Here is a 68,450-nt window from a genome sequence, read left to right as displayed (position 1 = left end):
TCCAAACTCCCGCGGAATGGCAGAGGTGTCTCTGCTCACGGCCTGCCTTCAGGGAGGTGGTGGCTCGGGTTTGAGGAGGGAGGCGGAGGCAGCCGAGGCGCCAGGCCGTCTCGTGCGGGAAGTGAGGATGCACTCAGGCAGCCCCGGCCTGCTGCCGCCCAGGGGCTTCCCCGCTTTGCAGGCGGCTCCTCTCCCAGCCACCTGTCCACGGGGGCAGCCTCTGACTTACAGGAGTGGACCCTGGTCTCAGGTCCACCAAAGAACCAAGCAGTCTCGGCACTGCTCCAGGCCCCCCGCCCCCCGCCCTCGCCTCAGTGGGCAGCCCGTGGGGGAATGAAGTCTAGAGCCTGTGTGCTCAGGGCTCCCCCGGGGAGGGCGAGCAGGGAGCTCCTTCCTTCAGTGGTGGAGAGAACCCGAGAGAACCGGGGGTCCTGGGACACAGCGGGGCCCGGGAGGCCCGGTCCTCAGCCCCGTTCTGAGGGGCCCAGCTTACCCTGCGGGTCCCGGGTGCACACAGACGCTCTGACCCTCAGGCTCCTCCTCCGACCTCCCCTGGGGTCAGGCCTGGAACGCTCTTGGCAGCCCCTCAGACACAGGTTCCTCTGCACAAAGCCCCACCCGCCCCGTACAGTCACCTGTCACTCAGCACGTGTCCAGTCCCCCCTGGGTCTCGGTGTCCCCCCCACCAGCCTCCCCTCCCCACAGGCCTCAGCATCAGAATCTCAGGAGTGACCGCAGCCATCGGACAGGGGTGGGGGCCTGGAGCACTTGGCAGCTGGGAGCACTCTGGAGCCCTGCGTCGTCGCGTGACTGCTTGGCTCTTGGTGGACAGTGACACCAGGGTCCACTCCTGTAAGTCAACCCATGTCGCCAGTCACTCCTGAGGTGGCTTCGGGGGCCGAAGCTAGGGGCTGTGCTGTGGCCAGGCCTCTGCAGACCCCAAGCTCCCTGACTGCCCCACCCCCACCCCAGCGGCAGAGCGCTGTCTGCAGCCCCTTCCCACAGCGGGGGCCCCGACCCCAGAGCCCCACCCCAGCGCCGCTGGAGCTCACGTGGTGCTAAGCACAGGGTGAGCCATTGACGGCCCGTCCTCCCAGGCGCCCCGTCCTAGGAGGTGTCTCCCAGCCAGGTGCTGCTCACGGTCGACTCGGGGCCGAGTCTGTCCTGCCCCCAGTGGGGCTTGCGGTTCTCAGGAGTGTGAGCTGCTGAGGGTGGGCCAGAACATGGACACTACGGCCGTGTCTGTGCCGGGGCTGGGCCCTGCCACGGCCCGGAAACCGGTGGCCCTGAGGGGCCAGGGTAACAAGGGCTCCTTCAGGCAGGGCCCTGGGGATGGACAGGCCACCAGGCTGGCTCGGCCGGGTGTCCGCGGGGCCGCCTGTCTCCCTGGGAGCGCACAGGCGCAGCGTGGAGTCTGACTCCCAGGGCCTGGCCTGCTGACAGGGGCACGTTTGTTTGCTGAGTCGCCAACTCACCAGACGTTGACCAAGGGCTGCGTTCCTGCCAGAGGCCACAGCCAGAGGCCACATGGGCTTTGAGCCCCTGAGGCTGAGTGCTCCCAGGGGCCCCTCGACACCCTCCTGTCCCAGCAACGCCCGCCCGGGCACCCCAGGGCCTTTGCTCTGCGGCTCGCTCTGCCTGGGCAGCTCGTGCCCTCCTGACAGGGTGCCTGCCTGGATCATAGCCAGGGCCCCTGCACAGAGGTCAGTCTGCCCAACATGCAGGGATTTGCCTCGAGAATCCCACAGCTAGCCACTGCCTTCCCCGGCACTGCCCCCGTCTATTCCATCCTGGCTGCAGACTTCATGGCACTTCTGGTTGGTGGGCCTGTGCTGGGTCAGGGAACGCTGGGTCCAGGGTATAACTTCAGGGCCTCTGTGGACCCAGGGGGGCACTGGAACCGGTGCTGGGCGAGCTGAGCCCCTGAAAGCAGCTGGCTCCCCTCGCTCCTGCAGGGAGGCCCTGGCGGGGCCTTGCCCGCTGCTCAGCCTCTGGGCTGAGAAATCGTGCCTTGCAGGAGGCCTCACCTTCCCAGGGGAGGCCCCGTGGCCGCCCGCAGGCCCCAGGAGACCTCCGCCTCCGTCTGGCTGGAAACACGGACGTTCTTTCCTTGTACAGCAGCCCGGCCCCTGAACACAAGCCTGTCTGTGCAGCGGCATTTGCCGTGTGTCTTCACCCTGGTTCGGATGCCAGGACCACGGCAAGACAGGCAGAGTGAGGGCCTCGGGAAACGCTCCCCATAATGGGAGCGACGAGAAAAGGGGCCAGACGGTCCGAACTGACCTCCTGAGACCCTGGAAACCAACCGCAGGCTGCGGCAGTCTTGGCAGAGTTGTTCTTTGTTTTTCAATCAAAAAAATTAACTGAATCTTGGTGAGAACAGCTGTGAGGCTTTTTATTCGCCATCTTAGCCAGTTCTTGGTGACAGCTCTGGCGTCCAGTACATTCACGTGGTCGAGCAACCGCCATCCACTCCAGAACCTTTGCGTCTTCCGAATCTGAAACTCAGCCTTTCCGGCAATAGCTCCCTGTCCCCCTCGCTCAGCCCGTCTGTCGTCCTGACAACTCCTGGAATGTGATCTGTGTGGAATTGTGCAGGGCTTGCCGTTTGGACTCCGGCTTCTTTGCTGAGCATAATGTTTGTGGGTCCATCCACCTTGTAGCAGGTGTCAGAGTCTCCTTCCCTTTTTATTAATGTCCCTGTAATGTTTGCACTGTGTAATGTACATAGAGAAATTCACATTTTCCTTTGCATCTGGCTCAGTGGATTTTCAGAAATGGAAGGCATTCATGTTGTCAGTAATTGGACCAAGGAATAGAAATTTGAGAACATATAAGAATTTCCAGTCACTACCGTCCCCAAAGTGAACACCAGCCAATTCCCGAATTTGTCCATTATTTCGGCCTCTTTTCACGCTTGATACGACTAGTCGCGTGATGTGCTGTTGGCGTTCAGCTTCTTTCATAGAGTCCCTTCCTTTTTATGGCTGAATAATACGTCCCACTGTATGGAGACCACACTCTCCTTATCCATCCATCCGACAGTGGACACAGGCTTGCTTCTACGGTGGGCTGTTGGCATCGTGAGTTTGAGCAAACTCCAGGAGAGGTGAAGGACAGGGCGGCCTGGCGTGCTGCTGCCCATGGGGTCACAGAGGGTCTCACACAACTCGGCGACTGGACAGCAGCGCTGTGAACCACGGCCGCTGTGCGCATGGGTTAGGGATATCTCTCCAGGACCTGCTTTCAGTTCTCTTGGGCGCCACTGGAATTGCTGAATCATATGAAGCTTCTTTTTTTTTTCCATTTTTCTGTGGAAGTATAGTTGGTAGTTCTATTTTTAATATCTTGAGGAACTGCCACTCTGCTTTCCACAGCTGCTGGGCCAATTCACAGTCCTGTTAGCAGGGCACAGTTTCTCCACCTCCTCTCCAAGCCGTGAGGGGTTTAAGTTGCCCCGGGCCCATGCCCCACTCGCCAGCTCTGTAGCCTTGAAAGCCGACACCCCAGATTCATGGTGCAAACCAATCGCCCGTGCTCCCCACTGGAGAGAAGAGTGGGGCCAGCAGCCTCAGAGCGATATCCCCTGAAACAACAGCACCCAACCGTCTCGTCCTCTGTTGTCCCTTCTCCCCCCTTCAATCTTCCCAGCATCAGGGTCTTTTCCGGTGAGTCACCTCTTCGCATCAGGTGGCCAAAGTACTGGAGCTTCAGCGTCAGCATCAGCCCTTCCGATGAGTATTCGGGGCTGGCTTCCTTCAGGACGGGCTGGTTTGTCTGACCAGTTGGTGGTCTCCTGGAAGACCCCACTTGCAAGTCCGTCTGCAGTGGACTCTATCCAGAGCCCACCCAGGAATGAAGAGCCCTTTCCCAGCTGATTGCTGAAAATGTTTCCAGGCCATTAATGAACTGTGCTGTCGCCCCAGGTGATGGAGAACACGGGGGTGAACAAGAGACGAGCCGGGAGCTGAGAGGGGAAGTCTGCGGGGCGCCGACTGCCTGGCCGAGGGGTGACAGCCTGGCCCGAGAGCCACGGAGTCCCACGCCACTCCCTGGAGCCGGGGGGGCTCGCCGGCTCCAGGCGTTTAGGGAGGTCTCTGTCCAGTCATGAGCTGGCCATTGAGCTGGTGAGGCAAGACTTAGTGACCACACGGCAAAGAATACCAGCTTTGCAGAATTGATCCAGAAACGCCAGTAAACCGCAGCAGGCAGCAGCGGCAACAAACCCCGGGGAAGCCGCTAAGAAAATAGCTTAAAACAGACTGGGTTGGCCAAAAACTCCCTTCGGTTTTAAGTAAAAATAAAAGACACACTTTTCATTTTCTCTTTTTTTAGTTTATTTTTACTTATTTATTTGGCTGTACCGGGTCTTAGCTGTGGCACGCAGGATCTTTAGTTGAGGCATATGGGATCTAGTTCCCCGACCAGGGATCAACCCAGCCCCCTGCATTGAGAGCGAAGACCGCCAAGGAAGTCCCCGTGTTTCCATCTTCACCGAGGACCTTACTGAGCGATGTATCCGCCGTTTTGCCCTCTGCCTGCTGCCGTTTTCCAGGCTGCTTCATAATTCCATCTTTCCAGAATTTCTTATCAGTTTAAGCAAGGAACTATTCCAGGTGTCTCTTTCAGTCTTCCAGGGAATGGAAAATTTTTCCATTAAGAGAATTTTGTAAAGACCAAAATAGACGCCCGAAGGCGCAGCGTGTGGTGAACACACTGGAGTCAGAACTTCCCAGGCAAGCTCCAACAGCTCTTGCCTGGTCATCAAAGAGACGCACTGTCTTGCATTATCCTAATGGAAGATCGTGCATTTTCTGCTGATTGATTCCAGATGCTTTTCGTTGAGTGCCTTCAGTTGGTCTCATTGGGAGCAGTACTTGTTGGAATTGTTTGGTTTTCCAGGAAAAGCTCATAATACAGGATTCCCTTACAATCCTATCACATACACAACCTCACTTTCTTTAGATGAAGACTGGCCTTTGGTGCGGTTGATGGTGGTTCATTTCACTTGCCCCACGATCTCTTCCATAACCCAGACGGTGTATTAAAAACCACAGACGTCATTTTGTCAACAAACGTCCGTATAGTTAAAGCTATGATTTTTCCAGGAGTCATGTACGGATGTGAGAGTTGGACCATAGAGAAGGCTGAGCTCTGAAGAATTGATGTTTTCAAATTGTAGTGCTGGTGAAGACTCTTGAGAGTCCCTTGGACAGCAAGGAGATCAAAGCAGTCCATCCTAAAGGAAATCAACCCTGAATATTCATTGGAATGACTGATGCTGAAGCTGAAACTCCAATACTTTGGCCGCCTGATGTGAAGACCTGACTCATTGGAAAAGACCCTGATGCTGGGAAAGATTGAAGGTGGAAGGAGAAGGGGACGATAGAGGATGAAATGGTTGGATGGCATCACCGACTCAGTGGAAGTGAGTTTGAGCAAGCTCTGGGAGATGGTGAGGGACAGGGAAGCCAGGTGTGCTATAGTTCATGGGGTCGCAAAGAGTCAAGACCTGACTGAGCCACTGAACAATGCAGAGGGGGGCAGCACAGAGAAACAGAAGAACAAAAAAGATACAACCCACGTGGGAAACAAACAGCAAACGGCAGATCCAAATCCTGCCTTACAGCTCAAGATTCAATATGAATTAAACACCAGTTAATTGACAGCAAATGGCAGAGCAGACGAAAATAAAACCTGATCTTATCACATGCTGCCTGCAAAAGGCCGATATCAAACCAGTTCAGTTTAGTCGCTCAGTCATGTCCAACTCTGGGACCCCATGAACCGCAGCACGCCACGCCTCCCTGTCCATCACCAACTCCCGGAGTTCACTCAGACTCACGTCCATCGAGTCGGTGATGCCATCCAGCCATCTCATCCTCGGTCGTCCCCTTCTCCTCCTGCCCCCAATCCCTCCCAGCATCAGAGTCTTTTCCAATGAGTCAACTCTTCGCATGAGGTGGCCAAAGTACTGGAGTTTCAGCTTTAGCATCATTCCTTCCAAAGAAATCCCAGGGCTGATCTCCTTTAGGATGGACTGGTTGGATCTCCTTGCAGTCCAAGGGACTCTCAAGAGTCTTCTCCAACAGCGCAGTTCAAAAGCATCAATTCTTCGGTACTCAGCCTTCTTCACAGTCCAACTCTCACATCCATACATGACCACAGGAAAAACCATAGCCTTGACTAGACGGACCTTAGTCGGCAAAGTAATGTCTCTGCTTTTGAATATGCTATCTAGGTTGGTCATAACTTTTCTTCCAAAGAGTAAGCGTCTTTTAATTTCATGGCTGCAGTCACCATCTGCAGTGAGTTTGGAGCCCCCAAAAATAAAGTCTGACGCTGTTTCCACTGTTTCCCCAACTACTTCCCATGAAGTGATGGGACCGGATGCCATGATCTTCGTTTTCTGAATGTTGAGCTTTAAGCCAACTTTTTCACCCTCCTTTTTCACTTTCATCAAGAGGCTTTTTAGCTCCTCTTCACTTTCTGCCATAAGGGTGGTGTCATCTGCATATCTGAGGTTATTGATATTTCTCCCGGCAATCTTGGTTCCAGCTTGTGCTTCTTCCAGTCCAGTGTTTCTCATGATGTCCCCTGCATAGAAGTTAAATAAGCAAGGTGACAATATACAGCCTTGACGTACTCCTTTTCCTATTTGGAACCAGTCTGTTGTTCCATGTCCAGTTCTAACTGTTGCTTCCTGACCTGCATACAGATTTCTCAAGAGGCAGGTCAGGTGGTCTGTATTCCCATCTCTCTCAGAATTTTCCACAGTTTATTGTGATCCACACAGTCAAAGGCTTTGGCATAGTCAATAAGGCAGAAATCGATGTTTTTCTGGAACTCTCTTCCTTTTCCCATGATCCAGTGGATGTTGGCAATTTGACCTCTGGTTCCTCTGCCTTTTCTCAAACCAGCTTGAACATCAGGGAGTTCACGGTTCACATATTGCTGAAGCCTGACCTGTAGAATTTTGAGCATTACTTTACTAGCCTGTGAGATGAGTGCAATTGTGCAGTAGTTTGAGCATTCTTTGGCATTGCCTTACTTTGGGATTGGAATGAAAACTGACCTTTTCCAGTCCTGTGGCCACAGCTGAATTTTCCAAATTTGCTGGCATATTGAGTGCAGCACTTTCACAGCATCATCTTTCAGGATTTGAAACAGCTCAACTGGAATTCCATCACCTCCACTAGCTTTGTTCGTAGTGATGCTTCCTAAGGCCCACTTGACTTCACATTCCAGGATGTCTGGCTCCAGGTGAGTGATCACACCCTCGTGATTCTCTGGGTTGTGAAGATCTTTTTTGTACAGTTCTGCGTATTCTTGGGAAGATACAAACTGCCAATACTGACTCAAGAAGAAATAGAAAAATCTGAATAGAATTATACTAAAGAGATTTAATTAATAATTTTAAAAACTTACCATAAAGAAAAGCCCAGGATCATATGCCTTTATCAGTGAATTTCACTAAATATTTAAAGGAAAATTAACACCAATCCTTCTCTAAATCTTCCAAAACCAAAAGAAGAGGGACTACTTCCCAACTCACTCTATAAGCCTCGTTTTACCCTGATACTGAAACTAGAGAAAGTCATTGCAAAAACAAGAAGAGAACAGAAAGCTTTTTCCCTGCAATTAGGAACAAGACAAGAACGCCCACTCCTGTTTCTTCTATTCAATGTTGGAGGTTCTAGCCAGGAAAACCCTGCAAGAAAATGACGCAAAAGTTGACAAAGATGAAGCAAAACTATCTCTGTTTGCAGATAACATGACCTTGTATACAAAATGCTAAGAAATCTATACAAAAATATTGGAACTAGTAAATGAGCTCAGCAAGGTCGCAGATATAAGGTCGGTACTCGAAGATCGGCTGCGTTTCTATACACTGCGTGCTAACTGCTCAGCCATGTCCAGCTCTTTGCAGTCCCAGGGGTTGTATCCTGCCAGGCTCCTCCGGCAAGACTACTGGAGTGAGTTGACATTCCCTTCTCCAGGGGATCTTCCCGACCCGGGGATCAGACCTGGGTCTCCTTCGCTGCAGGCACATTCTTCCCCGTCTGGGCCACCAGGGAAGCCCTTCCATACACCAGCCACGAATACTCTGAGAGTAAAATTAAGGAAACAGCTCCGTTCACAATAGCATCAAAAAAGGATAAACCACTTAGGAATCAGTTTAAACAAAGAAGTGGAAAAGGTGCACACTGCAAGCCACAGAACACGGCTGGGAATTAGAGACGCAAACGGGTGGAGAGACGTGCTCACTGGCTGGGAGGGCCAGTGCTGCTGAGACGCAGGCGCTCCCCACAGCCACCCACAGAGCAATCCGTGCAGGTGCAGGCGTGCAGGCGTGCAGGCGGCTCCAGCAGAGCCAGCTCTCCGCGACCCCAGGGACCGCAGCCCGCCAGGCTCCTCTGTCCCTGGGCCTCTTCAGGCAGGAACACTGGAGTGGGCTGCCACGCGCTCCTCCAGGGGGTCTTCCTGGCCCGGGGCTGGAACCCACCTCTCTTGAGTCTCCTGCCTTGGCAGGTGGGTTCTTTAGTACCAGCGCCGCCTGGGAAGCCCACAGACTCACTACAACCCCCATCAAAATTCCAACTACTTTTTTCCCTCCAGAAATGGAAAGGCTGATCTTGAAATTCATATGGAATTGCAAGTGCCCCAGATAACCAAAATAACCTCATGAAAGAAGCACTGAGTGGGAGAACTCCCACGTCTCAATTTCAAAGCTATCACAAAGCTACGGGAATGAGGGCGGTGGCGCTGTCCCGAGACGAGGCCGGCGGGGAGCGGCCGACAGCCCGGAAGCGGGCCTCCCCGAGGGCCGCCGACGCCACAGCTGCGCCAAAGCCGGCCCTGGAGGAGAGGGCAGCCCCGCCGCAGGCGTGCCCAGGAGACAGGACTCGCTCCCACCTCACACCGAGACAAGAGCCAAACACAAGAGCTAAAGCCCGAGAACTCTGAGAGGGGTCTCCGGTGTGGCTGCCGTGCTCATGGACCTAGGCAACGACTTCTTAGGCTTGACACCCGAAGCACAAACGACTGAGGGGAAAATAGGTGAATTATGCTTCATCAAAATGAGACACATTCGTGCTTCAGAGGACACCACTGAGAGGAAAAGTCCGCACGCACAGTCAGCGGCTCCCACGTGCCAGAGTCCCCAGCACCTGACGGGCCAGAGGGCAGAGCCTGGTCTTCAAGACCAGATGCAGAGAAGAGACGGCGGAGAGGAGGCGAGAGGAGGCGAGACAGCCCCAGGGGTTCTGCAAACACTGCTGGTGTTCGCAGAGAGCGTAAGACGCGGGGAAGACTCAGAGAACGAACCGCTCCTCCTGTGGAGGCAGCTCTGGTCTGCAGGGGCGCACAGCGCCGCCAGCGGGAGTAACCGAGAATCTGGGTGTCTCGGGGGTGGAGGACGGGGGAGGCACATGGGCTCCGAAAAGTAAGAACCCGGCAGACCCGTGGGCAACCATTCTGGGGGAGACCTGACTGCCCACACGCTTCCCTGCAGAATGTTCTGGAAGACACTCCGCCTGGGGCTTTGGATTCCTGGCAAGAAGCCTTCTTGGGCTCCTGAGAGCCCTTGGATCCCCAGTGCTGCGAGGACGGCTCAGGCTCCCGAGGGTCCAGAGAGAGCCGTAGGCACGAGCAGGGAACACCCAGGGCCCCGCTGGGGTGGCCTCTGGTTCCCGGCTGGTGCCTGACCAGCCACTGGGGACCTGGCACCTGGAACCCACCACACTATCTGCTCTGCCCACACACCTGCACACAGGCAGGGCCCCGTGGGCAGCAGATCCCACTCCCCGTGGGGTCACTGAGCAGCAGGAAGGCCACTACTGGAGTCGTCCAGAGGCCCCTTAGCTCAGGGCTGGGGCCTGAGCTGGGCTGGGGCCTTGGCAGGGCCTGGAGCCTTTGCCCGCGGGCTCTGCCCGGCCCACACTTCCACTCGGATGGTGGCTGGTGCCTGGGCAGGCGTCCTGAGAGCAGGAGCCGGGGGAGGCTGCATGGCCGAAGGGACCTGCCCTCGTGAGACGCGGAGCCACAGCGCCGGTCACGGGGAGGAGAGTAGACCCCACCTCTCACGGGGGTGGCGTGGTCCTAGACGACACGGGGATGGGGGGCTGGCGGCCCCTGGGGGAATGGGGGCTGCCACCCAGGCCTCCAGGCCCCGCAGGGACAAGCCAGCTCTGCGGTCACCAGGCCCCGGGGCCAAAGCGTGGCCTGTTGAAGGGGCTCCAGGGCCCAGGTCTGTTTGCAGCCCCCAGGCCCGGTGCAACCTGCCAGCTGGACACGGGCTCCCAGGGTGTCTCCAGGCGGCTGATGTGCACCAAGCCGAGAGGGCGCTTCAGAGCAGGTGAGGGGCCGGGAGGAAGTTCACCCACAGGACCCTCACCTGTGCCCCTCCACGCCCAGCCCAGGACAAGGGTGCCGGGGTGGGGCCCCCTGGATGTGAGCTGCCCCTCGCCTCTTCCCGGCTCCCCCAGCAGGACGTGGGAGGGTTGAGGCTATGCTTTCCTAGACGAGTGTAGACGGACTATGCGGAAGGGCTGGCACCTGGGAAGGACCCAGCAGGTCTCCCCGGGGACACCGGCCCCGAGGGCCTCCTCTTGGGCCGCACACTCTGCCACCTCCTACACTCTCCCTGGGACCCTGTCTAGCAGCGCTCGGCCTCAGGAGGGGCTCTGAGACAGACAGGGAAGGCCTGGGGGTCGGGGAGCGGAGTGCGGGCCGGGGTGGAGACGGGGGCTGGTGACTGCCACAGATGCAGAGCCCAGAGGGGCCGCCAAGCCCCCTTGTGTGGGCTCCCCACACACGCGGCGGGGTTTGCAGCAGGGCAGGAGGAGGGGGCCGGGCGCCCAGGACAGCAGCCCCTGCCATCCGGGCCTGGCTGCCCAGCACTGGGGCTTCTGGACTCTGACGGGGCAGTGGACACTCAGCACAGGGGTGGGCTGGCCTGAGGGGTCCCTCCACCTCCTCTGGCAGCACCCCCATGCTTTCCCACAGAGATGACCCCCCCATGACCCCACAGGCCAGCCCAGTGGCCGTGCGGAAAGGGAGCTCCATCCAAGCCCTGGCTCAGCAGCTCCCGAGCGGCCAGGCTGGCTGTGGAGTCCCGGGAGCTGTTTGGGATTTGGGGATTTACGCTTCAATTTTCACATTTGCTTCCTCCCCTTGGATTTCCTCTTGCTCTCCACGGGGCTGTGGAGTCATCAGCTGTGTCTGAACCTGGAGGCTGTCGTGATGTGCTCAGGGAGCCCCCTTCCCAAAGGACACATGGTGGGTAGGGGGGCAACATGGGGAAAGCCATCAGAGGGAGTGCCCCCAGGAGAGGGTGCTCCCCAGAGAGGGGGTGCTCCCAGGAGAGGGAGTGCTCCTAGCAGGAGTGCTCCCAGGAGAGGAGTGCTCCCAGGAGAGTGTGCTCCAGAGAGGGGGGTGCTCCCAGCAGGGGTGCTCCCAGGAGAGGGGGTGCTCCCCAGAGAGGGAGTGTTCCCAGCAAGGGTGCTCCCAGGAGAGGAGTGCTCCCAGGAGAGGGTGCTCCCTGGAGAGGGTGCTCTGGAGAGGGGGTGCTCCCAGCAGGGGTGCTCCCAGGAGAGGGTGCTCCCCAGAGAGGGGCACCCTCAAGCGAACCTGGGATCCCGGGGCAGAGAGCACCTCCATCTGTGCCTCCCCCTGTAGTTCACAGGACTCGCAGCCTGGGTTGCAGGGCAGGGGGTGGTGGGCACAGCCTCTGCTGCTAAGAGCCTGGATGTTCCTTTGCCATCCGGGGGCTCGGCCTGGGCTTGTCTCATCACTCCCTGGTCCAGCAGGCGCCCAGGGGCCACACCACCCAGACATCCTGTCGACAGGGAGACTGAGCCCGGGGGGAGAGGCTGGCCAGGGCTGCAGGGTGGGGGCCACAGCTGGGGGCGAGCCCCAGGCTGGGCTCCTCGGGGCAGCAGTGCTGGCCCAGCTCCGGGGGAGGGAGCTGCCAGACTGAGGGTTTTGGGTGGAGAACGTGTGGGTCACGGACCTCAGTGTCTGGGGGGGCTGGGGTCCGGGGGCCTCCACTCCCACCACACCCGGGTCCAGGAAGGCACACATGTGCATGCACCCTTCACACGCCTGCCGGCGCTCCCCATCACAGACCAAGTCCCAGGCTGGCCCTGCAGCTGTTTTTGAGGATACACCTGCTCGGGAGGTCCGGCTCTGGACTGACCCCGTGGGCCTGCGTGCCCTGCCCAGGCCTGCCCTGCTCCACCAGCCCCATGCCCCCGCTCCTAGTTACTCTGCTGAGTAGCTGTCCTGAGATGTGTCCACCTGTCCAGAGGGAAGGGCTGCTCTGCAGCTCAGAGACCCGGCCCTTCTGGAGCCCCTGCCGTCCCCCCGGCCCAGCCTTGGGGCTGGTAAGTGAGGCTGTGACACCACTGCTGGCCTCACGCGCCGTGGCCCTGAGCACTACGCGGCAGGGGGGCTGTTTACCGCCAACTCTTTGGGCACCTTGGGGCAAGGGGCAGCTGGGGACAGCGTGTCGAGGGGGAGACACACAGCCTGGGCTTTGGGCAAGGCTACCAGAGAACAAGGAGCCGTCCACAAGCCGTGGCCCCGGCCACCACCCACCCCTCCCCCAGAACGGCCGATGGCCCCACATCTGGGCTCTGGGGTGTCGTGTCCAGGCCGTTCTGTCCAGTCAAGGTGGCAGGTTCAACCGAAAGGGCCCCAGTTTGAGGGGCTGTTTTCAGTCCCGTGGGCAGTGCCAGATGGGGGCTCCTGGACCAGCCCCGGTGGGGAGGGGCCACCAGGTGCGGGGGCGGGGGCTGCAAGGGGCCCAGGGCTCCCCCCAGGCAGCCCCCTACCGCCCCCCCCCCCACCAGCCCGGCGAGGGCCCCTCCCCCGGGGACCCACTTCCCAGCCTGGAAAGTCTGAGTCCGCAGCCTTGCGGCCGGACGCCCCGGCTCCAGCCTCTCGGAGGCCTGCTTTCCGCTGGGCGCAGTGGAAATGCGGGTCAGCGTCTGCTCACCTGGCCGGGGGCCAGAGCCACTGGTAGGAAAGTCACCGGCACAGCCCGCGGCCGGCGGGGCCCCCGCCCCCAGGAGCTGTCCCACCTGTACACTGGCCCCCACCCCCGACCTGGGCTGCCGGTCCGAGGGGCCCTACCGCCCAGCACCTGCGCCTCTGCAGGCGGTCTGCCCCTGGGCCCCATCCTCTAGACAGCTCTGCTGTTGGGAGGGTGCCCCGGCGTGGTGCCTGCTGCCGCCCCTGCAGACCGCGGGGCACAGAGCGGGTGGGCGGCACTGGGAGGATCGGGAGCACTTTGTGAAATGCCCCCCTTCCCTCCAGGACTTCCCAAAGCACATCTGGGAAGGGAGCCTTCTTCATGATTTGAGCTGCCCCTCCCCAGCCCCAGCAGCCCCTCGTCTGCCAGTGAGGGGTGAGCACAGAGCTCGCCTGGGAGTCCCAGGGCCTGTGTCTGATGAGGAGGGGCTGGAGTAAACACCCACCCTCCGGGGAGCCAAGGGGCCCCGGGTGACCTCTGGGGAGAAGCAGGGGTGGCCAGCGGGACGCGGGTGACAGGCTCCCACAGGCACATCACAAACCCTCACCCCCACCGACCCTGCCACAGGGACACTTGTTTAAAAAAGGCTGCTTCTGAGATAATTTTAGGCTTACAGGAAAGTTGCAGAAATAGTCCAGTTGCCTGTACCCCCCACCCTCCGCCCCACACGGTGGCCAAAACCAGGACGCTCACACCAGCTCCGGTCGCTAGCCCCGCCGGGGACCCGCCCAGACGCCAGCAGCTTTCTGCTGGGTCCCTCCATGCAGGAACCCCCGGGGGACCCCACACTGCCTGGAGAACGCGTGAGGCCTGGGCGGTTTGAAGGGCATGACCAGGCATGGGGCACGGTGTCCAAGTCCAGGTGTGTCCACTGACCCAGGTGTGAGGCTGGGTTGGGCAGGAACCCCAGGGGAGCGGCTGAGGTGGCCATCGCTCTCAGGGGGCGGGCTAATGTGTGGACCCCCTGCATAGGAATCTGGTGGCGTGTCCTCTGGGCCCAGAGCTGCTGGGGTCATAACCAAACGGGCACAGCTCCTGGCGGAGCAGACGGGCTTTGCTTCTCCAGGTCCTCCCCAGGGCGACCCTGTCCTTCTCCCTTCTCCGGGCTTCATCCTGTTTGGGGGGTGCTGTCCTCGATGGGGTGGCGGCTGACAATCAAGCCCCTGATGTCCTGGATGTCAGGACCACACTGGGCTTGGGAGGGTGACAAGTGATGAGGCGCTGGGGAAGCCCTCCCTGGGGAGAGCAGCGAAGGGAAGCGGGGACACTCGGGCCCCGCCGGGCCGGGCGGGGGCTGCCCTCCCCTCCCCTTGTAAGGCAGTGAGTGTCCCCTTTGCTGCGGTGGTCTCAGCGGGGTCCTCTGACTAATACAAGAAGGGACCAATTTGGGGGAATTCCCAGCACTCTTACTTCTTAGGAGGCCCATGGAGGCTGCCCGCTCTCCCGCTGACCCAGCCCCTTCACCCACCCATCCTCCGCCTGTCCCCTCTGTGGGCAGGCAAGCAGCGGCCACAGGGAACCCACCCTGGGATGTGCCCAGGGAGGAGGGCCCTCGGCTTCCCTACAGGGTAACGCCCACGGGAGACCACGCCCACTGGAGCCACGCCCAATCGGGGCCACACCCACGGGCGGCCACGCCCACGAGAGAACACGCCCATGTGGGGCCACGCCCACGGGGTCAAGCCCAAGGAGGTCCCCTGCTCCAGGGTAAGGGGCGCAGTGCCCCTCGCGCACCAGCTGTGCGCCCTCAGGGAGGCTGTCTGCCTCTCGTGGCCTCCCCTCCCCTGTCTGGACACGGGGTCTGCCAGGCTCGAAGGAGCCCTCCTAGGTCGCAACCGCTCACCTCCACCACCAACCACTGAGCAAACACACGATGTCCAGCGGGGGTCACTGACCGCGAGAGCGCAGAGGAAGGTGGGGGACCGCCCGGCGGGTACCAAGCAGAGGCCCGCGGAAGCTGCTGGGGGTTCGCTGGCACCCTCGTTGGTCTCACAAACCCGCAGGAGGGAAAATTTTCAAGCCTGTCATCGGAACATGTGATTTCAAGACAGAAAATATGAAGAGGCCTGGAGTTCTCATCAGCAACCCGGGAGCTGAGGACACTGCGATGTCACCCCTGTGGGTCACGGGGGCAGGGGGGCGCCGCCCAGGATCCTGGCGAGCCCAGAAGCAGCTGCTGTGAGCTTGGCACCCACGTGGCCCATCCAGGGAGAGTTCCAGAAAAAGGCCAGCGCAGCCTGGGAAGCGGCGCGGAGGCACACGGCGAGGTCCACAAGAGGCCCGCGGCGGCGCGAGGCAGGCCCCGCAGGGAGGCTGCCGCGAGACTGGGCGCGCCGGCGCCCGCCTTTGCCCCCTGAGCTAGCCCACGGCGGGGAGCTGTGAACATGCGAGCCGGGGGACGCTTCAGAAAGCCCCCTGAGAGGCAGCGCCGGGACTGTGGGTGCAGGCGGGCATGCTCCCAGCCCTCACCATGGCCGGGGCTCCTGGCAGCTGAAAAACCAGCAGAAGAGGGTGTAGGAACCAGTCTTCACGCTCCACAGGGAAAACATTGTACTATGAGGCTGTGACGTCGACTCGCCCGCAAAGGAAACCTCAATGAGCTAAAAATGTAGCTCAACAAAAATCTTATTATAATCCAACAGAATTTTAAATAAATTTTAAACACATCCCCCGATCTTGATTACTCGGAAACTAAGAAAGACATTTCCAGGGAAACTTAGATAAAGCAGGAAATGAAATCTGAGCACGCAGGCTCTCTGGAAATCTTAGCGTCTCAGCTGAGCCCTTGGGCTCTGCCGACCCGGGCTCAGATTCTCTGAGGAAAGAGCAGCAGTGAGCGATTTCCTGACCGTCTTTGGGAATTAGAATTCAAATAAGAGACCTTTCAAAGAGCGGAAAGAGGAAATTATGAGGGTAAGAGCAGAAATCAGTGAAGCAGAGAACGAGTAAAAACGAGAAACGATAAAGCGTTTCCTCTAAGAGAAAATCAGAGGAGCCGCTGCTCCCGAGAGCCTGAGGCAGGGGTGGCAGTCTGGATTTAGACTCTGCACATGAAATTCAGAAACCGCCTATAATTAGGAACGAGAAAGGAGACTCGGGGACAGAAGAGTTGGGGATGACACAGGGCACCGCTTGCCGTCTGGGGCAGCTGTCAGAAGCTTGAGGCAAACTGGCAATTTCGTAGTGAATGCAAGCCACCAAAATAACTCACAGCAAGGAAGACAGGAGCCGGCGGACGCAGGGACCTGGGAAGGCGGCCTAAAATGGACGAGTGGGGAAAAGCGCCAGGGACAGATGCTCACAGCTGACTGCGAGCTGACCTGAAGCCACCAGAAAAGCTATTCCACCGTCACTTTACCTGTTCTGAGACACATAAAAACGTGGAAAACTAATTCACCTCATGAAACCGGCAAAATTTAACACAAGAACTTGATGTATTTCAGAAAACTGTAGACAGATGTCGCTTATGAATGGAGAGGACGGAAGAAGTCTGAACCACGTGGTGGCAGAGCGCCTGGCGGCGAGTCTGCAGGGTTGCGCGCCACAAGGGCCTACGCCAGCCTCCCAGGAGCGGCTCAGCGACCCGCTCAGATAACTTCCAGGGACGGATCAGCACAGAAAACAGACAAAACCAGACCAGTAAGTGCCGAAAAGAAACGTGACAGAATTCAGCAATTTTATTAAGAATGATATCGATTAAAATAGAAAAAGAACAGGTAACAATTTTGCCCACAAAAGGCCAACATCAGGCTGCGTGGGAAACACAAAACTGTCTCAGAAACGCAGGAGAAAGCGCTGAGCACCCTTCGTCTTTGTAATTCAACATTTTGTTGGAAGTTCTTGCAAATCCAGTAAGAGAAGAAAAATAAGTGGCCCTAACCTTCGAAAAAATCAGTGAAATTCTTAGTGCGGCTATGATTATAAATCTAGAGGTTTCCACATATCCCCTAGTTTAAAAAATTAAAAATGAATAATAAAATAATACCAGATAAATATGCAAAAGCCAGTAATTTCCTGAACGTTGAGCACCCAGAAGCGGAGGCAGCAGAGATCCCATTTGCAGCAGCGGCAGCGTGGTGGGCCAGCCCGAGCAGAGAGGTGACGGAGCGGGCAAGGCGTTCGCAGCTCTCGCATCTGAGGTCCTCTCTGCTCCCCCAGGCCCAGGAACCGCCCCCTCCGCCACACCTCTCCTCTGGCCCCTGGGGCTGTGTCCTGGGCTGCAGGGCCCAGCCTGGGGGGGGAGCGTGGTGGGGAGCGGCTGCCACCTCTCCTGCGGCTGCGTGTTGGAGGCGGCCACGCCAGCCCGCTGGGGCCTCCTGGTCGCTACTCGGCCAGCCTTCGCTTGGCTGCCAGGGGCCCGGGCACAGCCTTGCCGTGTGCGTGGCGAGGGCACGGTGCCACAGAGGGGCGCCAACCGTGGAGAGCGGCAGTCTGCCCACAGGGGCACCAAACGTGGAGAGCGGCAGTCTGCCCACAGGTCAGACTCCCCCGCAGCAGGAGGAGACCCACACCTGCTGGGGGCTGAGCAGCCGAGACCTGACCGGATGGAAAGATGCTGGCTCCCGGAGGCCTGGGGAGCCGCCGAGAAGGTGCACATGCTCCTGGTGGGCCCCAGCCTTTCCCGCCGCGGAGCCTGCGGTCTCCGTGGAGGGCCGCTGTGGAGGGAGGGAGGCGAGGGGCCGGCGCGGTCCAGAGCCAGCTGAGTGGCCTTGGGTGCCACTGAGCCCAGAGCTCCGGGCCCCGCGGCTGTTGAGGGGGTGTGGTGGGCGGTCCCACGCGAGGCCTGGGGACCTGTGGCAGCCGGCGACGCCAGGCAAGGGCTTGACGAACATCAGCTCATCTGGGGGCCAGTGTTCACATGACTCAGAATATACCTGCAACCGTGGAAACCCCATCCGTGTGCTGGTGACAGAGACTAAGTCTGGTGCCCAGAATGGAGCCCGGAGCAGGATTCCGGAATATATGAGCGAGGCCACACAGAGAGCCAGTGCGTCAAATGGTGTTTGATTCAGCCATAAACACCATCCTCGGGGGAGGAGATGGCAGCCCACTCCAGCGTTCCTGCTTGGAGAGTTCTATGGGGCAGAGGAGCCTGGTGGGCCCGGGCTCACCGAGTTGCACACGACTGAGCCTGCACGCGCACACACACACACGTGCCATCCTGCACAAGGAGCTGGGAGCAGTCCTCCAGCGGCCGGGAGCTGAGGCGCCGGACGACGGGGCGCCCTGCCCCAGGTGAGGGACTGAGGCTGCCGTGAGGAGGTCTGGCCTTAGACCGACCAGCACTGGGCACAAGCAAGGATGCCAATCAGAGGAGGAGGTCCTGGGTGGCTTGCCGGCGCAGCACCGCACCGCCAGCTGCCTAATGTGGCGGCCTGCGGAGGACGTGTGAACCGTGAGCGAGCTGCCCGGGGATGAGGCTCCCGCTGCACCCTGCCAGGCGGCCCTTCTTCAGCAGGAAGCCTGAGGCCCGGCAGCTGCAAGCCAGGTGTGGGCGCCCCCCCACCCGCCCGGCCCCAGTAGCCCTCTGGGAGGACTCATGGATGCACAGACAGACAGGGCCCTGGGGGGCAGGGGCGGGGAGGAGCCCAGGCCCCCGCTCCCCTCCCCACGCCCCTCCCTGGGCTGGAGCCTCTCTGGAGAGGCGTTGTTCTCCACCCGGCTCTCTGCCAGCCTGCAGCGTGGGGCTGGCCGTCCCCACCCGGACATCTCTCTGGATGGGCCGCGGGTGCTCCGGAGCACAGGCCTCTGCCCCGCAGTCCAGGCCTCAGAAACCACGGGGGCGGACAGAGGCCCTCAGAGAAGAGGGTCACGCTGGCCTGACCGGCAGGAGAGCCGGGGTCCACACGGCCTCGGGGCCGCCACCCTCTGCACGTCCTCCCGGGACGAGCTGCGCTCAGGACCCAGCGCACCTTCTGCGGCCCCGTAGGCCCCTGAAGACGGATGGGGCAGCACCCCAGCTTTTCAGAGATGCCGCTCACGGGACAGAGACCCACCCTCTGAAAGCACGCGCTTCAGTGGCCTTTGGCTTGTTCATAGTGTCCAGAACCTTCCCACTGCACCCCAGAGTCCCCGTGTCCATCACAGCGGTCGTCCCCTCTAGCTGTCCACCCACCCTCCCTGCCCCTGGGGCCCACGCTCTGCCTCTCGGGGTCGGCCCGTGCGCAGCGTCCACACACGTGCAGCCTGCGTGCAAACTTCGGGGCTCGTCCTTCACACCACGTCGTGATTTTGAGGTTCCTTTCTCCCTGTTCCTGCAGGCGCCAGGGCCGGCCTCCTCACTAGAGCTGAGGAGTGCTCCCTGCGTGGACGAGCTGAGGAGTGCTCCCTGCGTGGACGAGCTGGGAGTGCTCCCTGCGTGGATGAGCTGAGGAGTGCTCCCTGCGTGGACGAGCTGAGAGTGCTCCCTGCGTGGACGAGCTGGGAGTGCTCCCTGCGTGGACGAGCTGGGAGTGCTCCCTGCGTGGACGAGCTGGGAGTGCTCCCTGCGTGGACGAGCTGGGAGTGCTCCCTGTGTGGACGGACCACGTTTTGTTCATCGACTCATCTGCCAACAGCAGCGCGCTGTTCCCGCCTGCTGGCTGCTGGAACGTCTGTGACGACACCTGTACCTCGTGCGGACATCCGTGTGTGCACAGGCCTGTGGGGCTGGGGGGCGGCTCTCTGACATTCCGGAGCAACCCCCTGGGCCCCCAGCGGCTGCCGACCCGGTGGGCGTGAAGCCCTGACCTGCTGACCGGCTTTCCCTGATGACCGCAGACGCCGAGCGATCGCGCACGCGCTTGCTGGCTGTCCGTGTCAGTCATCGGGAGCCTGTGTGTGCTGTGCGCACACTCAGCTCTTCATCTACTGATTGTTGGCTTGCAGGAGATGGTTGGTGTGTCAGTTTATAACAGCCTCACAAGTATCGCCTCTGTCCTTGGCCAGAAATAGTCACGTGACCTCTTGAACCCTGCTTGAAGGGGGCACGAGGCATGTGTGAGGGGCATCAGCTGGTGGGCTGCCATCTATGGGGTGGCACAGAGTCGGATTCGACTGAAGCGACTTAGCAGCAGCAGCAGCAGCAACAGCTGGGTTGGAACCTTGGAGGGGTGGCCTGACTCCTGCTGAGAGGAGAAGGCGCCCCCCGCCCCCCGGGGCGTGTGAGCCCCTTGGGTGTCAGCTCCACCCACCTTCTGGGCAGGGAACCGGCGCTGACATCTGGTGAAGACAGAGTCCTCCCCGCCCGCGCCTTCAGGCCCCTCTCAGCTGTTCCCGCCTTGTTCTGCTCTACGGGCCCAGGTGCATCTAGAGCAGCTCAGCTGTCTCCGGGTGGCAGGACAGTGGGCTGCCGGCCGCCTCCTGGGGTTTTCTCCCAGGAGATCTGGCGAGGAGTCTGAGCTTTGAAGATCTGCGACGGGTGTCGCTGTCGTAAACGCCACGCTCCTCTTGTCAGCGTTTCTAACTGGGAGTTGCTTTGCTGTCTGAATGTTAGTTTAGCGTACAGATTTCCTCGTGAGCTCACCTGTGGCTTCTGACTGTTTCTCCTGGTATCTGGGCTGCATGAGGTTGCAGTGGGGCGTGTGTGTGTGTGTGTGCTCTGGGGGGCTCTCGGACAGCGCACAGTGGGCTCCGAGGGCTGGTCCAGGGGAGACTTGGGTCTGGGCTGGCATTACCGGGGGAGGGGCTGCAGGCCAGGCCCATCCTCCTCGCGCCTCGTCCTTAGGGGAGCTGCACTGGGGACGCGTGGCGGGTGTCGTAAACAAGAGCCTGCGTCTCCCTCGGGGAAGCCAGGTCACAGCCTAGCACCCACCACCCTGGAGCCCCACTGGCACCCCTGGGTCCACCCCGTCTGGCCAGGCCTCAGAGAGGGTGGGGTCGACCCAGGGGTGGACGTCCCCCTCACCCAACACCCCTGCCAGGAGCACCCGGGCACCCAGTGCACAGGTCCCCACTCGCTGCCCCGGACAGTGGGCCCCGCGGGGCTGCTCCCGCCACTCAAGCCTTTCACAGGCTGGGGGCTCAGAGCCAGCAGCCTGCAGGAGCTGCTCCCCAGGCTCCAGAGGGGGTTCTGGGGAGCCCTCTGGCCCCTGGCCCCACCTGGAGCTCTCCTGGGGGTACCAGGTGGACATGATGGCCCACCCTGTCCTCTCTACCCCCAAACCCCGTGCCCCGGCCGGGAAGGGGCTGAGGGCACAGAGGCCACCCTGGTCCGAGTGGGGACGTGAGGGTCCGTGGGGTCCACGTGACTGGCCCGGGGTGGGTGGCCCCAAGTGGTGGGCACAGCTAAGCAGCAGCACAGACCAGGTTACCACGAACTCCCCCATCAGGGGCCTGGAGGCAGTGGGGCGAAGGGTGCTCCAGGTTGTGCGGAGTGGCTGGACGGGCCCAACGCCCGGCACTGGCTGGGGGGGTCCTGGGGGCCTCCAGGGGGCTCCTCGGGGCTCCGGGGGCATGAACATCAGGCCTAGGAATTCCATTGCAAATACGCACAGCCTGGGGTGGGGCCAGGCCATCGGACACCCCACCGTGTCCAGCCTGCGCCCCTCCCCCCTGCCCCTCCTGCGGTCGCCCCAGCCAAGCCTCATGGGCCCAAGGACCGGCTTTTCCTCAGCAATTTCCAGGATGTTCCATCTGTTAAAACACTCATGGCTTTGTTGGCAGGGTGGCCCCCAGCCCTGACCGGGGGCTGCCACCTCAGCCTGCCCCCACCCGGTTACAAGGCCCCCTGGGACAGGGCACGGGGCGGCCAGCCGAGGCCTCGGGTGGGCCTCCCGAGAGTGATGGTGGTGGCCTCTCTCCTGTCTCTCGTCCCCAAGGGCCCAGCCTGGCCCCCTTCACAGGGATGCCTCTGCCCGCCCCTCCCCTGCCCAGCCCCTGGCCTCGTCCCTGTGCTGGGGGTGGGGGCAGGGCTGACTCCAGGTCTGACCTCTGCCCACTGCACCTGCAGCGCCGACCCAGGGGACCGGCCCCGCTCACGCCAGACGGAACACAAGGGTCAGCCACGGGCGGGGCCAGGCGAGGAGGAGGAGCTGGGAAGAGCCGCTTCCTCCAGCAGGGCCGTGGTGGGGGCGGGGGGAGCCGCTCCAGGACGATGGAGGGCTGTGTGTGGATTTGGGGGACACACAGCCAGCAGGGGGCCCAGCAGCGGCCTGTGAGGCCGGACGTTTGCCGAGGACAGTGCGTTTCGCCGGCACGGACAGCAAAGGGGGGGGCGCCGCCCCTTCTCTCGGTCAGATGCTCGGCTCTGCGCTCGGGCGCCGCCCACCAGCCCTGACTCGGCTGTGGGTCGGGGGCTGTCTTCCCCGGGGGACACCTTAGTTTCTGGACCGAGGAGGACCCAGACGTCAGCCGCCCTGGACTGAAGCCCTTTGCCTCCATCGGAGTGAGTCTCCTGGGGGCCCGGCAGCCTCCCCCTTGGGGCCCTCCTCCCGCCTCCACTCCTGGCAAGCTCCTGGCACGAGGGGAGGAGGGTCTCACCTGAGCCTGGGCCCCGGGCCTGGGTGGGGCCAGCTCCCAGGTGAAGACAGCATGCACGGGGCCAGCCTTCCTGAGAAAAGGCAGAAAGCGCGTCTGCAGCGAAAGTCGCTCAGTCGTGGCCAACTCTTCACGATCCCATGGACTGTCCATGGCCTGCTCCAGGCCAGAATACTGGAGTGGGGAGCCTTCCCCTTATCCAGGGGACCTTCCCGACCCAGGGATTGAACCCAGGTCTCCCGCAGTGCAGGCAGGCTCTTTACCAGCTGAGCCGCCAGGGGGGCCCAAGGTGTTTGTAAACCAACAACAGGAGAAACTGTTTACAACTCATGTTGTAGGTCAGTTTGATTCCTTAATATATAAAGAGCTCTTAGAAGTCAATAAGAAAAAGACCATCCATAATCTCCCAAATAGGAAATGAACAAAGATACATCCCAGGACCTGGAGCCATGGGCAGTGTGCAGCCTCACAGGAGACAAGCAGACACAGGGGCTCCGGGTCCCGCTGTGACATCACTGTGAGCTGGGAAGCTCGACGGCCAGGGTGTCCTAGTGGCTGAGGAGAAGCAGTGCTCACACACGTTTAAATTGGCCAGTGTGGGCACATTTCCCCGGACTATACGGGGTGGATGTTGCATGAGCTGCCACTCCTGGGAATCCCCCAGGACAGTGGTCCAAGGACAAGCTTCAGGCTGAGCTGCTGTTTGTAACAGCGAAAGGCAGAAGGCACGAGGAGGGGACGTGAACAGTGACTCATCCCCACGACGCGGCCCCACGTGGCCGTCACCAGATCCCGGCATCACCAGAAGAAACAGCCGGGTCAGCTGTGTGGGGGTCTCGGGGAGCAAGAGCCCCCCCCAGGAACTCAGTGTGCTTCGGGTCTGAGGCCAAAGGGTCAGAGACTCGGGACAGGAATGGGGTGTCTCTTCCAGGGCTGCATGTGGTGAGCCGCTGGCTGGGCTGGTCACGGGGGCCTGAGGTTCTCTGCTAAGTGCCGGCTGCCAGCCCAGGGGACCAGATGGTTCTCTTTACGAGGGGAGCGCTGACGGCCGGGGCAGAGAGCCCGGAAGAGCCTGCAGCTGGCCCTGCTCTCCGCGCTTCTCCCTGATGTTGTTTTTTGCTGGAAAATCACTTCTGCGAATCCAGCTGGGCCTGGGCCCAGAGCAGCTGGGGGCGGTCTGGCTGGCGCTACGGCAAATGCAGGCCCCAGGCCTCTCTGGGCCCAGGCAGGATGGGGCCAGCTAGGCAGCGACTCGGAGGCCACAGGGAGAGGGCCTGCCCCTGCCCACTGTCCTGCTCAGGTCGGCCACCCCAGACCGCTGGCCCCCAGCGCCCTGCCCAGGGCCCAGGTGAAGGGCAGAGGGCTGAGGCAGCCACCCTGGGCTCCTGAAGGGACCACGGTGGGGGCAGCTTGATGGAGGGGAGGCCAGGTTCCGCTCGGTGCTGCGGATGGCAGGACCACCGTCGGGGCATGCCTGGCCCTCGGCTGTCCCAGCCCCTCCGAGGCTGAACCTGCCGTGGGGGCAGGCAGCGCCAGCCGGTTCCCCCTCGAGCTCTGCCCCTTTGTGGTCCTGTCGTCGGGGAGGCTGCTCTGCCCACCCTCCGGGCACAGAGACCGGCCGTGCTGCTCTGTGCCCTGGCACCCAAGCTTCCCCGAACAAGCTCACACGCGTGCACCCGTGCACACCAGCTCTCCGGCCTCCCCTCCGTTTGGCCCCGTGTGTCTCTGTGCCTGCTTTTCGAGAAGCCTCAAAGTAGCGTAGTCCCAAGTTCACAGAGCCTTGTGAGTCCACATCCACGTGGAGATAAGAGTCTACTGACGAGCAGCTGGTGTTCTGACCGAGTTGCCCTGAACTTCCGCTCTCGGCAGGGGGCGCGCTGGGGATTTCAGTGCTAAGCCCCAGCCCCACCTGCCCACAAGACCGGGAGGGCACGTCAGACACACAGGGTTTCACAAAGTCAAGTGCCCGAGCCCGTTCTCAGGGAACTACTTCAGCACGCGGAGCGTGAAAACCCAGGAGACAGTCGTGGCAGCGGGAAGCGGGCGGCCAGCACGGAGGTCGCGGGCCAACCCGAGCTTCCGGGCTGAGGAAACGCCCCTGCCACCGATGCACTCAGCCTCACGCCCCGGCCACTGGGTGGGCCTCCTGAAACTCACACTTTTGCAAAGGAAGTTAAACCAAGAAAAGCTTGACGTAAAATACAAAGTTTCAGCTCTGACAGGGGACAAGATCAGAACTTGTCAGCCCTGCTCTGACGGCTCTGAATAGGGTTTCCTGGACACAGAACCAAGGTCAGGGAGCCAAGCAACCCCTGCAGTCTCCAGGAGGGCTGACGGCCACGTCCAGGCACGAGCTGCTCCCTGGGAGCGGAGGCCGCGGGAGCAGACGGGGCGGGGGTATCCGGGGGCTGTGGGGCTTGCTGGAGGCTGGGTGGGCAGGCAAGGGGCCGGCTCCGGGAAACAGGCCTTGCTGCCCCGGTCATTGGGCCCCCCGCTGACACGCGTGCACCCAGCTCCGTGCACACGCCAGGGGTCTGGCTCCACTGCTGGGCCAGGCCCACAGAGGCGAGCCCAGGGCAGGGCTGACAGACAGGATGCCCTGGTCGCCGCGAGAAGTGCTGCGGAGTCCCTGGACCCGCCTTCCAGCACCGCGTGTCTCAGCTCTGCGGTGACACGGGGTGGGGGGCGACCACCGGGCCTGGGGAACGGACGCGGGTGGACCAGGCCAGCAGCCTTCGGGACCTCCCTTCAGTCCACGGGGACTCGGGGTTCGGGACCTCCCCTCAACACCATCCTCAGTGGAGTCGGAGGGGCAGCATAGTGGAAACAAGCTCCTGTGTTCAGCGCAGCCACCCTGAGAGCATCAGGCCAGGGCCCCACCGGGCCGGCAGCAGCTGGCACTCCACAGCTGGGGAGAGAGGCCTGGGCCGGAGGGCAAAGGCACCCACCTCACACGGTCACCCTTCAACCCATGGAGGGTCCTGAGGTCAGGTGGTCTCTACAGGGCCCACCCCCTTCCTGGGGGAGACCTGGGGGCGGGTCCCTATAAGCAGTCTATATCCCGCCCGGGCTCACGGTGTAGGGCTCACCCCGCCCGGGCTCATGGTGTAGAGTCACCCCACCCGGGCTCACGGTGTAGGGCTCACCCCACCCGGGCTCATGGTGTAGAGTCACCCCACCCGGGCTCACGGTGTAGGGCTCACCCCGCCCGGGGTCACTGTGTGGGAGTCACTCCACCTTAGCTCAGGACATATGAGTCACCCCAGCTGAGCTCACAGGGTAGCAGTCCCCCACTTGGCTCACTCCTTCAGACGAGGCTGGATTATCTTTTTTTCCTCTAAGGATTTGGAAAGTTAATCTCAACGTGATTGGAAAGTGCACCTCCTTTTTGTCCTCTCAAGTCAATAGGAAATCAGTGGGTTTTTTCTGCTTAAGTATTTTTTAGAACTAAGGTTTGAGGCCATTTGTAATTTCCTTTGAGAAAGGTTTTTAAGTCTAACTTCTTAGAAAGTTACAGAGCAATTCAGATCTTTTACTTTGTGTTGGTTTAGCCAGCATTCTCTCTTAGACTCTCACCAGCAAGTCCTCATCACATTCTCTGTGATTTGATGGACACTGGGAACTGTTTGGCAACCTCCTCGAGTCCTGATCCTGGCTGTAGCTGTCTCATTCTCTTCCTTTATCTGAAGGGTACAGCTTTACCAACGTCATTTTCTAAAGCCTGTACCAAGTCTCTCAGTGTTCTCCTAAGCCTCCGCTCCAGCAGTGGCGGTCACCAAGGCTCAGGACCCCCAGGAGGAAGCGGGCAGCACTGAGCAGAGAGCAGTGAGGACCCCCAGGTTCCAGCCGAGGACACAAAGGGCGGGCAGCTCCGGAAGCCAGAGGAAGCGGAGCCCAGCACGGACCCCCCAGAGCTGCCCGGCCAGCTCCGAGGCCGCCAGCGCTGGCCAAGAAGAGGACTGGCCTCGCCAGTGTGCCCGTGAGACAAAGCTGCTAAAAGAGAGGCTGGGCATGCTGGCTCTTTCTGGGACTTTTATTTCTTTAAAATAATTCATACAAATGGTTACGGTCACAAACATGATTTTAACCAAAATATTGCTAGCCTACCACATCAGCAGGACGGCACCGCGGGCCGGGCGCTGCACCCGCGGCTGGAGGGAGGCCTGGCGCTCCCACCCGGCTGCCTCGCGATGCCGTCTTCGTTGGAAACAAGGGGTTCATGCCAAAGTTAGGAAAGACAGCCTTGGTTCTGTTTTTCTAAATTATTCTAAAAATAAGACAAGCAGGTAGAAAAAACAATGCGCTGTGTGGCGTAGAAAGAAAATGGGAGGGTCACTGTCCTGAGAAGTCTGCCAGCCGCCCGAGCGGGGCGCTCCACACGCAGGAGGCCCTCCTGCCCACAGCGAGCACGCACACCTGCGCTGTTTTGGAGGCTGTACACAGACGAGGACGTTCAGGGAGAGCGCACTACTAACTTCTGCTGCTTAACGAGGACGCGGAGGGCGCGGGGCGCGGGGCGCGGGGCGCGGCCGGCCCTCGGGACGGGGCAACTACCGTCGACGCGGGCAGCGGCGCCAGCTCAGCCCCGGCGTCCGGCCCGCCTCCGCCACCGCAGGCACCGTGCCTGCACACACCCGTCCAGGGCTCGGCCGGCGCCCCGGCTGCAGAGCTCCGCCCGGGCTACAACTGGTCGCTCGCGTGGTCTCTATCCGCCTCGGGCTTGACGGTTTGGCCGGGAGAAGGAGCGTGGGGAGGGTGGGAGACGGGGGGCAGGCCGTGGGACAGGGACATCGCGCTGGGGACGATGCCCTCCACGGCGGCCGGGATGCCGCTGGGAGCCACGCCCACCACGCCCGGGGGGTACCTGCTGGGGGAGGAGGCGGCGCATGAGCCCGGGGCCGCCCCGTCCCAAGGCCGCCTGCCGGGTGCCCCGTCCAGTGTCCAGTCCCGCCCCGCTCCGTGCAGCCGAGACCCAGGACGGCGCCCCATCCACCACCCCGAAGGCTGCCGCCTGCTCGGGCGCGCGTGCCCCAGCTGCCCAGGGCCTCGGGGGCCCGGTGAGCACACGGCCGGCCCAGAGCCCCGCTTACCTGTAGGCGGCCCCATTGAGCTCGGGGTGCACCACGGCGGGGTCCACGCTGGCCCAGTGGGTGGCGGCTGCCAGGTGGTCCTTGTTGACGCAGTTTTTCAGGCTGTCAGGGATCCGGCCTGAGAAGCGCGAGGGGGGCGGGGGCGGGGGGGGGGCAAAAGATGGGGCCTGCTCCGGAAGCCGCCAGGGCCCGGTGAGGCTCTGATCGGGAAGGGGCCACCCCCGCAGGCGCACAACCCTCAGGCAGAGCGGGCTGCGCCTGTCTGGGCAGGGTCCCCCTTGAAGCTCAGGGACCCCCAGCCTCAGGCGGGTGACCTCAGCTCACTGGTGCCTGCTCAGACCAGAGGTTTCAGAGCTGATGGGCCCGCCCAGGAAGCTCGCACACAGACTTCGTCAAAGGTTAGGAGAAAGACACACGAGCTGACACCCCCAGGACAGCGAAGGCGGGTCAGAGACACGAAGCCAAGAACCCCTGCGTTCAGGGTCTGCGGCGTGGAAACGTCAGGCCCTGCTGGGTCTTGTCTCCTTCCGCGCCCAACCTGTGCCGCGCCCAACCTGTGCCCCGCCCCCAAGGCCCCCACAGGAGCCTGGGCCCCCCACTCCCACGCCCCCCACCCCCTCACCCCGCCAGCAGACGGACGCAGCCCCGCCCCGCCTACCTGTGATGGCTCGCCGGATCTCCCTGGCCGCCTCCTCACGCATCTCGATGGAGGCCTGCTCGCTGTACCAGGCCGCATGCGGGGTGCAGATCAGGTTGGGCGCGTCCTTCAAGGGGCCCTGGCTAAAGCTGCAAAGAGGTCAGAGGCTAAAGGTCAGAGCCTGACCCTGGCCACAGCCCACCCCCACTTGTCAGATCTGCCCAGCCCCTCCCTGACCACAGCGGGGAGGGTCTCAACTGGGGACACGCCCAGCCCCCTGTAGGTGATTTGAGCTCTCAGACCTGGGGCCCCTGAACACCCCTGCAGGCTCCACGGGTGAGGACCGCCCCCCCCAGGCCCTGCTGCCCGACAGCCTCTCGGCCGGGGCATCTATACACAGCCACCTGGGGGCCAGCGGCCTTGGACACTTGGCAGGGGGCCCTGGTCTCAGCCCTCCCCCTCCCCCAAGTGCAGGACCTGGGGCTGTCCTGGCCCGCAGAGCTGAGCTCCCCTCCCGCCGAGACCTGGCTTGGCCCTGGAGGAAGGTCTACCCTAGGCCAAGCTCAGGCTGGCCAAAGACAGGGCCAGGAGGCCGCGTGTGGGCATGGCCCCACCCCAACCAGGCCAGCCCAGGCTAGCGCAGCGCAGGAGCCACGCGGGCCCCACGCTGGGGGCCCCAGGAGCGGCGGGAGGCACCTGAAGGGCTCTGACTCGTGCACGTCCAGGGCCGCGCCGCGGATCCGCCCCTCCTTCAGGGCCTGGGCCAGCGCCTTCTCGTCGACCAGGCCTCCCCGGGCCGTGTTCACCAGGAAGGCCCCTTGCCTCATCTGGGAAGGACAGACAGTGGGCCTGAAGACGCCCCCTCACTGGTGCTGTGGAGGAGGCTCCCCCTGCTCCGAGATGGGGCACTGCCTGTGACCCCGCTTTCACCGCAGGGCTCTTCCCTGGTAGGCTCCTGTCTGTCCAGGTCTCATTGGTTCTCACGGATGGCACGGCCTGACCAACCCCCCGACCCCTGGAGGCCAGCCCAGCCTGTGGGAACAGTGTCCGGCCTCCCCCTCCACAGGGCTGGGGGCGTGGGGCAGACAACAGTCACAGCTCCACGTGTGCGCACAAGAATGTGCCGGCACTCCCACGCGCACACGTGTGCACACGCAGAAACATATGTAACCACGCGTGCGTGTGTCCGCACGTGCGTGACAGTCGCTCGGTCGTGTCTGACTCTTTGCGACCCCATGGACTATAGAGTCCATGGAATTCTCCAGACCAGAACACTGGAGTGGGTAGCCTTTCCCTTCTCCAGGGGATCTTCCCAACCCAGGGACAAGGTCTCCCGCACTGCAGGCGGATTCTTTACCAGCTGAGCCACAAGGGAAGCCCAACCATGTGTGCGTGTGTGTGTACACGTGTGGACAGACACAAGCCTAGAAACATGGACACACACACATCTATACAACCCACGTGCACACACGTGGAGGGCCACTGCCATCCAAACTTGCCCACACCCAGGTGTGTGCACTGCACGCGCTCGCAACACAGAAGCCTGTGCGCACACAGTCACTCGAAAGGCCCGGGACCCAGGAGGGGCCCGGCTCGGCCCGCCCCCCGCCCCGCCCCGCCCCGCCCCCGGCTCGGCCCGCCCCCCGCCCCGCCGGGCCCCGCCCCGCCCCCGGCGGGCCCCGCCCCGCCCCGCCCCGCCCCCGGCGGGCCCGCGGGCGCAGACCTGCTTGACGGTGAAGTCGTTGATGAGGTGGTGGTTGTGCTCGTTGAGGCCGCAGTGCAGGGTCACGCAGTCGCTGTGGAAGAGCAGGTCCTGCAGCGTGCTGACCCGCTGCAGCCCCAGGGCTCGCTCTGTGCCGTCCGCCAGGTAGGGGTCGTAGAAGAGCACGTTGAAGCCGAAAGCCTTGGCCCGCAGTGCCACCGCCTGCCCCACACGCCCTAGGGGGAAACGGGCGTCACCCCATGCGCTTGACCCCAGAGGCCAGGCAGTGGGCGCGTGGGAGACGAGGTTTCAGGGAGAAGGGCTGGGGCCCTGGGAGCACAGGCACCCAGCAGTCCAGCGGACCTGCCACAGGCAGCGCCGAAGCGGCTGGAGCAGCCACGGGCTCTGCGGGCGGGCGATGCAGGCCAGGAGCCCCCGCTCGGCCACTGCACTGCGGCACCCGGCTCCTCAAACCCAGGGAAGCCTAAAGAGGGCTTCCGTTTTCACGGACAAATGTGGAGAGTGCAACTGTGTGTCCGGCAGCTGCCCCTGCACGGGTCTTGGGTCCCTGGGAGCTGCACGCAGCGCCTCAGTGTGGAGCCACCCCAGCTGCAACCCTGGGCTCTGCAAGCGGCACAGGCACCGAGATCCCCACTTCAGCTCATGCCACCGGGGCCACCGCTCTGCTTTCAGGCCAAGGGAACCGGCACACAGGCTCTGGGGGTCCCTAGAGGGGCGCGGGGAGGGCTGGAGCACCCAGCCAGGGCCGGGGTCCCCAGGGCCGGTCTGACGGCCTCCAAGGACAACCAGGAGCCGGTTAGGATGCGGCCTCCAGGGCCTGACCACCCAGCAATGTCTGCACCAGCACTGCCTAGATGGGATGTGGCCCCAAACCCACCCGCCAGGAACATAACCCTGCACCCCTTCCTCCTCCTCCACCACACCGAGAGGGCCCACCGGCCTCACTCTGGCTGGTTCCGGGCACAGGGGCCCCGTTGCTGAGTGTAGGGTGCTTGCACAGCTATGGGGCTCTGACCAGCCCAGTGTCTGTGTGAGCAGTCCAGCAGGACAGCAAGTCACATCAGGAGTGGGCTGTCCCCACGTCTTCAGACGCCCGTGGTCCTGACCTGAGCTAACGCAGGTGCGTCTCTGCCCTGCAGCTCCCCACGGCTGCACAGCGGGGGCCTCTGCTGTGGAGAACCCTGGGGATCACAGATGGGATGCCCCCAGGCAGGGCAGGCTGCTCCGCCTACACTCTCCCTCCCCCGCTTCCTCAGCCCCCGAGGCCCGACCCACTCGCCTTGCCCCAGCACGCCTCTGCTCCCTGGTCTGCTACCTGGGCCCAGGGCGCTGGCCAGCAGGGCACGAGAGCAAGCGAGGGGGGCAGCAAGCAGCCTCCCTCCACCCCGGACAGGACTCAGGGCGGGCCCCTCGCCCCCACCTCACAGCCCTGAGCATTCAGCAGGTTGAGCGGGCATGAGCATGGACGCCCACAGGCCACGCATGACCCCGGCCACAGAGCAGATGTGACCCCGCTCCTGAGGGCACTTAGCACCTGGGTGGGCGTGTGGCCCCGCCTGCTGCTCCTGGGGCAGCTAAGAGACCCAGCCACCCAGCGCTGCTCCGTGGCTGGACAGCCATCCCAGGCCGGGGACCTGCCAACAGCCCGGCCCGGCCGGCCTCTCCGTCCACAGGCGGCTGCAGGCAGAGGCCAGCGCACCTAGTCCGATGACGCCCAGGGTCTCGCCGCGGATCCTGGCGGCCCCGGAGGCCACCTCCCGGATCTGCTCGACGCTCTGGACGCGTGTGCCCTCCCGCAGCGCCTGGTGCAGCCACGCGGTCCTGCGGTACAGGTTGAGAATGTGGCACACGGTGGAGTCGGCGGTCTCCTCCACGGACGCGGCCGGCACGTTGCAGACGGCAATTCCTGGAGATGCAAGGCACGCGGGGCGGTCACTGGGATGGTCTCGGGTGTCACCTGGGACAGGCCCAGGGACACGTCCTGGCCTGAAGGCCGAAGATCAAGGCAGGTTACCTGCCCCTGCCCTGGACCCCCAGCCACTGGACCCTCCTGGAATGGGTCTCAGCCAGGCCACTCTTCCCCAAGCAGCAGCCTCCCCTGCTCCTCCCCCCGCTGCCCCTCAGCATAAGGGAGGACGAGGGCGGGGGCGGGGTGGTTGGGGGGGGGCACGTGGTGCACGGAAAACTGAGCAGGAGGAGCTGGAGTCCCCATCAGACTCGGAAAGAAGGCGGCGCCCAACAGAGACCAGGCCCTGCAGGACTTCAGACATCCCTGCAAGAAGGATGCAGCCCCAGCTGGTGAAATCGAAAGGCAGAGGACCACCTCCGTCAGCAGGCACGAGGCCCAGGGACACGCCAGCTCAGAAAGCACCCAGCCTGCCGGGCGGCAGTGGGGTGGATGCTGTGTGGGGACAGGAGAGGGCGGGGTAGGCGCCGGGGGGACGGGAGACGGGGCAGGGGGTGGGTGGATGCTGGGGGGACGGAAGATGGGGAGGTGGGCGTTCCGTGGAGATGGGAGATGGGGGGTGGGCACTGGGGGGACAGAGCTCAGCGGGCACAGGCAGGGTGGACCGAGACGCATGGCTGCTGCCGGTGCAAGCGACTCTTTCTGCAGTTCTGAGCTGTCAGGGACCAGGTGCCGTGGCTGAGTGAGTCCCAGCCTCCCGCAAGGCGGTGACCAACTCAAAGGGGACCGAGAGGCCGCGGCCGAGCAGCACTGCAGGCAGGAACTTCCCAACAGAGCCCGAGGAAGTCTGTTCGCAGGTGCGAGGCACACACGTGTGCTCGAGCGTGCGGGCACACGAGCACACGCACATCCCCATAGGCACACCAGCGTGTACGCACTCCCAGGTGTCCTGACTCACAGCAGAAACTTCCTTCCTGGCCCCTCTAGTGAACAGGGCTGTGAGAACCCCGGCCCAGGCCTGCTGGCCGCCCCTGGATGAGGCCCCTGCCTGGGTCCTGGGGGGGTTCCGCAGGAGGGTGGGTGCGCTGCCGGAGGCCCAGGCCTCCTGAGGGATGGTGCCGCCAGCCCACGCCTGCCCGAGGGGAGCTGGCGCGGGGCCCACATGCGGAGAGCCGCGTGGACCCTGGCCCCCAGGCCCCCTCCGCGCGGCGGACTGAAAGCAGCGAGGCCGTGCCCAGGGCGACAGGCAGGGCTGCGGGGTAGGGCCCCGAGCGGCCTACCTAGGTCCCCAGCCGACTTGATGTCAATGTTGTCGAAGCCGCTGCCGATGCGCACGATTATTCGCAGAGCCTTGAACTTCTCCAGGTCCTCCCTGGTCAGCGTGATGGTGTGGTACATCAGCGCGCCCACGGCCTCGTTCAGGACCTGCAGCGAGGGCAGCGTGCTGACTGGCGCTGCCCCGAGCAGCCTGCGCCCCCGTGGGCACAGCAGGCTGTCTGGGTGGGAGGCCGCCCGGTCCCCGCACGAGCACCTGCTGTGACCCGAGGGTGACGGCGACCCAGCAGACACGCCAAGGACACCTGCCGGGTCGACAGAGGACGGGGCTCGCCTGACTGACACAGGGAGGTGGGGAGGGGGCTGCCCTCTCCCTGGGCACTGGACGCCCCAACAGATGGAAAACAAGGGCACTGGGAGGACCTGAGACCCCCAGAACCAGCGATGGCGGGGGGGAGCCATGCCGCCATGCACGACCCGCTCCCAGAAGAGGAGCTGCCGCGGGGCAGGGCACACGGCACCCTTTCACACCGGGAGGGGCAGACGTGGTCACCCCTCACCGTCACTGAGCGGGCCGCTCCCCCAGGAAGGGTTGGGGAGCGGCTGCAGCCTGAGGCCTCTGTCCTGGGCACCACGGACCTTGGGGGTGGCCTCCCCTGGCCCCGCACTGGAGGGGCGTCGAGTGCGGGCACAGGTTTTATGTGCGCTCAGCCAAGAGGCTGGCCTGGCCAGTGCAGACCCTGCGGGGGGCCTGCCAGCTCGGCCTCTACCCCGCGGAGCGTGGCTGGGACATCACCCTCCCCACGGGGGCTCAGGATGCCTGCGGGGACAGGGTGTGCATGTCTCAGCAGGGCTGCCCCAGGTGAGGCCCACATCAGCAGATAGCTGCCAGGGTCTCCCAAGAGCATGGCGCACAGTCCTCCCCACCCGAGGGGTCTGCTCGCGCTGCGCCCCAGCAAAGCCCCTACCTGCATGCGTGCACAGCCCCACCCACCCCACCGCTGGCTGAACCCAACGTGCTGCCAGCACCGGCCACCAGCGGGACGTGCCTGGCTGGGGGTGAGGGGCCACAGCCCAGGGCCAGGAAGGAGGGTCCGCTCCAGATGTGCTCTGAACAGCCAGGGACCTACCAGGTCTCTCTCTGGACCCGAGGGCGGGGCCCCAGAACTGGGCCACCTGGACCCAATGCATCACAGACTCCAGGACCTGCTGCAGCTGGGGACCCGGTTCATCCCTCCCTAACGGGCTGGTACAATCCACATCTCAGAGGCCACAGGGAGCCCATGGAAGCCCGGCCACAGCTGGGGACCCAGTTTATCCCCTGCTAATGGGCCGGTACAATTCGCGATGTCTCAGAGGCCATGGGGTGCCCACGGGACCTGTCGGCCACCCTCTCCTCTCTGGACGGAGCACCCCGTGCTGACCCGGGGTCCCTGGGAGGGTGGAGGCTGCTGGACTCCCAGGGCCGCAAGGGGCCGAGGCAGCGGCCGGCCTGCAGCAGACGCAGCGAGTGCAGGGTGTGGGCGCTGAGAGGGGACCCTGGGCAGGAGCCGGCAGCCTGTCAGACGACCAACGGCCCCGGGCTCATCTCTCCTATGATCACGGGGCCTCCAATGGAGCCAGACACAGGGCCCCCAGAATGCAGCTTCCTTGAGCCTGGTGCGGTCTTCCTTCTCGTCCTCCTGGCCGAGGGGGCCCGGAGGACACAGCACAGGGGAGAAAGGTCCAAGGCAGAAACGGCCGTCAGCACGGCAGAGGCCTGGGGCCTGGTCCTACAGGTGCGGACAGCCTGGCTCGGGCCCTCCCTGCTCAGAGGACCCAGGGATCCCAGCCCCGGGCACACAAGTGGGCCTGCGGGACCATGCCGAGTCCTGACAGCCGCCCCGGCCTCCTAGGAAGGGGTCAGACGCAGGCCTGGTGAGGGCGGCGTGAGGCAGTGGGCGGGCATCAGAGGCAGAGGGATTACGGGGGCACGTGGGTGGGCAGGGGCACAGGCCAGGGCACATGGCTGGGGCGGGTTGGGTGGTGGGGCAGGAGGCTCAGCCAGCAGGTCCCTGGGAAGGCCCCTCCGGCCACCCCGCGCCGTGTGGCCGGGGCTGTGAGGAGGCCCCCAAGGCTGGGGGCGGGCTGCGTGTGGGCAGAGGTCAGCGCCCACTGTGGGTGCGCGGGCCGGCGCTGGAACCAGAGGCGGACACGTGGCTGCCAGCATCGGGAGGGGAGGCCCCGCGTGGAGCCTGGTCTGGCCTGGACGGCGGGGTGAGGGGGGTGTGTGTCCGGGGGCGGCTGAGGCGGGTGGGATGGGAAGGGGTCCTCGAGCGTCCTGGGCCGCGAGGCAGCAGGTGTGGCCCAGGGCCGTCTGGAAGGTTCTAAACCTGGGAGACCGTGCGGCTCCCAGTGTGTCTGCTGGTCTTCCTGAGGTGAGCGGGCAGCTCCCCACAAACCTTTTCAGGCTCCGGCCCTGCTGCTACCACCCCACGCACATCTGCCCATCGGCACTACCCACCCAACACCTGGCGATTCCAACCTCATGTGAGGCGCACGCCAGTGGGCACCATGATTTTAGCTTTAACTTTAGACAGCATATTAAAAAGCAGAGACATTAGTTTGCTGACAAAGGTCTGTCTAGTCAAGGCTATGGTTTTTCCAGTGGTCATGTATGGATGTGAGAGCTGGACTATAAAGAAAGCTGAGTGCCAAAGAATTGATGCTTTTGAACCGTGGTGTTGGAAGAGACTCTTGAGAGTCCCTTGGACTGCAAGGAGATCCAACCAGTCCATCCTAAAGGAGATCAGTCCTGAATATTCATTGGAAGGACTGATGCTGAAGCTGAAATTCCAATACTTTGATCACCTGATGAGAAGAGCTGACTCGTTGGAAAAGACCCTGATGCTGGGAAAGACTGAAGGCAGGAGAAGGGGACATCAGAGGATGAGATGGTTGGATGGCATCACCGACTCAACGGACATGAGTCTAAGTAAACTCCAGGAGTTGGCAATGGACAGGGAGGCCTGGCATGCTGCAGTCCATGGGGTCACGAGTCAGACGTGACTGAACTGAACTGATCTGAACTTCTGGTGTGGCTCACACACATACGGTTCTGGGTAAATCCCTTTTTCCACGCCTGGTCCTTTTTCTACCGAGCATCCCTGGGACCGGTACTAGGTGCAGCGTTCTCAGAGGGGAGCCCGGACGCCTCCCAGGGCAGTCCTGCGGTACATCAACCTCAGGGTGAGCCCACCGCAGGGCCACTGCACCACGCCCAGGCCCTGGGCCCCACTCCTGTTGGTTCCTCGTGACCCTTTTCCTGGTTGCAAAGTGGCCGCAACACCCCCAGTATGCCATCAACCTCCCAGGGTCCACTCCCACCAAACTCCACCTGCTGTGTGACCAGCTTGCCACCGACTCAATGCTCTCAAATCCACAGGGCTAACGGCCTGCCTGGCAAGGCACTGGGAACAGCGGGGCCTGAGGGGTGCCCGCCAGGCACCAGCCCAGGGGTGGGCCAGGGCGTGGCTGGGGGGCTGGGCACCTCCTCACCTCGAGGCTCCCCTCCCAGCATCTCGCACACACACACACACAGACATGCATGCGTGCACACACCTGCACACACACACACACACGGACACCTGCACACAAAACACACACGCACACACGTGTATACAGACGCACACACACACACGGACACCTGCACACAGAAGCACATATGCACACGCACACACGCAGACACATGCAGGAACACGCACACGTGCACACACACACGGACACCTGCACACAGATAAATGCACGCGCGCGTGCACACACCCTCAGCGAGGCCCAGGGCTGACATTCCCAGATGGCCCCAGGGGCTTCCGGATGACGGCCCAGGTGGAAGGGCGGTGGGCGGAAGACTGCAGCCCAGATTCTCGGGGGCCTGCGGGAGCACCGCCAGACAGGCACGCAGGGGCCCGGCTGCCCCGGGAGTCTCAGGGGCCTGCGGGAGCACCGCCAGACGGGCACGCAGGGGCCCGGCTGCCCCGGGAGTCTCAGGGGCCCGCGGGAGCACCGCCAGACGGGCACGCGGGGGCCCGGCTGCCCCAGGAGTCTCAGGGGCCCGCGGGAGCACCGCCAGACGGGCACGCGGGGGCCCGGCTGCCCCGGGAGTCTCAGGGGCCTGCGGGAGCAGCGCCAGACGGGCACGTGGGGGCCCGGCTCCCCGGGTGTCTGTGAGCCCCCAGGGTGGGGCCGGGCCATCCACTCCTGCAGGCTGCTGGGCCGGGTCCACGCCCCGCCCTCGTTCTCTCCCCGCGGGGACTGCTGTTCCTGCCCGCTGAGGGGTCTGTGTGCTGCCAACCCCCAGCTGGTGCGCGCACTGCAGATATCCCTCCATCCCCCGCCTCTTCCCTGTTCGATGGGATCTGTTCCGTGGGGAGACCGCTGGGCTGCCTCACAGCCAGACGGCCCCTCCTTCCCACACAGGACCTGCAGAGCTGCCGCGCCTGGTTTGTCGGGGGCGAGGGAGGGGGACAGCCCCTGCGGACGCTCCTCACTCCCGGGGGGGGGTGCGTGCACAGGGCGCTGACCAGTGTCCCTCAGGTCCCCTGAGCAGGCCCCCACTGGCACAACTTGCTCTGAGTCCCCCTGCGCTTTACGTCTGTCTCACCCGGCCTCGGCACGTCCCTGCTGGGACTCCGCTGAACAGGTCCCCGTTGGAGCCCCGTGACCCTTCCCTGAGTGTGCCGGTCCTTCCCAGCTGGCCCGGCCCTCGACAGGACCCCAGGTTTCCCTCTTCCACGGCCACCTCCACCTTGTAGGGGCCTGACTTTCCTCCAAGAGCTTCAGAGGGAGCGGCCAAGGGGCGAGACGCCCCCTCAGGGTCTGCGTGCTGGGGGCAGGGAGCAATCCCAGCTGAGACCCTTCTCCCAGGGGTGGTGCACCCACCTGGGGCCACTTTGATTCCTGTTCCCCACCCTGGCGCTGGTGAAGTGTGAACCCTGAACCAGGGCCTCCCAGGGCCCCTGCCACTTGTCCTGGGCTCGTGGTGGGAACACGGGAGCCTCCTTTCAGCTCTGAGGTTTCTCTCACGTTGTGGTGAAAATGTCCAATATCCAACCAGCTATGAAGACGAGCTGGTGTTTCCCCAGTGCCTGCAGCCAGGTGGTCTAGGGACCCCATCAGCTCCACAGCCATCGGGGTGCTGGACTTCTGTCTTGCTGCCCCGCTGTCCCCAAGCTCCGTGTAGCTTCCCCTCAAGGTCTGGGTGGCTGCCCAGGCTCCAGCTGTCACACCTGGCTGCCTCTGGGCTGTGCTCAACTCTTTGCCGCCCCTGGACTGTAGCTCGCCAGGCTCCTCTGTCCACGGGATCTCCCAGACAGGAGTACTGGAGTGGATAGCCACGCCTTTCTCCAGGGGATCTTCCCAACCCCGGCGTGAGACCAGCGTCTTGTGCGGCTCCTCTGTTGGCAGACGGACTCGGCGCCGTTGTGCCACCCAGGCTGGCAGAGAGGAGACACAGCCCTGCGCTCAGGCTGCACAGCCCCCTGGTAGGACTGGGTCACCCGAGCAGCCCTGGCTCAACGTGGGGGTGGAAGCGGGAGCCCCCGCGGGCGGCTGCACTGGGGTCCGGCACCCCGGGGAGCCTGTGTCTCTCCACGCTCCTCGTCGCTTCCACCTTCCCTCTGGGCTTCCCAGGACTATGTCTTCCAAGCTTCCTGCTAAAACTTAAATTTTTCGCTCCTGCATTTAGTTTCCAAGAGCTCCTCTAGCCCTCCTGGGACTCCTTTCTTGCTGCGTCCTGCGCGGTGTACAGTCAGGCAGCCCTCCGGCCTGAGAACAGCGGTCACACGGCCCTAACGTCTCTTCTGTCTGGAGCAGAAGGTTCTGTTCCCCGACACTTCTGCCTCTTCTCTGACAGGCGGGGCCTTGGTGTGACTCCCATGGGTTTCAGGACGTAGAGGGCCGGCTGGGGGGGCTGCCGCCTGCCTGGAGGGGTTGGGGGTGGGCAGAGCTTGCTGCAAAGCCAAGGGCCCTGCCCCTGCCCAGGGGCCTACTGAGTAGCTTATTTGGGTTTTATAGTAACTGGCTGAAATAGTTTTGATAACTTACAATTTTAGAAGACACGTTTTATCTTAGTTTTCCAATTCGTTGGCAAAACTTGTTTTAATATTGCTTAAAATTTTAAAATTTTTTTTAATCGGGTGGTCCAGTTTTGGCTGTGCTGGGTCTCTGGTGCCGCGTGGGGGCCTTCTCTGGTGGCAGCAGAGAGGCTGCTCTCCAGGTGTGGCGCGTGGAACCTTCCCGAACCAGGGGCTGAGCCTGTGTCCTCGCACTGGCAGGCAGCTCTTCGCCACTGAACCACCAGGGAAGACCTGCTCCTGATTCTTGAAAGCTTTCCCTGTACTCTCTCTCTTACCTCTACTGGTCTTTCTAAACGGATCTTTTCAGTTTGAAACAGCGTAAGACTCACAGGAAGCTGCCTACGGGTCACGTTCTATCAGAGGAGCCGCCGCCTCCACGCAGGACTGCTGTCGCCACAGAGAAACGCCCTCCCGTCAGCACATGAACCCGGCACCTCGGCCTCCTGGTCACGGAGACGGGCCAGGGTGATGATTGGCCGCCCCTGCCGGCCAAGGCCAGAGCCCGGCGCGCTCTTCCTTCTGCTGGCCGCGCAGACGCCGCGGGCCTAGGTCCCGGGCCGAGGGTGGCTGGGCTCCGTCTGGTTCCAGCCACGAGGCACGAAGCCGCCGGGGGCTCTCAGGCAGGTCAGGGTGGCCATGGGGCTTGCTTCTCGAGGAGAAACACTGGCCGGGGGCTCGCCAGGCGGGCAGCCCGGGCCTGCTCGGCTCGGGGGCCCAACCCCCTGGGGCCCGGGGGCCGCGATGCTTCTCTCACCTGCAGTCCGTGCCCCCGTCAGCACCGGGCTCCGCCCCCTCCGTCGGCTCTGCTCCTGGCCCGTCACCGCCCTGGGTCCCTGAGGCTCCTGCAGGAGGCTGGCTCCTGCCTCAGGCCCCCACCTGGAGCCTCTGCCCGGGCCGCTGCCTTCCCACCGTCGGCCACCCACGCGGCCGGCGAATGCCCCGCGCTCTCTCGCCAGCGCGGCTGCTTCGCTCCAGACCTTCCCGACACCTCCTGTGCTCCTGGCCCCTCCTGTGCTCTCGGCTCCTCCTGGATTCTCAGGCTGGTTTCCACATCGTGGCTGTGGCAGCAGCCGCCCACTGGCCTCGTGGGGCCCCTGTCAACTGTCTCTCTTCCACTCAGGTTTGTTTAGTTTTAATTCACTGTCGTGTCTGACTCTGCGCCCCCACGGACTGTGGCCCCGCAGGCTCCTCTGCCCACGGGACTCTCCAGGCAGGAACACTGGAGTGGGCTGCTATGCCCTTCTCCGGGGCTCTTCCTGACCCAGGGATTAAACCCGTGTCTCTTAATGCCTCCTGCACTGGCAGGCGGATTCTTCACCACTAATGCCATCTGGGAAGCCGAGAAAGTGAAAGTGGAGTGTCAGTCGCTCAGTCGTGTCTGACTCTGCGCCCCCAGGGACTGTGGCCTCGCAGGCTCCTCTGCCCACGGGACTCTCCAGGCAGGAACGCTGGAGTGGGCTGCCATGCCCTTCTCCGGGGCTCTTCCTGGCCCAGGGATCGGGCCCGGGCCTCCCGCGTTCAGGCGGTCCCTTCCTATCTGAGCCACGGGGACGCCCTCACTCACTTCTCCCCGCCCGAGGCCCGGTTGTCTTCGTCTGCGCGCTGGGCGGTGCACTAGCCGTGTCCTGCACGATGACTTGGGGCCCAGGCTGACAGCCTCTCCCCACAGAGAACCGTCCCCTCCCTCCTGCTAGCCTCCCAGGCACAGGGCGGGGGCCTCGATCACCAGCGTTCAAGGCTGTGGGCGGTCCAGGCCAGATGTGGACACGTGAGGGCGGGTCTGGCCCAGCCCAGCGCCGGGGTCCGGAGGGGCGCCATGCTCACCGGCTCACAAGGTGCCAAAGCCGCCCCGCCTCTCAGCCGCTGCTGCCAGCCCAACAGGTGTGCCAGGCCGGCAGGCGTGGCCTGGCCACCGCCTAAGTTCACCCTGCAGCGTCTGGGCCTCTCCCAACACTGCGGGCTCTCCAAAGTGCCGAGGTTTTATAAACTTTCATCCAGCTTCCTCACCTGACTCAGGAAAAGGTGGTCTGAAGTCTAGCTGGCTGTTAGACAGAAACCAGATTAATGTACTCCCGTCCCGCGGAGCCTGGAGCTTCCGGGACTCGAGTCGTGAGAGCTGCAGTCACACGGCACAGGATCGGGGCATCGGGGCACCCCAGCAACCGCCTCCGCTGTCATCAGTGTGGGCCGGGCGGGGGCATCGCCTGCCCCCTGCCAGCACCGTCCACCGCAGCTGAGTCTGAGGTGCCACTTTCTGGGGAAGACCTGGTTACAACAGAGACGCCCCCATGCCCCCCGGCAGGCCAGGAGGCAGCTGTTCCCCGCCCGCCAGCGTACCTTCTCGTGGATCTCCTGGGTGGACTGCGCGTCACAGAAGGCCACGGTCGCCACGTCCTTCAGGATGGGCATCTCCACCGTGCAGTCCCGGCCGTCCAGCAGCGCCACCAGGGGCCGGGGGTGCATGGGCCCGTTCATGATCGGGGGTCGGACGCCTGCAACGACAGGCCCAGACGCTCAGCTCCCTGCCGGGGCCTCAGCCCACCCGCCGCGGACCTCGCGCAGCCCACCCGAGGACTTCCAGCTCTGTGCGTCCAGCCACCGGGATCTTTGTCAAAAATAAACTAAAAAAAGCCAGGGGCGGTCGGTACAGCTCACTGCTACCTGAGGGACCACTGGCGGCAGTGACGCCGCTCCACAAATCAGGGCCTTGGGGACACAGAGCCCCAGGTCCTCTGCACTGCAGCTGGCGTCAGACATGCAGGCCGGAACATGGGGGCTCACGGGCGTGCCTCACGTTTCTCTCTCGGACCAGGCTGCAGCTTTGCTGCCCTGAACCCAACCCAGCCGGCTACAGCCGGAACAACCTCTGCCCGCACGTCTGATTAGCAGGGAACAGCAAAGGCAGCAGGGCGTTAAGACGCGGGAAGGCAGCCTGAGCCCCTCACCTCCGGAAATGAGAGCCGGAAGGGCTGTCAGAAACTCCCTCCTCCCTCCCGAGGCCCAGGTGCACACAGGAGGGCGAGCAGACACGCGAGGCGGCCGCTTCCACGGCCTGCATCGGACCCGGCCCTGGGCCTCCAGCAGAGCGCCAGGCCCCTCCGTCCGCGGGGGACACAGTCACTGCCGCCCTGGTCTCTCCAGCCCCCCACCACCCCCCGCAAGAACAGAGCGTCTCACTCGGGAACAGCACCCACATCGGCGTGGCACACGCCCACCCACGGCTGCGTTCAGCTTCAACTTCGCAAACCTCGACCCACGCAGCCCTGAGAACTACGCCCTCGGGTCCAGGGGCCTCTTAGCCAGAAGACGCTCATGGAGCCTTGAGTGAACCAGCCGGCGGGGCACACAGACCGGGGCCCTCACAGATACCAACCAGGGGGGCACGGACGGGGGCCCCGACAGAGGACACCAACTGGCAGCGCCGGGGCAGCAGTGACCCCCGGCCACGGTGAGTCTGCAGGGAGGTCCAGAGAAGCCTGCTACCTCCTGCAGCCTGGCCGGCACCTCCCCCGGGACCCTTTCCAGAAGCAAAGCCCAGGGCCAAGGTGAGGGCCCCTGGGGCGTCCCTGGCCTGACCCCACACGCTCGGGGACCGGGCGGCTCTCCTCCTCGGGCAGCCTCGCGTTCCCGAGCCCAAACCAACCTGCCATCGCTCAGTATGGGCGCGGCTCCCGCGACCATGAATTCGACTGTCCAAAGCGGCCGTCTTCAGAGCCCCCGGCAGAACCGCGGCCTGTCACTGCGTCCTCGCCCCACGTCTTTAACTGTCGTGAACCAAAGCTCCCAGGCGCCCGTCCACAGCGACCACCGAAGCCCGCGCGGGGTCAAAGTCTGACTAAAAATCAAACACAAGAGACACGTTAAACGCCACCAAGGGCCGACCGGACTCCTGAGCCCGGCTTCCCGCGTCCTCGACCCACGGTCACCGGGCGGGACCTGGTGTGGGGGTGACCGGCCAGGCCACGGCCACGACTCAGAGGCAAGAGGCTCACCCCAAAGGTCGTACCCACACGCCCGGGACCCCCCAGACGTCACCCTGTGCGTGAGCTGGGAGAGGTGGAGGGTGGACGGCCCAGGGAACACGTCTGTGGGGCCCATCGCTTCCTGAGCCTGGGATGGGGCAAACAGACTGGGCTTCCGTGGAGGCTGCTGGGGAGAGGCCCCCGGAATGCAGACCCCAACCTGGACACCCCTTTGCAGGCCTGGAAGCGGGGGCTCCCCAGGCCAGTGCACGCACTGGCCCCCCTGGGCAGCATCCTGCGGCCGGGGCTAGATTTAGAGGTGGTCTTCCCCAGACAGCTCCAGGGGGAAGGACGACCCTGGACAGTGGCTGGGCCGTGACGGGGCCCTCACGCGGGTCACACGCCATCAGGGATGTGGGCTGAGGGTCAGGGGCTGGGGGTGAGCACAGACCGCCCAGCCCCCACCCCGCGCGCCCGGTTCACCATCTTGGGGTGAGGCCACCCCAGCACGGGGCAGACCATGGGCGCCTGCTACGGGGCAGGGGCCTCCCAAGGCCCAGGCGCCCTGTCCCCCTCAAAGCGGCTGCCAGGGAAAGGGCCTGTGTCCACAGAGAGCGCCAAGCAGGCCTCCTTCTCACCCTACCCTGGGCTGCACAGCTGTGTCGGGCTGCAGGACGCCAGCCCCACAGACTCCTGGGACCCGCGGACAGTGACGTCCAGAGGCCCCCTGCCCCAACTCCCATCTGCGCACAGCCCTCCTGAGGGCAGGACAACCCAGCCACGACCCACACCTTGGGTTGCCCGAATCCTTCCTGATCCGGCTCCTCCCAAGAAGTCCTGGCCAGCGGACCAGGCTCAGGCCATAAAGCCGGAACGCAGGGCAGAGGCGGCCCCCTTCCAACAGCCCCTCCACCAGCAGGCTGCTTCTCCCCGGGCCCACCACTCGGCGGGCGGCCCGCACCCGAGCCAATCCCATCGCCAGCTCCCGCGCGGCCTGAGGGTTGAAGCCCCCTGGCATCTGGGTTCTGCTTGCCACCTTCCACATGCCCATGAGCGGGGGTCACGACGCCGTGGGCCCCAGTCCCCACAGCGTGGATGGCAGCCCCGTCGTGAAAGGACTTCGGTGCCCCAGGGCTGCGCTACCGGAGCCTCAGACACACACTGGGTTCCCTTCATACAGAGCAGCGGTGCTCCTCTCTGAACCACAGAATGCGGGAAACCGACGTTTCCATGGTGCCAACAGCGACGCTCCTCTGCCTGAACTTCACTCCGTGAAAACCATCCTCCACTAGCCGTCAGACAGCAAGTATCCCCCCAACACCGCAGACACGGCCCCGGGACAGGACGTCACCCCACCGAACCGCAGCAACCTCACTGCCAGCCCCCAGGCCTCAGCCTCTCAGAAGGCGCTCGGGGACATTGACGGGCGGGAGATGCCCGGCCAGGTGGCGAGCCAGCCGCCAGGGATGCTGGCCCCCCTTGGGGTCTCCCTGGCTCAGCAGAGCTGCCTTGGGGCCCCAGCTTCATGCCCAACAACGTATCACAACCAGGGGTGGGGGGTGTTCTGCCGAGTGCAATGGCCCCCTGGCCCACCCCTGTGCCCCGACGGGCAGGGCCAGGAGAGGGCACTCAGACAGCCCCGACTGCAGGGGCAGCAGGGGGCAAGCCACAGCGGCCACCTCTGCACGGCCAAGCGGGGCTAGCCTCTGTGCGGCCCCCGGAGACCTGCGCACGCAGGTGATGGGGCTCCGGAGGAGCTACAGCCGGCCTTCCGGCAGGAGGCTTCCCCCAACCTCCTCCCTAAACCCCAGAGACACAGGAAGCGGGTGGGGGGCGCCCGACGGGCCTACGCGGTCACTCACGGGCCCCCAGGCACCAGCGCCCTGCCCGCCTAGGGCTGGGCTCCGCCCCTCAAGCGAGGCCCCATGCCACGCCCTTCCGGCCCTGGTATGGCAGCTGGGACCCTGGGCTCTTGTGCCCACCGCCGGGCCACCCGCTGTGAAAAGGGCCTCAAAAGGAAGCTCTGCCGTGCCGAGCAGCCAGGGACCGGCACGTCCCTCCCCACGGGGCAGGGGGTGCCCACCCTCTGTGGGCCTGGGGGCTCCAGTGCCAGTCTGGACAGGTGGAGGGCCCGGGTAGACCAACACACAGACTGGAGGCGCCCTCTGGCGGGCACGGCGGATGGACCCCATGAGTCTGCTCTGCGCCAGTCCCAGGGCCCTGTGGGCAGGACGGCAGGGTCCAGCGGCCACGACCTGGGCATTCGACTGTCCAGTCGTGCTGGAGGTAACGCAAGACCATGGTCGAGAAACTTCCAGGCTAGCGCTGGGCACACTCGTGGGGTGAAAATGCTAAGCCCCGCCTGGCTTCTAGAAACAGGCACGCAGCAGCCCGTAAGTGACCTCACTGCTCAGCACACCCACAGCAGAGCCTGACTCGGGGCTGCAGGGACAACCTGGGGGGTCGCGGTCACGCCCAGGGCGGACCAACAGTTAGCCTCAGGGCCCCGCGCCACCCCTGCCCTGCACGGGCGCCTCCCGGCTTCCAGGCAAATGGCGCCCCTTTAAGGAGGGTGGAGGACGCCCGCAGGGACCGAGGCCCGTGGCCAGCAGGCATGGCCCTGTGGTGGCACCCAGACACGTCCCATGCCCCCTGTGGGTGCAGGGCTGTCCTGCCGGGCCCCCGACCCCACCCTGACTGGACGAGCCATCCGTCTCAGGGGACACATGGGGGTCTGCACTCCTCCCCCCAGGGGAGCAGGGGTGGGAGTGACAGAGGGGAAGGGGTCGCAGCCAGAGGGCCCTCACCCTGCAGACTGCAGACACACCTCCCCTCACCCTGTCCAGAAACTGGGCCCTGTCTGGAGCTGACGCACAGCTGGCTTTCAAAGCAGCTCTGGGGACAGAAGCGATGGGGATCTCCCTGCCCCTGGGTGACTCCAGTGACCGTGGGGAGGGCCCATCTTGGAGGCAGGTGGCTGACAGTCAGGGCACCTGCCAGGGCAGAGGCTCCGTCCCCTCAGTGGCAGGGCTGCGAGGAGCAGATGGGTCACCTCCTGACAGCCCCAGGTTCCCAGGTACCACACGCCATCCCGGTCAGCTCCAGACCCAGGGCTCTGGGCAGAGGGGGCCCTGGGCAGAGGGGCCCGGCCCCCTCCCCTCCCTCCCTGCAGCTGCTGACCCCACGGAGGTGCTGTGGGCGCTCGGGGTAGGTGTGCCGGGGGTGGGAGGAGAGGCATGGAGACAGGCACGCCTGCTGGGGGAGGGCCACACCTGCTGGAGGGGGCGGGGCTGCACCTGCTGGGGGGCTGCACCTGCTCGGTGGGGCAGCACATGCTTTGGGGGGAGGGCCACACTTGCTGGAGGGGGAGGGGCTGCACCTGCTGGGCTGCAGCCTCCCCACTAGACTTCACTCTCCTTTTCCTCCCAGTCTCACCCCCCACCAGCCTCCCTGGTCCCCTCCTGCCCTCTCTGGTTTTGCTCAGGGATGGACATGGGTGCCAGTCGACCTTTGGGGTCCTGAGACCAGGACACAAGCTCCGCCAGGCTGGGCTTCTGGGGGCACTCGGTGAGCACATGGGGAGGCAGGGACTTCTGATGGCCAGCCTGACACAGGAACCACGCTGGCCCCACGGCAGAGGACAGGCTTCATGGGCAGAGTGGCCACGGGAATCAGGAGCCAGTCACGGGGGGCAGTGCCCAGCGTGCACGCCTGCATCCAGCGGCACAGTGAGGGGGACGCAGCGGCCGGTGAGAGAGGAAGCCCCTCTGAGAGCTGGACACAGCCCTGAGCTCCCCCGGCTCCCAGGCAAATGCTGGGAGAGAGCGATGACTGGACCTGCAGGGCCAAGGTGGACGTCGACGCCAGCCGCTGCCTAGTTCGGGCCCACCAGGATGGAGGGCACTGGCGAAGGCCCAGCAGGCACCCGCGTCAACACCCCTCCCAGACCCCAGGACAGGCAGATGGCGCCCTGGAGCGACACCACATAGCAGCAAGTGGGGATGGAAGGGATCAGAGGGGGCGGCTGGGGACACGGGCTGTGACTTGACAGCCGCGCTGAGGGGCGCTGCCGGCAGCAGGGAGCTGCGTGGGGGACAGACACTCTGCACCGTCTCGCGCTCACTCCCGCCTGTGCCACACACCGGGCGCGCGGCCCCGCGACCCCCCAGCCACCGCGCCTGGGCTGTACCCTCGGGCACAGCTCCCCAGGGTGCGGCTGCTCCAGGAGAGACCGGGGCTGTGGCTGGCAGACTCCAGGGTCACCAGAGTCGCTGAGCCCCCAGACTGGTCACAGCACATCCCTGCATCTGCAGAACGCCCCGGGTTCCTGAGAGCCCAGGCCTAGGCCTCAGCGCACCCGCAGCGCTGGCTCAGGGGCACGCACTGGCTCATGCCGCCTGGTGCAGGGCTACGGAGCATCGCAAAGCGGACACTCCCAGAGCTCACCTCCGAACAGCCTCTGCTTCCGCTCCAGCCCCAGAACTGCCGCCTCAAACTCAAGTTCCAAACTCTGCAGCCACGAACAGGGTCCCTGACCCCACGTCCAGCCCTCCAGCCATCTCCCCGGCCCCACGGCCCCCACGCTCCACCAGGCTTCCGGCCTGCACACTGCGGCCCCCTGGTCACCGCAGTCCCTTGCACACGCCTCATCAGCAGGAAGCGCATGCGTCACTGCCCCTGGTACCTTCCCATCCTCCTCTGCAAAGCCGGCCCATCGGTCAGGATGTGCCCTTTGGCTGACCACGAGTCACAGCTGACACACCAAGGCCCCCCGCCCACCCCCGTGTCACTCTGTCGGAAGAGCCGGCAGCAGCCACGCCTTCTCCAGCTCACCCCTGCCCCCAGCACAGCCGTCTGAGCAGGGTTCTGGCCACACTGACAGGGCGGGTCTGGCTGTGGTGGATGCTGAGCCCCTGGAGGCAAGGCCAGGGGGCTCCCCCAGGCACACAGGGCTTCAGAGCACCCGCAGCAGGCCCACCCACCAAGAGTCAGCCTCACAGCGCAGTGTCCTCAGCTCCTCAGAAACCAAAAGGCGCCCCGCACACGTGCTAGATAAAAGCCGTGACGCGAGGCACGTATGTGTCACGAAGACCCCTCGCCACTCGAATTCATCTCTGCCACCGTCTTCACTCACGCCCACCTGTGTGCACATGCCCTGCTACCTTCGTGATGCTCAAGAGTCCCAGGAAAACTTCACCCAAATCAAGTGACAGAGAGGGGCAGGTTCACTGTGAAACAAACCGCGGCCCTGCACGCCACCCTCCTGCCTTCCGGAGGGACAGTCTGCACAGGGACCCCGGTCCTGAGCCTTGCCCCCTACCTCCAGGGCCTAGCACCCTCCCCATCCCCCGCCCTGCCCCTCCACCTGACAGGTGGCACCCGCTCCGTCACGTGGCCCCACTTCTAACGCTCCAGCCCCTCTACAGCCACAGCGCAGAGAGCACAAGGCCACGACCATGCACCAGGCAGGGGCTCAGCCTGGGCTCCCTGAGCGCCAGGCCTGCGCTCTTGCCTGCTGCGGCCACTCGTCCAGAGGCTCAGGGATGCCGCCCCGTGCAAGAATGGACAGGAGACGCTAACCCACAGGGCACCCGCCCGTCCACACTGCTGGAGACGAGCTTTCTCCTGAGTGTCTGTCTGCCTCTGCGTACATACATTTGAGACTTGGGTGGGGGGATCCTGGAGAGGGAGAAGGTGCCCCCGCGGGGTAAGACCTGCAGACCCCACTCTGGACCCCTCATGTGCGACCCAACTGTCCAGTCATCCAGACAAACGGGAGGGGTGGTATCACTCCTCGGGGCGGGCTCGGAAGAAAACCAATCCCATCGCACGCCCCAACAGCGAGCCTGTCCTAACCAACCACAGAGAAGAGCATCACCGGAAAGGAGGCTGCCCGCCACAGGCCGCCCTCCCGGCAAGCCCAGGGCCGGGGGTGGGGGGGGACCCTCCGCGGCAGGCAGGCACCGGCCAGAGGGAGCCCCGCCCGGACCCACGGCCGCTCCTGCGTCCACAGACCTCGGAGCCCGGGGCCCGGACGCGCCCCCAGCGCGAGGGGGGCCCGGCCGGGGGAGCTGGGCCTGCTCGGGGGCAGTGACAGGTGGACACGGCCCGGCCCGACGGCGGCGGCGCGCGGCGGCCAGCAAAGCCCCACCGCGGGCCGCCCCCGGCCGCAGGCTCGGGGCGCCGCCCGGGCACGGAGTGCGCCTGCTCCCCACACTTGACAGAGCAAGGAGGGGACGGGGTGAGACGGACGCGGCCACAACCGTCCGGCCGCTCGGGCGGACACGGGCCCGGGCCGGGTGTCACCCCCGCCGCCGCGCCCCGTCAGACGTTTCCACAGCGGGGCCGCAGTGCACGGGGGCGCAAAGCCCCGGAAGGCCCAGCCCCAGAGGACTCGGGGCCGCCGGCGCGCCCGGCCTCCCTGCGGGGCCCCGCCGGCAGGAGCCCCGCCAGCCGGGACCGCAGGGCGGACAGGCCGGCAGGGCCCCCGCCTCGGGCGCGGAGTCCCGGCCGCCACGGTCCTCAGGGCCCCGCACCCCTTTGTGTCACCTGCGCGGGCGGGCGGGCGGGCGGGGCGGCGGCGCACGCGCACTCGCGCACAGCAGCCCGCGCACGCGCGCGGCGGCCCCCGCGGCCCTGACCCCGGCCCCGCCCCCCGGGCGCCGGCGCGCACGCAGCAGCCCGCGCATGCGCACGGCGCCCCCCGCGGCCCCGGCCCCCGGCGCGCGGACGCCGGCGCGCACGCGCACTCGCACACAAAGCCGGCGCCCGCGCCCGCCCCGCCCGCCCCCGCGGCCCCGCCCCGCCCCGCCCCCGCGGCCGGAAATGCGCGCGCGCGGCCTTACCGAGCGGCAGGCCCTTGTTGAGCAAGTGCGAGCTGCCCATGGAAAGGTGCGGGCGGCCGCGGGCCCCGACCAGTCCGGCGCGCTCCGCCGCGAGCCCGGCGCGTGGCGCGGCCTGGGCGCCGTCCGCCGCTCCGCCCGCTTGCCTGCGCCCGGGCGCCGCCGTGCCGAGCCGCCGCGCCGCGCCAGCAGCCGCTCCACCGGGCGGGGACAGGGCGCGCGCGCGGGCGGGGCTTCCGGCGCGGCGGCCTCCTGTTTCCAGGAGCGGGCGCCGCGCAGACCACGCGGGCGGCTGCAGGCCGCGCCCGCCCGCCCCGCCCGCCCCCCGGGCCCGGCGCCCCGCCCCGCCCCGCCGGCCGCACCTGCCGGGCGCCCCGCGGGCCCCGCGCGCGCTCTCGCCGCGGCCCCCCGGCCTGGAGCCCGCTGAGCCCCTCGTGCACCTTCCCGCGTGCTCCCATCCCCGCACCCACGCGCCGGCCGCCGAGCGAGCGGCGTCTGCGACCCCGGGTTTTAAGGGTCCTTTGGGCTCCTTGGGGCCACGAGGTCGGGGGAGGCAGCGGCGCCGCCCCCGGAGGTTCCTCTGAGATAACCGGCCCTTGTGCTTGAGATCCGGGGACCGAGGAGGGCACAGGCCTGGGCGGGGCAGCTCCCCCGGAACCGGGGCGGTGGAAGTGGTCCCTGGGAAGCGGCCAGGTATGTGGCCGAAGTCGGTGTAAATCCGACCTCCCCCACCCCACCCCCAGCCCCAGCGAGCGACCTGTGCTTCGTTCCAGAACTCCCGAGGGGTCCTGGCACTCGAGGGTCAGGAGGGCTCTCCAGGGTGGGAGGTCGCCAGGCCCCAAGGTCAAGGTGCTCCGGTCATGGGCAAGGACGGAGGCTGACCCTGGGAGACCGTGATGTCTAGAGCAGGGGTGTCCTGGCAGTGGGAATGCTGGCAGGTGGCCTTGAAGACGGGCAGTGCCCCTGTCTTCACAGGTGAAAAGCACGCTGAGCAGGACAGCAGTTGGCTGGTGAAACGCGAGGAACCGTGCTGAGCGCAGCTGGCCTCCACATCCTGCACATCCACAAGCCAGTGAGAAAGGGTGGGTGGGTTTGATAAGCGTCGATAGGGGAACTGGGCATCTAGCCACAGAACAGATGCTTTTAAATTCGTGCTTGGTACTCACCTGTGAGATTACCTCCCAAATTGGGTTAATTAGAACATTTAGGGGAAATGAGAAAACAGGGTTAAATGAACATTCAGCAAGTCTCAGAGAACTTTCCTGAACACAGACAAAACCACTCACAAGGGAAAGCCCGGACCCCCAGACCTGGGCACGTGTCTGGCCCGCACACCCCTCTGGCTCTCTCAGTTAACAGGATGGGGCCCCTGAGGCGACTCCTCCAGCCCCTGCTGTCCGAGACCAGGGTTCTCCTTCCCTACCCGGGCCCCAGCCCAAGGTCACCTGCCCCTCTCCAGCCCAGCAAGCTGCGCAGTGAGCGTGAGAACGGAAATCGGATTCCGCCATACCCTGCTCAGAGCCCTGCCAGCTTCTCATCGCACGGGGTGGGTCAGAGAGCCCCGGCCGCCCCCTGCCTCTCTCCCAGCCTTCCTTCCGCGCCTGCCTCGTGCTTCATCCTGGCGTCCTCCTCCCCACTGCCGCATCTGCTGTTTCTGATGCCTTCCGGTTCCCCGCTTCCCGAGGTCGGTTTCTCCTCCATGCCCCATGCCTGCTGTCGAACTCAGCTTTGTCTGAGCCTCCTTCCCGCTGCCCTGTGAGTGCCCTGAGGACAGGGTGTCTGCACCCCTGCCCTTCTGCATTCGAGGTGGGAGACCGCTGGATGGAGGCGTGGGAGGAACTGACCAGCCCTCCACACATGCCTGTCCCACACGTATTCCCTGCATCCTCAGGACCAGTCCAGGGCACCCAGGCTGCAGGCTCCCGCCTCTGATGCGCCAACACCCCTGACCCCTCCCTACCTTCGAGCATGGCCCTAAGGACCCGGAATCGCCTGCAGAGAACTGCCCTGCAGACCAAGGCCAGGGTGGCGGGCAAGGAGGCCGGGAGAAGCTCACCCCTGTCTCCCCACAGCACAGGGCAAGCCTGGACCTAGGACAGAGCACCCACCCACCCGGCCAGCTCTGCTGGCACCTCCTGGTGAAGCCCCGTCCCGGGAGGACTCACCCCCTGGAAGGGGGGCCCGGGAGGAGCCCCAGCCCTTCAGCTGGGTCTGCGTGTGTACCCAGAGTACGTCCTGGGGCTTCAGCTCTGCCTCCCTAACTGAGCCCTCTGCAGAGATGGGCCCAAGGAGACTAGAATGTGTTGGTTCTTTCGGGAAGAGACCAGATCCCCCCACCAGGTCTCCAGAGGGGCTGCCCCTGCAGTCCGGGCTTCTTAAGGAATGCTAGAATTTTTCTAATGCCAAAAGTTAATATTTTACTTTCTGTGAACAAGAAAAGGTCCTGTCTCTGAGTCACTCTGAATGTTGTTCAGATCCTGCATAATTTCTAAAACAGTGGGCAGCGTGGACACCAGCCATGTGTCCCGTGTCCATCACTGCTGTGGGCCATCCACTCTCCCTGGGCTCAGCAGGCACATCATGGGCGCCCCCCAGGAAAGCTGTGTCCCCGGCAGGCCTGAAAGGCAGCCTCAGAAGCTTCTGGCTGAACAGGAGTGGCTCTGGCTGCCCTCGCTGGCATCAGGGCACACGGGCCGCTCCCCACTTTCACCACCACTGAGGTCAGTGTGCCTGAGGGTCTGCTTGGGCGCGGGCAGGCAGCAGAAACGGCTGTGCAGAGGGTTGTGGCAAGTGGGAGGAGGGAGCAGGTATGGCGTCTGAGGCAGGGAAGGGGCAGCCCCGCAGGGATCTTGGGAAGGCAGTGCAGAAAAGGAGGCAGGGCACGGCTGGGAGAGGCAGGAAACCGTGGCTTGCAAGGGCAGGCGCCTGGGTCTGGCTCCTGCTCCTGGACAGGAGGGGCAGTGCACAGGGCAGGGGCACCTCCCGGCCCTCCAGGAGAAGTCCAGAGCAGCGGGAGAGGCTGGCCGTGGCTGCAGGTGGCGGGTCCTGGAGGACTTGGGGCTGGGACCCCGGGGTCAGGCGGCCGTCTACCTCCACCGGAAGCTGGAGGGCCAGCAGGTCAGTGGGGGAGAAACCGCAGCCCCGGACATGCAGTGGGGAGAGGGCGGCAGAGAGCAGAGGCTCCCACAGCCGGAGTAGACTTTGAACTCCCGCAGGAGGGGCCCTTCCGCCAGGGTTCCGTGCTGCAGCCCCAGCGCCAGGGGCCAGGTCCAGCTGAGACGGGCGCGTGTCCCCCCACGTGTCCTGCGCCCAGGAGTGCGCTCCTGCCCCCGCCCTCTGTCCCGAGCACCCCTCCTTGCACCGGGGCTCCGGCCCCAAAGCCCCAGGCTCCCCACCGCGTGTCCCCAGAGCTGTGATCGTGAGGCCCAGGTGGGTCTCGTGGTCGGCGTGGACATGCCACGTCCACGACCCTGAATTGAACGTAAGCACTGGCACCGGCCGTGTGTGGGGGCCACACTCCCTCCCGGGCCCCTTCACACTGGAACCAACCGGGAGGGACCTCGCTTCCTCGCTCCCACTGCCTGAGCAACCTTCCAAGGCCAGCGCCTCCCCCCGGGCCCGTCGCTGCATCCCAGGCTTCAGGTGTCTTGGTCCGTACCACCTCAGCATCACCGCATGGTCCGCTGAAGCGGGGCCTGGAAACTTCGATGAGCTGCTGGAAGGGAGCACCAGGCTGCCAACCAGGCGCCGGCCAGGTCAACAAAGCCAGCCGCGGGCGCACTTGAAGCAGAGACGGACAGATGCCGCAGTACTCGTGGTCCAGCCTGAAAAGCGCCCCAGAGCTTGTGTACGAGCCTTGGGGTTTGGGCTGTGAGAGGAGGAGGCTCATGACATCTCCCCCCATCAGGGGGACTGCCAGCTGTGGGGGGCACCAAGGCAGTGGACGGGAGCTGTGGCCATGGGGTGGTGCTCTCCCCTGCCAGACCAGGTCCCATCTCCTCGATCATAAGCAAGGTAAATGTCGGTGGTCTGGCAGGCTGGCTAGGACTCCATGAGACACGGCGTGCTGCCCCAAAGCTGCTTCTAACGCCCTGGTGTGCGAGGCATGTGGAGGGCCCACACACAGCAAGCCACCTGCCCAGCTCCTGGCTGAGGAGGCTCTCCTTGAGTGTGAGGATGCCGTCTTGGGTGGTGAGGGAGAAGGGGTCCTGCCGTGCAGGTCCTCTTGAGATGTGTCCCGTGGGTGAGTTCAGCAAAAGCCTGGAACTCGTGAGTTATTTGCTGAGTCCGGATGACAGGGACACTTACGGATGGAACTGTGCCCCAGCCCTGCTGGTCACGTGCTGTAGCCCCGACCCCGCCACCAAGTGTTTCCTTGTCTGGAGAGAGGTGAGGTCAGCAAGGTGGGCCCTGACCGTGACCGGTATCCTCATAAGAGGAGAGGATGTGGGCAGAGATCAGTGAAGCTGAGGGCTTCCAGCATCCCTCAGGGTGAAGGGAGAAACCAGGATGGAGTCCCCCCTCACAGCTCAGTAGGCGCCCCGTGCCGCCCCCATGGCCTCAAGAACCGAGCCGCCAAACGTCCGTTCTGTAAGCCAGCCAGTCTGCGGTGCTTTGATATGGCAATGCTAGAAAGCCAATACAGAGGGCAACTGTGAGCGTGCTGAAGGTAAGACCAGAGAGTGATCTCAGAAGTAAAGCAAAGAGACTTGCAGCTCCGGCGTTACCCGTGACAAGCCTCCCCAGACCTGCTGCCGCAGGACTTGCAGAGACAAGACATGGAGCCGACCCATGAGGAAGCCGCCACAGGCCCGGAAAGCTGCTCTCAGAACCTCAGTGCGTCGGTCCTGACACCCACACCGGCCCGCCTGAGACAGGGCCCTCACGGGGGACACCCTCTGGAGGAACACAAAGCAGGAGGCCCGTGGGCCTGGGCTGCTGAGGCCAGGGGCTCAGGCCCTGCTGGAGCTGCACACTCGGTCGCTCAGTCGTGTCCCACCGAGCGAGCTAAACTGTTGCGGTCGGACCGTAAAGAGGGCTGAGCGCTGAAGAATTGATGCTTTCGAACTGTGGTGCTGGAGAAGACTTGAGACTTCCTCGGAGCAAGGAGATCCAACCAGTCAATGCTAAAGGAAACTAACACGGACTGTCCGTTGGAAGAACTGATACTGTAACCGAAGCTCCAGTACTTTGGCCATCTGGTGCAAAGAGCTGACTCATTGGAAAAGACCCTGATTCTGGGAAAGACTGAGGTCAGGAGAAGGGGACGACAGGATGAGATGACCGGATGGCCTCATTGACTAAACAGACGTGAGTTTAAGCAAACTCTGGGGGATGGTGAAGGACAGGGAAGCGTGGTGTGCTGCAGTCCACGGGTCACAAAAAGACATGACTTAGGGACTGAACAAGAGCAAGCAACAATCACATCAAAACTAAACAGAGAAAACTGGCCACTTTTAAAAAATCACTTGCCAGAGTGGATGAAGAAAACCAAGTCCAGCTGTTGCCTAACCCCAGTTACTGATTTTCTGTCGCTGAGTTTGGATGTAACCTCATTACACAACAATTGACAACTAATACGAGCTACAAAAGTCAGAGTGTGGCAAGATTGAAGAAGAAATGAGGAAATAAGCCTGCACTAAACAATACTAGGCCTGGACAGTGAGGTGCAACCACAGACAAACCCGATTTTAAAATCAAAAGGAGACCCTGCAACTGACTTCGCCAACACGTTCAAAGCTTAAATCAAATACAAAATATTCTCTTAAAAATTAGACTTATCAAAACTCCCTCAGGGGATTCCCTGGCGGTCCAATGGTTCAAGACTGCACACTTCCAACACGGGATGTGGGTCCCCTCCCTGGCTGAGGAGGTAAGATCTTGCAAGCCATGAGGCCAGAAAACCACTAACACAAACAAAGCAGAAAACTCACTCAAGAAACAATAGAATGCCCAAATAGCCCAACAACGGCAAAGAAAGTGAATTACCAGTGTAAAGAGCTACCCCCATTCAGAAATGCAGATGGCTTAAAGAAAAGTTCTATCAAATATTTAACAAGTAGGTAATCCAAATCTTGTAAAAGTATTTCAGGTAATTAAGAAGTAGGAAGGCTACCCAAATAATCTTGAGACATCAAATCCAGATGTTACGATGAAATTTTTAGAAATACAGACTAGTCATATTGAGAAACAGAAATATGAGATTATCAAATAAAACATTAACAAATCAAATCTATCAATATGTATCAAAAAAATTGCACCAAATTAAGTTTATTTCAGGGAAGTAAGAGTGATGTATCATTAGAAAACATTAACCTTGAACATGTTAACAATGAATGAAAAATTTTCACTGAATGATCACAATAAATGCAAGAAACGTTCATAAAACCTAACAAACATTTTTTTTCCATGAAGAGGAAATCCACATAATAGAAAATTCAATCATCTTGAAGTGGACAATTCAGGGGCTTCTGGTACATTTGGTGCTATGCAGCTATCACACTCTGCAACTCTAGACCATTGTCATCACCCTAAGAGCTGACTGTGGCTCAGACCGTGAACTCCCCATCGCAAAATTCAGCCTTAAACGAAAGAAAGTAGGGAAAACCACTAGATGACTCAGGTATGAGCTAAATCAAATCCCGTATGATTATACAGTGGAAGTGAGAAATAGATTCAAGGAATCAGATCTGGTAGACAGAGTGTGTGAAGAATTATGGGTGGACATTCATAACGTTGTGCAGGAGGTGGTGACCAAAACCATCCCAAGAAAAAGAGATGCAAAGAGAGCAAAGCGGCTGTCTGAGGAGGCCTTATAAATAGCTGAGAAAAGAAGAGAGGCGAAAGGCGAAGGAGGAGCGGAAAGACACACCCAGCTCAATGCAGAGTCCCAAAGAGGAGCACAGAGAGAGAAGGAATCAGTGTGCAGAAAGAGGAATCGACCAACAGAACGGGACAGAGGAGGTCTCTTCAGGAAAATTAGAGACACCGAGGGAACACCTCACGCAAAAATGGGCACAAAAAGGGCAGAAACAGGACTGAAAAGAAGCAGAAGACACGAGGAAGAGATGGCAAGGATACACAGAGCTACACACAGAGGATCTCAGTGATCCAGGTAACCACGATGGCACGATCAGTCACCTGGAGCCAGACATCCTGGAGTGCAAAGTCAAGTCGGCTTTAGGAACCGTCACTACGAACAAGGCTAGCAGAGGTGATGGAATTCCAGCTGAGATATCTCAAATCCGAAAAGATGATGCTGTGAAAGTGCTGCACTCAATATGCCAGCAAATTTGGAACACTCAGCAGTGGCCACTGGACTGGAAAAGGTCACCTTTCATTCCAATCCCAAATAAAGACAATGCCAAAGAATGCTCAAACTACCACACAATTGCACTCATCTCACACACTAGCAAAGCGATGCTCAAAATTCTCCAAGCTAGGCTTCAACAGTATGTGAACCGAGAACTTCCAGATGTTCAAGCTGGATTTAGAAAAGGCAGAGGAACCAGAGATCAAATTGCCAACATCCATTGGATCACAGAAAAAGCAAGAGAGTTCCAGAAAAACAACCTGCTTCATTGACTACACCAAAACCTTTGACTGTGTGAGTCACAACAAACTGTGGAAAATTCTTCAAGAGAAGGGAATACCAGACCACCTTACCTGCCTCCTGAGAAACCTGTATGCAGGTCAAGAAGCAACAGTTAGAATCCGACATGGAACAATGGACTGGTTCGAAACTGGGAAAGGAGTACGTCAGGGCTGTGTACTGTCACCCTGCTCATTTAACTTCTATGCAGAGTACATCATGAGAAACGCTGGGCTGAATGAAGCGCAAGCTGAAGTCAAGGTTGCTGGAAGAAATATCAATACCCTCAGATTTGCAGATGACACCACCCTTATGGCAGAAAGCAAAGATCTGAAGAGCCTCTTGATGAAAGTGAGAGAGGAGAGTGAAAAAGTTGGCTTAAAGCTCAACATTCAGGAAATGAAGATCATGGCATCCGGTCCCATCACTTCATGGCAGACAGATGGGGAAACAGAGGAAACAGTGGCTGACTTTCTCTTCTTGGGCTCCCAAATCACTGGTGACAGTGACTGCAGCCGTGACATTAAAAGATGCCTGCTCCTCGAAAGAACAGCTATGGCCAATCTAGACAGCAGATTAGAAAGGAGAGATGTTACTTTGCCAACAAAGGTCCATATGGTCAAAGCTGTGGTTTTTCCAGTAGTCATGTGCGCATGTGAGAGTTGGACCATAAAGAAAGCTGAGAGCTGAAGAGTTGTTGCTTTTTTAAAAAATTGATTTGTTTTTTAATTGAAGGATAACTGCTTAATAGAATTTTGTTGTTTTCTGTCAAACTTCAACATGAATCAGCCATACGTATGTCCCCTCCCTCTTGAACCTGCCTCCCAGCTCCCTCCCCTTCCCACCCCTCTAGGTTGATACAGAGCCCCTGTTTGAGTTCCCTAAGGCATACAGCAAATTCCCATTGGCTGTCTGTTTTACACATGGTGTGAGCTTCCGTGTTACTCTGTCCATACAGCTCACCCTCTCCTGCCCTCTCCGTGTGTCCATAAGTCTGTCCTCTCCTGTGCTGCCCTGCGAACAAGTTATTCGGCACCACCTTTCTAGGTTCGCATGTATGCGTCAGTATGCGATATTCATCTTACTCTTTCTGACTTACTTCATTCTCTGTAATGGGCTCTAGGTTCATCCACCTCATTAGAACTGACTCAAATGTGTTCCTTCTATGGCCGAGTAACATTCCATTGTGTATATGTACCAAAGCTTCTTTATCCATTCATTCGCCAATGGACATCTAGGTTGCTTCGACACTCTAGCTATTGTGAATAGCGCTGCAGTGAACACTGGGGTACGTATCCTTTTCCATGTTGTTTCCTCAGGATGTATGCCTAGGAGTGGGATTGCTGGGTCATAGAGTGGTTTATTCCTAGCTTTTAAAGGATGCTCCATCCTGTCTTCCATAGTGGTTGTATCAATTTACATTGCCACCAACAGTGAAAGAGGGTTCTTTTTTCTCCACAACCTCTCCAGCATTTATTGTTTGTAGACTTTTTGATGATGGCCATTCTGACCAGGAGGAGAAGGGGATGACCGAGGATGAGATGGCTGGATGGCATCACCGACTCGATGGACGTGAGTCTGAGTGAACTCCGGGAGTTGGTGATGGACAGGGAGGCCTGGTGTGCTGCGATTCATGGGGTCGCAAAGAGTCGGACACGACTGAGCGAGTGAACTGAACTGAGCTGATTCTGACCACTGTGAAGTGATATCTCATGGTAGTTTTGATCTGCACTTCTCTGATAACGAGTGATGCTGAGCGTCTTTTCAGGCGTCTGTTAGCCATCTGTATGTCTTCCTTGGAGACATGTCTTTTTTCCCACCTTGGATCAGGTTGTCTGTTTTTTCTGGTATTCAGTTGTATGAGCTGCTTGTATATTTCGGAGATTAACCCTTTGTCAGTTGTTTCATTTGCTATTATTTTCTCCCATTCTGAGGACTGTCTTTTCACCTTCCTTATAGTTTCCTTTGCTGTGCAAAATCTTTTAAGTTTAATCAGGCCCCACTTGTTTACTTTTGCTTTCATTTCCGTTACTCTAGGACATGGGTCATAGAGGCTCTTGCTTTGATTTATGTCATTGAGTGTTCTGCCTATGTTTCCCTTTAAGAGTTTTATAGTTTCTGGTCTTACATTTAGGTTGTTAATCCAATTAGTTCGTCTTTGTGTATGGTGTTAGGAAGTGCTCTAATTTCATTCTTTCACATGTGGCTGTCCAGTTTTCCAAGTACCACTTATTGGAGAGGCTGTCTTTGCCCCATTTTATATTCTTGCCTCCTTTGTCAAAAATAAGGTACCCATAGGTGCATGGGTTTATTTCTGGGCTTTCTATCTGATTCTGTTGGTCTATATTTCTGTTTTTGTGCCAGTACCATACTGTCTTGATGGCTGTAGCTTTGTAGTATAATCTGAAGTCAGGAAGGTTGCTTCCTCCAGCTCCATTCTTTCTCAACACTGCTTTGGCTATTCAGGGTCTTTTGTGCTTCCACATGAACTGTGAAATTTTTTGTTCTAGTTCTGTGAAAAGTGCCACTGGTAATTTGATAGGGGTCGCGTTGAATCTGTAGATTGTGTTTGGTAGTATAGTCGTTTTCACAGTACTGACTCTTCCTGCCCAGGAACATGGAATCTCTCTCCATCTGTTTATCTTGTCTTTCATCTCTTTAATCAGGGTCATAATTTTCTGTGCACAGCTCTTTTGTCTCCCTAGGTGGGTTTCTTCCTAGATGTCTTATTCTTTTTGTTGCAGTGGTGAACAGGATCGACTCTTTAGTTTCTCTTTCTGACTTTTCCTTGTTCGTATGTAGGAGCGCGAGTGATTTCTGTGTATTGGTTTTGTATCCTGTGACTTTGCTAAATTCACTGATGAGCTCTGGTAACTTTCTGATGGTGTCCGTAGGGTGTTCTGTGTATAGCATCATGTCATCTGCAAACAGTGAGAGCTTTGCTTTTTCTTTTCCAGTCTAGATTCCTTGTATTTCTTTTTCTTCTCTGAATGCTGTAGCTAGGACTTCCAAAACTACGTTGAATAAGAGTGGCGGGAGTGGACGCTCTTGTCTTGTTCCTGATCTCAGGGGGAATGCTTTCAGTTTTTCCCTATTGAGAACAGTGTTTGCTGTGGGCTTATCATATATGGCCTTTATTGTGTAGGTAGGTTCCCTCTATGCCCATTTTTTGAAGAGTTTTAATAAAAAATGGGTGCTGAATTTTATCAAAGGCTTTTTCTGCATCTATTGAGATTATCATTTGGTTTTTATCTTTCAATTTGTTAATATGATGTATCACATTGATTGATTTGCACATATTGAAGAATCCTTGCATCCCTGGAATAAACCCAACTTGGTCATGGTGTATGAGCTTTTTAATGTGTTGCTGAATTCTGTTTGCTAGAATTTTGTCGAGGATTTTTGCATCTATGTTTGTCAGTGACATTGGCCTGTAGGTTTCTTCTGTGTGTGTGTTGTCTTTGTCTGGTTTTGGTATCAGGGTGCTGGTGGCCTCGTAGAATGAGTTTGGAAGTGTTCCTTCCTCTGCAATGTTTTGAAAGATTCTTAGAAGAATAGGCATTAGATCTTCTCTAAATGTTTGGTAGAATTCAACTGTGAAGCCATCGTGTCCTGGGCTTTTGTTTTTTGGGAGGTTTTCTATCAGGTTTTATTTCAGTGCTAGTGGTTGGGTCGCCATAATCTCTATTTCTTCCTGGCTCAGTCGTGGGAGACTGCACTTCCCTAAGAATCTGTCCATTTCTGCCAGGTTATCCATTTTATTGTCATATAGTTGTTCATAATAGTCTCATTTTTTTATTTATATACAAATTTATTTATAGTGTTCTAAGAATTTTCTTAGTCAAGTGAATTCTGAGATATTTTAAATCAGAATGCAAGATAATGTGTACAGAAAGTTTGGTTTTGTGAACAAGTCAGCTGTTAGATCTCTGAAACAAATTTACTTGGAAAGTGTCTGACTCTCGCTCACTGGACCAGATATATATGGGCTGGTCTTTTGACCGCTCTATAATGTGGATTCCCTATTTGTAACTAAACAAATGATGGGGGTCATTTTGATAATGGATCATCAAACTTTAAAGTTTTGCCAAGGAGTTATGAGGCCTTGAAATATTCAGCACGTCTCGGCCTTGGCTTCCCGATCTGGCTAGGACTGAAGGTCTGAGATGGATGGTATTTTGCACTTTCCTTGGAATAGATATCCTATTAATAGACACCATTGTCAAAGAAAACAGACCCAGTAACGGCAAAACAAAAATATAAGATTCCCCATGATTTTCTTGAGAGTAGGGATTACATGCCAGTAGACATGTGAAGAAGTGAAGTGAAGTCGCTCAGTCGTGTCCGACTCTTTGCGACCCCACGGACTGTAGCCCACCCGGCTCCTCCATCCATGGGATTTTCCAGGCAAGAGTGCTGGGGTGGGCGGCCGCTGCCTTCTCCAAACAGTCTCTTAAACCCTTTGAATTTCTGCAGTCTGTTGTAACCTCTCCTTTTTAATTTCTAATTTTGTTGATTTGATTCTTCTCATTTTTTCTTGATGAGTCTGGCTAAAGGTTTATCAATTTTGTTTGCCTTCTCGAAGAACCAGCTTTCACTTTTATTAACCTCAACTATGGTTTCTGTCATTTCTTTTCCATTTACTCCTGCTCAGATCTTTATGATTTCTTTCCTTCTGCTAATTTTTGGGGGTGCTTGTTCTCCTTTTGCCAGTTGTTTTCTGTGTGAGGTTAGCTTGTCTGTCTGACGCTTTTCTTGTTTCCAAAGGTGGGATCGTGTTGCTGTAAACTTCCCTCTTAGGGCTGCTTCTGCTGTGTCCCACAGGTTTTGACTTGTTGTGTTTTCCTTGCCATGTGTTTCTAGGCATTTTCTGATTGCCCTTTTGATTTTTTCAGTAACCTGGTTGTTATTTAGAAATGTATTATTTAATCTCCATGTGGTTTTTTTTTTTTTTTTACAGTTTTTTCTTGTAATTGATATCAAAAGTGGTCAGGAAAGATGCATCGATAATATTTCAATTTTGCACAATGCAAAAGCATTGTGGTCAGAAAAGATGCTTGATACTATTTCAATTTTCTTAAATTTACTAAGGTTTGATTTGTGACCCAAGTATGGTCTATCCTGGAGAATGTTCCATGTGCACTTGAGAAGAAGGTGGATTCATTTGCGTTTGGATGGAAAGGCCTGAAGATATCGATGAGATCCGTCTCATCTAATGTATCATTTAAGACTGTTTTTCCTTAGTGATTTTGTTTTGATGATCTGTCCATTGGTGTGAGTGGGGTGTTAGAGTCTCCTACCATTATTGTAGGAAGGAAATGGCAACCCACTCCAGTGTTCTTGTCTGGAGAATCCCAGGGGTGGGGGCGCCTGGTGGGCTGCCGTCTCTGGGGTCGCACAGAGTCGGACACGACTGGAGCGACTTGGCAGCAGCAGCAGCACACTCAATTACTCCTTCTATGTCCGCTCAGCTCAGTTCAGTTCAGCGCAGTCACTCAGTCGTGTCCGACTCTTTGCAACCCCATGAATTGCAGCACGCCAGGCCTCCCTGTCCATCACCAACTCCTGGAGTTCACTCAGACTCACGTCCATCAAGTCCGTGATGCCATCCAGCCATCTCATCCTCGGTCGTCCCCTTCTCCTCCTGCCCCCAATCCCTCCCAGCATCAAAGTCTTTTCCAATGAGTCAACTCTTCGCATGAGGTGGCCAAAGTACTGGAGCTTCAGCTTTAGTTAGCATCATTTCCTCCAAAGAATGTCCATTGAGTCGGTGATGCCATCCAACCATCTCATCCTCTGTTGTCCCCTTCTCCTGCCTTCAATCTTTCCCAGCATCACGGCCTTTTACAATGAGTCAGTTCTTCGCATCAGGTGGCCAAAGTATTGGAGTTTCAGCTTCAACATCAGCCCTTCCAGTGAATATTCAGGACTGATCTCCTTTAGGATGGACTGGTTGGATCGCCTTGCAGTCCAAGGGACTGTCAAGAGTCTTCTCCAACACCACAGTTCAAAAGCATCAATTCTTTGGCACTCAGCTTTCTTTATAGTCCAAATCTCACATCCATACATGACCACTGGAAAAAATCATAGCCTTGACTAGATAGATCTTTGTTGGCAAAGTAATGTCTCTGCTTTTGAATATGCTGTCTAGGTTGGTCATAAATTTTCTTCCAAGGAACAAGCGTCTTTTAATTTCATGGCTGCAGTCACCAACTGCAGTGATTTTGAAGCCCCCCAAAATAAAGTCTGACACTGTTTCCACTGTTTCCCCATCTACTTGCCATGAAGTGATGGGGCCGGATGCCATGACCTGGTGCATAGATATTTACAATTGTTATGTCTTCCTTTTGGATTGATCTCTTGATCACTTTGTAGTGTCCTTCTTTATCTCTTGTAATAGTCTTTACTTTAAGGTCTATTTTGCCTGATATGAGGATTGCTTCTCCAGCTTTCTTTTGCTTTCCATTTGCATGGAATATATTTTCCCACCCTCTCACTTTCGGTCTATATGCGTCTTTAGGTCTAAAGTGGGTTTCTTGTAGATGGCATATATTTGGGTCTTGTTTTTATCTTCAGCCAGTCTGTGTATTTTGGTTGGAGCATTTAATCCATTTACATTTAAAGTAATTATTAATATATGTGTTCCTATTGCAGCTTTCTTAATGGTTTTGCACTTGTTTTTGTAGGTCTTTTTCTTCTCTTGTGTCTCCTGACTATATAAGTCCCTTTAACATTTGTTGTGAAGCTGGTTTGGTGCTGCTGTATTCTCTTAACTTTTGCTTGTCTGAAAAGCTTTTGATTTCTCCATGAATCTTGAATGAGATCCTTGCAAGTTAGAGTAATCTTGGTTGTAGGTTTTCCCCTTTCAGTATTTAAACACATTCTGCCAGTCCCCTCTGGCCTGCAGAGTTTCTGCTGAAAGATCAGCTGTTAATTGTATGGGGTTTCCCTTGTATGTTACTTGTTGCTTTTCACTTGCTGCTTTTAATATTCTTTCTTTGTGTTTAATTTTTGTTGGTTTGATTAGCATAAGCCAGGGGCTGAGCACAGGGTGAGGATGGAGAGCCAGCAGGTGGGGGAAGGGGCCGCACAGCTGTGGTGCTTCCCCTGGTCTCAGACACGTCTGTCTGAGAAGCTGATGCTTCTGAGCTGTGGTTGGAGAAGACTCTCGAGAGTCCCCTGGACTGCAAGGAGATCCAGCCAGTCCATCCTGAAGGAGATCAGTCCTGAATATTCATTGGAAGCACTGATGCTGAAGCTGAAGCTCCAAAGCTTTGGCCACCTGATGCGAAGAGCTGACTCACTAGGAAAGAGCCTGAAGCTGGGAAAGACTGGAGGCAGGAGGAGGTGGTTGGATGGCATCTGCGACTCGGTGGACATGACTTTGCACAAGCTCCGGGGGCTGGTGAGAGGCGAGGGAGCATGGCGTGCTGCAGTCCATGGGGTCGCCAGGAGTCGGGCACGACTGAGCAACCGGACAGAGCTGATGAGGAGCCCTGTGTCTGTGCAGCAGGCTCTCCACATCTCCCCCAGCTCGCAGACCTGACGACTTCAGATCGCTCTGCAGGTGAGTATCTCCGTGAACTTGCTTATAGTCGTGATGGTGTTGTTCGCTCAATTGCGTCTGACCCCATGGGCTCCGTGGACTCTGGGGCCCCATGGACTGCAGCACACCAGGCTGCCCTGTCCTTCACCATCTCCCAGAACTTGGTGAAACTCATGTCCGTTGAGTTGCTGATGCCCTCCAACCATCTCATCCTCTGTCGTCCCCTTCTCCTCCTGCCCTCAATCTTTCCCAGCATCAGGGTCTTTTCTAGTGAGCTGGCTCTTTGCATGAGGTGGCCAAAGTATTGGAGCTTCAGCTTCAGCATCAGTCCTTCCAGTGGATATTCAGGACTGATCTCCTTTAGGAAGGACTGGTTGGGTCTCCTTGCAGTCCAAGGCACTCTAAAGAGTCTTCTCCAACACCACAGTTCACAAGCATCAGCTCCTCGGTGCTCAGCCTTCTTTGCGGCCCAATAGCCGAGTCCAGGCTCTGTGGTTCCGTGGCCTGTGTAACGCCTTGTCTGAATGGAGTCCTGCAGTGCCGAGCTCTTTGCGTCTGTTTCTTCTCACTTAGCAGGATGTGCTCACGGCTCATCCGTGTTGTGGCGTGCGTCAGTGCATGGCTCCTTTTTTTGGCTGGATAAAATTCTACTGTATAGACGTACATTGTGTTATCTTCCTCAGTTGATAGACATCTGAGCGGTTTCCACTTTGGGGGCCTATTTTCTTAGAGAATTCAGCACACTTATATTTAGTGTGATCACTGATACACAAGGACTTCCTCCCGCCAGCTCTGCTGCTTGCTTTCTCTTTGTCTTAGGTAGTTTCGGTCTGGGGAGGAGGGGACACAGACATACGCTTTTTGTTCTCTTCTTGGCTGTTCCGTGCGTCACAAGCAGCATCTTAATTTCCAGCAATCTAGTCTGAGTTAATGTGCCCAGTCTCAGCAGCTCACAAAACTCTGCTCCTGCCTAGTCCCGTCCCCACCCCCATAGGTTGTTTTCGTCACAGATCACAAGTGTGTGGACCAAGGGGTCCTGCTGGGGCCAGGGTCAGGGTGCGAAGGGGAGGAGGGGCCTCTCTGATGCACTTCCTTCATCGCCTGACATCAAATCTCAACCCCACCCAGGGTCACACATGTCCATGGCAAAGAGCCCAGTGCCAAAAGGAAGGCAGGACGGAGCCAGAGCTGTCAGCCCCCCAGGACCGAAAGCCCTAACGGTTGCTTGTTTCTTCCCTCTGGTTCCCAAGAAAGAAGGCCTGGTTGTCGTAAGGAGGCATTTATTCGGAGTTTGCTTGGGGTTTGCGGCCCAGGTCCAAGCACTGGAACTGTGAGCTGCGGCCTACAGCTGCGGGCTCAGCGAGGCAGCATGTGGCTTGCTGGCAGAACACGCTTCCCCAGGATCCGGGCCGGCGCTGGAAGAAGCTAAGTGAGTGTGGGTGGGGGACTGTGAAGCCCAAGGTTGCAGCTGGCCGCTGCTCACGGTGTTGTTTTGAAAAGGGCTGGTGGGGTTCTTGAGCTTGATGCAGTGCAGAGAACCGCACGCACGCAGCGACGCAGGAGGTGTCTGCAGCACACCTACACCAGGCTCCGGGCTGCGCTGCGGGCGCCTGGACCCTGGGCCTGGCTGTGCTCAGACGCTTCGATCGTGTCTGACCCTTTGTGACCCCGTGGGCTGCAGCCCACCAGGCTCCTCTGTCCATGGGATTCTCCAGGCAAGAATACTGCAGCGGGTTGCCACTTCTCCAACCTGGACCATAGCTACTCCTTGTTCACTTTTTACAAAAATCCTGCTAAGTCTGTCCCCTCCTGCCACCCTCCTCCCCCTCTGCCTCCTGCCCTCCGGCCTCCTTCTCCTCTCCCTCCCGCTGTGACAGGAGTCTGGGGGGTATGAGTGCCCCAGCACTGCGGCCCTGAAGACAGCTGACTCAGGACGGTCCTGCCTGCAGGGCGGAGGAGCAAGGGCGGAGGAGCAAGCGCTGTCCCCACAGCAACAGCTGGACCTCCTCCAGCAGGGCTCATCCGCAGGGAAGGAAAGACTGCGCTTCCCAGTGAGGGGGTGTTTGCCGAGAACTGGGCGGTGGCAGCCGAGGCGGGGCCTGCTCAGAGCCCCGCCGACTCGAGTCGCCAGGGCCTCGGCTCAGCGAGCAGAGCTCCTCTCCCAGCACAGGTGCCGCCGGAACCCCCAGACCCACCGGGGGCGGGAAGCCGGTTCTCCCCGGGGCCTCAGGGCGGTCCTGCAGGCCTGGATCCGCTCAGGATCTCCGGGCCCAGGAGTCATCGGGAGCAGACTGTGGTGCAAACCCTCAGGCACAGAACCAAAGGCAGAGAGTGGCCACGTGGGGTTGGGGGGGCGGCACCGGCGCAGGCGACTGAGAAAGAGCGCGGGCCGCAGGCGGGGGCGGGGGCGGGCTCCGGGCCGCACGGAGGGCCCTGGCTCACACCAGAAGCTCGCTCTGAGAGAGACCCAGAATGACCGGTGCGCAGGGACCGGGGTCCTGCCCAGAGGCATGTCCCACCCTGCGCCCTCTGGCGGGCGCAGCCTGCTGCGGACGCGGGAGTCTCTGCAGATGGCAAGTTGGAGCGAGGTCCTTAGGTGGGCTCGAGCCCCGCTGGCAGACGGCCTCACGAGCAGCAGGGGAGGCGCACGCAGGCGCAGAGAAGCCCCCGGCGAGGGAGGCGGGGAGAGCAAGGCCGCGGCGGCCGGCCCAGGACGGCCCCAGGCCGCCAGGCACCTGGAAGCCAGACGGCAGGAAGGGCTGCCCCGGAGCCGCTGGGGGCCTCGACCTCCGGTCAAAAGCATCACTTCTTTGGCTTTCAGCCTTCTTCACAGTCCAACTCTCACATCCCTACGTGACCACTGGGAAAACCATAGCCTTGACCAGATGGACCTTTGTCGGCAAAGTCATGTCTCTGCTTTCCAATATGCTGTCTGCGTTGGTCATAACTTTCCTTCCAAGGAGTAAGCGTCTTTTAATTTCATGGCTGCAGTCACCATCTGCAGTGAGTTTGGAGCCCAAAAAATAAAGGCTGGCACTGTTTCCACTGTTTCCCCATCTATCTGCCATGAAGTGATGGGACCGGATGCCATGATCTTCGTTTTCTGAACGTTGAGCTTTAAGCCTACTTTTTCACTCTCCTCTTTCACTTTCATCAAGAGGCTTTTTAGTTCCTCTTCACTTTCTGCCATAAGGGTGGTGTCATCTGCATATCTGAGGTGATTGCTGTTTCTCCCAGCAATCTTGATTCCAGCTTGTGCTTCTTCCAGCCCAG

General features: G+C 60.7%; 1 protein-coding gene across 8 annotated transcripts; it reads right to left on the bottom strand.

The window, feature by feature from the left end:
* Window positions 1-26,511: 26,511 nt before the first annotated feature.
* On the bottom strand, window positions 26,512-50,265 carry CTBP1 (C-terminal binding protein 1). Of its 8 annotated transcripts, none has more exons than XM_027971335.3 (10): window positions 50,044-50,265; window positions 42,880-43,071; window positions 41,574-41,728; window positions 33,129-33,273; window positions 31,642-31,848; window positions 29,943-30,157; window positions 28,916-29,046; window positions 28,241-28,368; window positions 27,583-27,700; window positions 26,512-27,359 (listed from the first exon to the last, which is right to left on the bottom strand). In XM_027971335.3, the coding sequence occupies exons 2-10, from the start codon at window positions 42,884-42,886 to the stop codon at window positions 27,173-27,175; spliced, it is 1,293 nt and encodes a 430-aa protein (XP_027827136.2). In that variant the 5' UTR covers window positions 42,887-43,071; window positions 50,044-50,265; the 3' UTR covers window positions 26,512-27,172. The 8 variants fall into 8 exon arrangements, with proteins under 8 accessions (XP_027827136.2, XP_060273693.1, XP_027827138.2 ...); XM_060417710.1 differs by lacking the exon at window positions 50,044-50,265 and adding an exon at window positions 47,645-49,801; XM_027971337.3 differs by lacking the exon at window positions 50,044-50,265 and adding an exon at window positions 48,854-49,801.
* Between the last annotated feature and the right edge of the window lie 18,185 nt (window positions 50,266-68,450).

The sequence above is a fragment of the Ovis aries genome, chromosome 6, assembly GCF_016772045.2.
Source record: "Ovis aries strain OAR_USU_Benz2616 breed Rambouillet chromosome 6, ARS-UI_Ramb_v3.0, whole genome shotgun sequence".
NCBI lineage: Eukaryota > Metazoa > Chordata > Mammalia > Artiodactyla > Bovidae > Ovis > Ovis aries.
Note: the sequence above shows the minus strand (reverse complement) of the source record. Positions and strands in the feature narration are given on the sequence as shown.

What these genes read in the sequence shown, in the direction of transcription:
- CTBP1 (XM_027971333.3), bottom strand. Translation starts at nt 50,083, where the DNA reads ATGGGCAGCTCGCACTTGCTCAACAAGGGCCTGCCGCTCG. An exon ending in CCCAGGAGATCCACGAGAAG is followed by an intron (nt 33,274 to 41,573) that starts GTACGCTGGCGG and finishes CCCTCGCTGCAG; the next exon opens with GTCCTGAACGAGGCCGTGGG. An exon ending in GATCCGGCGAGCCATCACAG is followed by an intron (nt 27,701 to 28,240) that starts GTAGGCGGGGCG and finishes CGCGCTTCTCAG; the next exon opens with GCCGGATCCCTGACAGCCTG.